This window comes from Coptis chinensis, chromosome 8 (assembly GCF_015680905.1).
Source record: "Coptis chinensis isolate HL-2020 chromosome 8, ASM1568090v1, whole genome shotgun sequence".
In the NCBI taxonomy this organism is placed as follows: domain Eukaryota; kingdom Viridiplantae; phylum Streptophyta; class Magnoliopsida; order Ranunculales; family Ranunculaceae; genus Coptis; species Coptis chinensis.
In genome coordinates, this window is record NC_141463.1 from 71559008 (window position 1) to 71631096 (window position 72089).

General features: G+C 38.3%; 4 protein-coding genes and 3 long non-coding RNA genes across 22 annotated transcripts; 6 read left to right on the top strand and 1 right to left on the bottom strand.

Annotated features, from left to right (window-relative positions):
* The first annotated feature begins 7424 nt into the window (after nt 1-7424).
* On the top strand, nt 7425-8748 carry LOC147482789 (uncharacterized). Of its 3 annotated transcripts, none has more exons than XR_015206633.1 (5): nt 7425-7727; nt 7872-7970; nt 8064-8126; nt 8269-8345; nt 8639-8748. It is a non-coding gene; the product is annotated as an uncharacterized LOC147482789 (long non-coding RNA). The 3 variants fall into 3 exon arrangements; XR_015206634.1 differs by having other exon boundaries at nt 8064-8122; XR_015206635.1 differs by lacking the exon at nt 8269-8345 and having other exon boundaries at nt 8064-8122; nt 8639-8740.
* A 5524-nt stretch (nt 8749-14272) lies between these two features.
* LOC147482790 (uncharacterized) lies at nt 14273-15343 on the bottom strand. Its single transcript, XM_086579424.1, has 5 exons — nt 15131-15343; nt 14787-14993; nt 14604-14696; nt 14414-14518; nt 14273-14317 (listed from the first exon to the last, which is right to left on the bottom strand). Exons 1-5 carry the CDS (start codon nt 15341-15343, stop codon nt 14273-14275), a joined length of 663 nt encoding a protein of 220 aa, XP_086435550.1.
* Nucleotides 15344-31400: 16057 nt separating this feature from the next.
* Nucleotides 31401-32042, top strand: LOC147482791 (uncharacterized). The gene has a single exon (XM_086579425.1). It carries the CDS (start codon nt 31401-31403, stop codon nt 32040-32042), a length of 642 nt encoding a protein of 213 aa, XP_086435551.1.
* A 315-nt stretch (nt 32043-32357) lies between these two features.
* On the top strand, nt 32358-33152 carry LOC147482792 (uncharacterized). The gene has a single exon (XM_086579426.1). The coding sequence runs from the start codon at nt 32358-32360 to the stop codon at nt 33150-33152; it is 795 nt and encodes a 264-aa protein (XP_086435552.1).
* Nucleotides 33153-36513: 3361 nt separating this feature from the next.
* On the top strand, nt 36514-42520 carry LOC147482793 (uncharacterized). Of its 13 annotated transcripts, none has more exons than XR_015204754.1 (12): nt 36514-36698; nt 36770-36846; nt 37369-37442; nt 38496-38643; nt 39571-39635; nt 39870-39920; nt 40442-40566; nt 40792-40841; nt 41493-41618; nt 41707-41791; nt 41964-42056; nt 42181-42520. It is a non-coding gene; the product is annotated as an uncharacterized LOC147482793 (long non-coding RNA). The 13 variants fall into 13 exon arrangements; XR_015204750.1 differs by having other exon boundaries at nt 36561-36698; nt 39571-39652; XR_015204755.1 differs by having other exon boundaries at nt 36561-36698; nt 39571-39652; nt 41496-41618.
* A 6745-nt stretch (nt 42521-49265) lies between these two features.
* On the top strand, nt 49266-55572 carry LOC147482794 (uncharacterized). Of its 2 annotated transcripts, XR_015204760.1 has the most exons (4): nt 49266-49950; nt 50065-50130; nt 55336-55393; nt 55512-55572. It is a non-coding gene; the product is annotated as an uncharacterized LOC147482794 (long non-coding RNA). The 2 variants fall into 2 exon arrangements; XR_015204759.1 differs by having other exon boundaries at nt 55336-55562.
* A 6371-nt stretch (nt 55573-61943) lies between these two features.
* Nucleotides 61944-65302, top strand: LOC147482795 (growth-regulating factor 3-like). The gene is made up of 4 exons (XM_086580228.1): nt 61944-62377; nt 62529-62723; nt 63128-63437; nt 64586-65302. The coding sequence occupies exons 1-4, from the start codon at nt 62164-62166 to the stop codon at nt 65028-65030; spliced, it is 1164 nt and encodes a 387-aa protein (XP_086436354.1). The 5' UTR covers nt 61944-62163; the 3' UTR covers nt 65031-65302.
* Nucleotides 65303-72089: the final 6787 nt, after the last annotated feature.

Here is a 72089-nt window from a genome sequence, read left to right on the forward strand (position 1 = left end):
TATTTTTAACCTAATACGCAAATAATAGTCCATTACCTAGGACATAATAGATAATACATGTGAATCATACAATAGTATATTAATATTAGAACATGTTAGCGTTCCATAAGTCCACCAAAGAAAAAGAGACAGACAGCTCGTGCAACCCGCGTTGACCCGAACTCCAAAAGGAATGTGAAGTAGCTGTTGTAGTTGCAGAAACTTAGGCCCAGCCCTGTAATGAATAAGTCAAGGAGGTGCTGCTATTGAAACAAGAACAAGAACAGAGAATATCAACCAGCGCGCGCGAGGGTTGGATGGAGGACGCGACTCAGGTATCGCACATGCGCAGTAATCATTCGTAATAGGCTAAAATTTTCCCAAAAGTCTTATGTCATGGTGTTGATTAGGCTCCAGGTTTTAACTTTTGGAACCTATAAGTGCAACCAAAAATCAATATTCGGATCAGTACCAAAACGCTGGAAAATTCAAAAACGAAGAAAAAAAACGCAAGAAAATAAAATAAAGAAAAGGTAGGAGATTGGGGGGGTTACCCCTTTGAGCAATTCCAGCTTGGAAGGGAAGATCCTTTGGTCCTTAGGACGGCAGCAGCGCAATTTGATATTAACACTTTGCGGTGTAAAGAATTGAAGTTCCTTATCCGTTTCTGTGCTAACTCAATGATCCCTTACTCACTGTTTTTCGGTTTTTCTAGTTCGAGTAGGGATTCGTTCCAACCTAAGTTCTATGATACATTACCAAACTTTAGTTTGCTCTTTTAGGAAACTAATGAGTAAAGCTTTTATGTTAATTCTTGATTTGTTTTACTTCCTAACAGACACTTATCATGCAAGACACGAAAACGGATCAAAGTTGATATTTAACAAGCTAAATAAAGAGAGAAAGAGTAGAGGCTTATGCTACTCATGCAAGGTCTCACTATATTCCTTCTAGAATCAGATTACTACAATCTCTAATCCATTTTGGGTTCATTAACAAACCCCAAATGGATTAAGAATCGATCCCTAGCGAGATGAACTCATCTCTTAGTCCATCTTACTAGCATGAGGAGTTGAACTGATATTTCATCTCTGAAATACCATCTCAACTCCTAGACCCATAAAACATACTCTTGTCAAATAGAGGAATATGAGGTCAAATAGGACACGTGCACGCGACTAACCCAGGCATGAAAAAGATGGCGCACATGAGTCATTCTCAACCTCCAGGCCTCAAGTTTGGTCGGACACTACCATTTTGGGGTAGCGTGCTAAATGGATCCTAAGTTCTAAGTAGTTAATCCTACTTCTAAAAGACATATAAAGATTCTCATATGAGCATCATTAACCCTCCACCTTGGAGGGTTTTAGCTCATGATTATGGGATTAATAGAATACTACAAGTTTATCTATACTAATGTAAGAGGGGAAGAAGAAGAATAATAATACACGACTGATTTACCTAAGGAATGTTGAAATTTTATTCAAGAACTAAAAGATTGTTCCACCATTAAAATTATTACACTTAAGCACTCCCTTAGCAAAAAAAGAAAATTACATAAAACAAAACATGGAATGAATGCTTTCCTTTTTCATTTACTACATATGAAAGCATTCATTTCTCAATCCCACGTGATACCACCTCCCATATTAACTTCCCTCTTATCTAAAAACCGAAGCAACTTGACACCTTGCATTTTTTTCACTATTAGCACCTAAATCCATCTAACTCCATTAATGTCATGCACACTTTGTGCCAATTATTTGCACATTTTGTTTTGACCTGCATGATGACTCATCAAATCTTATGGGCCCACATAGTCTGTCCACGTGATGTGTCCAGTGGCGGGCCGGTCTTTTGGCATTTTTTCAACTTCCCACCTTTGTGAAGAGTTTGTCGCACTGATCGTCTGAACAACTCACTTGCCGAATTCGGAGTCCTGGTTCAAGAGATATGAGCTCTGGACGGTTGATGCTTTTGTGCACGTAATCCCGTTTCTGACTTGATTTTGTCCCGTTTGAGTCTTTGGCCTTTAGTCCGGCTTTGTTGGGCTTCACATGGGCTTAATCGGAAAGCTTTACGTATACTCACTAATATGTGCTTAAATACTAGCTTTATCATCATTTTTACGTTGGTTGCGCAAACCTGCAAAAGCACGAAAATACGATTATTTTATGATTATTAAACATATAATTAACCAAAATATTACGTCTCTACGGGGTTTTATAATACAGTTTTGGGTGTTTATCAGCTACTTTTGAAGAATCTGACAATATGAAGGATATTCTTTTTAAATATTGCCAAGCTTCTGGTTAAGCCATCAACTGGAACAAGTCCAGTATTTTCTTTAGCTCAAATGTTCACCCCAAACACCAAAAGAAGCTTAGGAAATTTTGGAAGGTTAGAGTTTTTAATGATAAAAAAAAGTATCTGGGTGTCCCCATCCTCATAGTTGGTAAGAAGAGTGTTTGCTTTGACTACATTATTGATAAAGTACAAAAGAAAATGGTAGGATGGAAGGCAAAAATCTTATCACAAGTAGGAAGATTTGTCTTTATCAAATCAGTGGCTCAAGCAGTACCTATTTATGTCATGAGCAAATACAAGTTGCCACTCAAGACTTGTGATCAACTGGATAAGATGGGTAGAGAGTTTTGGTGTCATGTCACTACAAAGTTAAAAGCTTATCATACCTTAAGTTGGAAGCATATTGCCACTCATAAAACCATGGGAGGGCTACGTTTTAGATCTTCAAGAAACATGAACTCAGCTCTTTTAGCTAAACACATGTGGAGATTATTATCAGACAATACCTCCTCTTGGGTCTGCTTTTTCAAATCGGTTTATATGAAGTGGTGACAGCATAAGGATGTTTACCAGTTACCAAGGGATTGCTCTTTCTTCTGGAGGGGCATTTGTAAACATCTTTAGTTTATCCATGATTACTCTCTTTGGGCAGTAGGGGATGGTACCTCTATCTCCATTCTTACTGACCCATGGCGCTCTTTAAGCAACAGATCCTTTCTTATGTTGGACCATCACTATAAGCCTAATCTCTTTGATGTTAAGGTCAACCATCTTTTTTTTCCAGGATCAAACTCTTGGGATTTGAATAGGGTAGGAGAGTTGTTTCCTACCCCCAATCTAGAACCTCATTACTTCAATCACCATTAAACCTGAAGTCACCAGAGATAGGCTTATTTGGTTGGGTACAAAGAAGGAATCTTCTCTGTTAAGTCTGCTCATTTTATGTTTTGTTTGCTTGAAGACCATGGACAAAGCTCCACTTTAAACCCTAGTACCCTGAAGATGATATGGAATTGGAAAGTGGAAGATAAGATACAATTGTTTCTCTAGAAAATGTATAGGTATATAGTCTACCTACATGGGAATGTCTGATAAAAAGGAAGTTTAAAGGGGATGCAACTTGTGTTTTATGTGGGAAAGCTTTGGAAACAGATACTCATATGTTTATACACTGTGAATGGACCAGAATGATCTGGTTTGTATCATTAGCCTCTCTCAGATTGGATGATCTAAATATAGGATCTTGTAGGACTTTTATAGACAATCTAATGGAGTGGTATTATTGCTCTAATGAGGATAGAAAATAGGAATCTCTATTTTGATGTTATCTGTTATATGGCATTTGGTGTCATGGAACCAAAGTCATAATGGAAGGGATTGACATATCATGTCAGTCCATTTGGAAAGATGCCTTGCATCAATGGCATTCATGCATCAAAGCATTTGAAGTTTCTGAGGACTCTGATAACTCTATGGCCCCTGTTACTGATATTGAAACTCAATTGGATATATGGCCTAAGATATTTTTTGATGCATCTTACAATAGGTTGTTGAAGACTACTACAGCTGGAGCTTGTTGTTATGTTGAAGATGGGATTAGGATAGCTGTTGCATATTCCCAGTTTCAGGCTACCAGTGCTGAGCAAGCAGAATTTTGTGCAGCAGAAGTGGCTTTGAAATTGGCTAATAGACTGGAGTTGTCAGAGGTCCAAATTCAAGGAGACAACAAATCTCTAGTCACTGCTTTCACAGAAGGATCCTCACCCACAGATTGGAACTGTCAACCAATTTCGTTATCTATTCAGAACCTTAATGTAATCCTTCCTACTTTAGCAATGCATGTTTGATTATTGAAATGCCTATTATTGAAATCTTGAGCTGCGCAGGATTACAGTTTAGTTCTTCCAGAAAAAACTACATACAGGGAAGTGGAATGTATACAGGTAAGTCGACTGCTTCCTTGTATATGTTGGTTAACATATCATATTGATAATTGTAAATTCAATATTTTACCCTCCTTTATGCTAAATAACACTAGGAAGAAGTAACTAGACTATTCTTACTTTTGAATCAAAGTTCTACTCTCAATAAATCATACAATATAACTAGCATAAAGAATTCGTTCCACTCCTAATTGCTTAGACAACGTTTATCTTAATTCAAAATGTGACAAACAATTTAACAACGTGAGAGTAATGATTTCTAAATAGAACTAATTATGGAGAAAATTAATTTGAATCTATTCTAAATTAAACTAAGGCAATTAAATATGAACTTGTGAATATGAAGAAGGAATTAGAGAGATTTGAATCCACCTTGATTTATACCTAACATGCTAGCATAGTGTTTGTTGCAAACCCTAATCTTTACGTTCAAACACAAGGTTCAAACATAAAGATTAGACCTTTAATGATCACTAATTACTTATGATATCTCTAGTCATATAATAATTAGCATGAGAGGGAGTTTAAACCCATTCTCATGCGGATTAATTATCCTCTAGCCTAGGTTAATTCTGCTTATGTCTAAATAGAGAAACATAGGCTTGAAGCGTTTTTAGCAACTACTCTACACTAATATCCTCATCAAAACTTCAATCAAACCCCTATAATAGAGGTTTAGCTATGATTCATTAGACTATCATACAAATAAGAATGAGAAGAAGACATAGTAATAATAAGAAATTGTATTAAACTAAGAACTGCAAGTGTTTTAATGGTGTTTAAGGCTAGAAAACATAAAACCTAAATTATTCTAAACTATGGGGAAGAGGTAGGAGAGAGTGCTAGAATTTTGCCTTCATTCTCTTTATATAGGAGAGGATTAGGTTTACAATATCATGCATGGGCTTTGGAACTGTGTTTTGGGCCACTAAATCAAGCCCAAAACCTAATTACTTAAGTCCAAAAAGGGTTTCTCTACTAGAATTTATTGGAATACCCTTTTTGTCCCCAACTCTGATTGGGTCAAAGCCTGGACCATTAAAAATCTCTTTCCGAGCTGGTCGTTTTGACATATAACACTACTAAAAAAACAAGTTTTCACCGCGGTCAGAATTGGTGGCTAAAAGTATAAATTTCATGGAAAGAAGCGTTTTGCCACAGGAAAACATTTAGCCATGCCCGAGGTAGTACAAGGTGTGGAAAGAAGTTTTTTGCCACGACATTGTGCCACCACGGCAAAAGAGTAGACATGTTGCCGCGGTCATGCCGCTGCTAAATGTTTATTAAATTTGAATTAATTATTTCATTTTTAAATATCAAAATACATTTTGTCGCAGTGGTGGCCGCTACAAAAGGATGCCTAATTGCCACGACAGACCACGGCAAGAAATGTTGCTTCAATTACTCACTAAATTTGTTTTGCAGCAACTGGCCACAGCAAGACGTGTTGCTTCACTTTCTTTTCCCTTTTTTTTTTTTTTTTGCAACAATTAGCTTTTTATTTTATTTTATTTTTTGAAACAAAATTTAGCATAAACAAACCAGACTATACCAACATAAAATTACAATAGTGAATACAAAGTCAAATTTCATTCCACATTGAAACAAGTAATTATGAAATATACTATATAATATAAACCAACAATTTTTTACTTATATTCTTAAGAGTAATTAGTCTAGCAAAAAAAAATAAAAACCACAAAATAACTTCACTAAAAATCCATCCTGAAGTACAAAAGTCAACCAAGTACAACCCTAGCTACTATATATCCAGCCAATAGTACGTTTGGACCAAAATAAAAAATAAAAAAAATAAAAAAAAAAAAAATAAAAAAAAAAATCCTCGTGATGTCGAAACTGATCGTGCATATGCATCCCTACAATATTTAGCCCAGCCTCCTCGATCATCAATTCTGCAAAAACAAAAGGGATACACATGAAAGAAGGGAAATTAACCATCTGTTAGACAATTAAATGGAAGAAGAAAATTAACTTTCGAAATGTCTATTAAACAAAGTTCTGTAGATTAGTGGTTTACAAGGCACAAGTAGAAAAGAAACATCCATAGACAAGAAAGCATGTTTACATACCTGACTGATACCGCCTTCGCAAAATTGGCCATTTGTTACCATATATCTTCTGAGCCTACACATACCAATCAATGATTAGATTGTAACCATGTCCAACATGTATCAAGCCATGAACAGAAAAATAATAATAATAAGATATATAAACTAGTGGCTTTAGCTCATATTCCCTTTCTTTGCTCGAGAGGATTTGGTCCCCTATACAAAGCTTACATTAGAACCAACACACATTCTGAATGATAATCAATAGGGTGATATCAGGTGCAAAATGAAGAAATGAATTTCTCAAAATTCAGATATGCTGGCCAAAAAAATAATGCCCCAGTTTAACTTCTATATATTCAAATTTCAAAAATGCATCCACTAGAAGGCAAAAAAACATAGGCATCACATATGAAAAAAGAATTTGAATTACCAATAATTAAGTCGAGACATAAGAGGATTATTCTAACGTCTCTAAACAGTCCAAGTCGTCCGACAAAATAAGACCGAAAATTGAACTGGAAGGTAATTTAGAGCCAGTGATATTAAAGAACGAGCAAACGCAGCACCATAAAGGAGAATGAGTACAACAGTCAATCCATGTCATCTAAACCCAGCAAAACAAGTTTTATACCAAATTAATGAATACGTACATCAATGGGAATTAAGACATATGAGTTGAGGCAATCAAAGATTCTAGAATAATTTTGAGGTAAATACATTGTAAACTAATTAACTACTGACAAAATATAGTGATCATGATAATAAGAAGGTAGTGATCATGATAAAGAGCTACTTACCTTAAAGAGTTAACACTAGGTGAAAATATGGGTTTTTTTACTCCTGGCCCGGGTAGGAACTGACGGGTACTAATCGTCAAGAATATAGTTGACGGGTTTTTTATGAAATTGATGGTCCATAACCGTCAAACAAAAAATCGACCGACCAAGCTTGTCAAAAAAATTTCCCCGAAATCCCAACCCAAAGCGCGAATAGCTTCCCCTCAAAATTTTCGCTCTTTTCCAATTTTCTCTCTTTCCACGAATACCTTCCCCCCAAATTTTCGCTCTTTTCCAATTTTCACCAAAACTCGCTGTCATATATAACAAATTCTGCGAAAGCTAACAATTTCATCTCTACATTTTCAATTTTAATTCTTAGAATTTACTAAACGGGAAAGGGGTTAGGAGGCTTTGTTTCTCTTATCCAAACATGATTCTCCCCATTACAAGTTGAAGGTGATGTACAAGCTTTTATCATGCAATTAAAGATTGGGGATTACTGGATGTGTTGTTGGGCAGGAAGCGGAATTAAAGGTAACCTACCATGGGGTTTTACTGACTAGGTATCTAGTTCACTGGAATTTTATATCTGTTTGTTTTGATTCAATTCAGGTAGATGGTGCCATGGGGTTTTGCTTTGTTTGAAGGTAATGTCTAATTTTTGAAATTGTTAATTAGTTATATATGTTACTATAACTTGGAGTTTTTTCGCTTTTTATCCTTTTGTTTGCTTTTGAGATTCATTTGATGTATTATGTTGTATCAAGCTAACATTTTGGTTTGAATGTTAGAATCCTGGAAGTGTTACTCCTGCCGCAAACTCAAGGCTTTAACCTCTCTCTCCCGTTCAATGTGGTGCAACAGTTGATATTCCTCTTGATTCTTCAAAGGTGAAATAAATTTCAGGACATCAAATTACCATATTAGGATGCCCTATTTAAGCTTTAACCTGAACTCATCATATGGTACTTGTTTTGAATTAGGATATCAAAAAGAAGGAGAAGGAACTCCAATTCAAGCAGGCTGAATTGAAGAAACGGGAGTAGGTATCTTCTGCTTTTGCTTTAGATTTGTATAAGCATGTGCATGTCGACCTTGGATATCTGTGTGCTACATTAGACTAGGTAGTTGATGCCATACATAGAAGAGTATTAACTTTTCATTTTTTGTGATTGTCTTTGCCTTCAGTTAAAAATTAATCTGTTGGTTGCATTTTTTAAATGGCATTAAGGAACTAAAGCAGAGAGAAGATGCTGTAGCACGAGGTATTTCCATATGAAACATCATTGTTTTAGAGTTTTAGCTTATGCTCATTGGAGTATATTTCTAAGTAGTTATAAATGTGTGCTAATTAGTGTCTGTGTAATTTTGTAGTTTTTGGTGGTTCCTGGTAATTTTTAGAAGCAACCACTATACATATTCTTGTTTGGTTTTTGAGCATGAATTTCATGAAGTGTTTCTTATAGATTTTTATTCTGAATGACCATGACGATTACATGTGTTGCTCTTTCGTTGCACAATCTTTGGATTGAAGTTGCTTTTGTTATTCTCTTTTCAGGGGTGCTTTCTGTTTGTGTAAGGTCATTTGCAATCTCACAAAATCTTTGCTACCATTGCCAAAGAAATATCATGGTCTAACTGATATAGATAAGTGTTACCGACAATGGTGAGTCTATAGTTCAGTCTTTCTATATCTATTATATATTACTCTAGAAGCATATGCAAAATGCCAAAAATTGTATGAGAGATAACTAGATATAACAATTTCTTTTGATTAGAAGTATATATGATATGGTTGGGTTCCACAATTCTATCTCAGGGTTTTATTGGTCTATTGCAATTTGTAGGGTTTGTAAGGTGTAACTCTTTTAACAGTTACTAATACTATGCCTTTAATCAAATGGCTTGAAAGGAGTCAAGCTGTTGAGTGTCCCAATCCAGCATGCATTCTTTTAATTTTATTTAGCTATTGGTAAATAAGGCAAGGTGTAGGTAGACAGACTGCATAAATGCTTTTACAAACCAAAGATCACATCGTCAATAAGTTCATACAACTAATACAACTAATACAAGTTTTACATAGTGATTATTTATGTCAACTGTACCGTTATATGTGAATATTGTAGGGTATGTTACTTTGATTGCTAAATATTGATTACAAATCAACCTTATTAGCAATTACTGTTGAATTGGTGGTATCCTAGTCAAATTCACAACCCAGTAACGAATTTAATCTATCATTCTTGCTTAGGGCACTCTGTACCAACTACCAACCTTTTATGTGGTACATACGTGATACGACTCTCTATTGTCTAAGTAAATTTGATTTCTTTTGAGGGCTAGTGTATAGAGTAGCCAACAAGCAAGACAATCTGAGGGCAAAATTGATAAATGACGTAGGTTGAATAGTTTTTGATACGGGTTTGCGTTAAGTTTGTCATTACTTCATATTTCTTTTTGCTTTTTGATGAAATACTGATGCCTAAGATTATATTTTAGTTTATTTACTTTTGTTTTACATCTCTTGAATAGGTGGTTCTTGTGGTTTTAGTCTAAGTAAATCTGGCAAAGGTGAGTTTCTTATATGTTGATCCGCGGATTTCGGAATCTCTGTTACCAATGCAGTATGTAGTTTCTCTGTTACTTCTTATTTTCATAACTTCAGTTTACATAGCTTCAATCCTCATATGTTATCTTTTAAATATTGTGTATTCTTTGTTTTATTTCTTTTTTTTATTCTTTGTGATTTTAAATGAAGCCGTTTTTTAAAGCCATGCTATAGTTATAGTCGTTTCACGGCCAAAATCCGCAAATGCATAAAATCTTTTGTATAATACAAATCCAACGGGTTTTGTAAGAGAAATCAAAGGTTTACCATATTCAGTGGTACTTGTTAGTGATTCGGTGATGTTAGAACTAGACAAAACTTAGGCGTTGAGTGTAACTTATGACCGTTTCAAGTAAGCTAATTGTAGTTATTTAGTGGGCATGTTACGTGGTCGGTTATCCGGAGCCATTGGAGGTTATTTCGATTTGTTAATTTCTAGTAAATGTCAAAGTTAACTCTTGAACAAGTGCTCAAATTTGAAATTAGCTTGGGCTTTATGGAGCTGCAATTGAAATGCTCTAAAGCCTCTAAGATTTGTGTGTTAAAGTTCTTTTGAATGAGATGGGCAGAATGAAGACACTACATGCTTATTGCTTAAGCAGCTAGCAGAGGGGTTGGATGTTATTAAAGAAATTAAAACAAGGGCATTGCATCATTCCAATCTGTAGGCTTATTAGCATGGATCTGTATTTTCTGTTTCTTGTGCGTGTTCGTGTTCTTGTATTTTTGTTTACGTAATGGTGAGGTGGAGGGCTGTTGAGTCTGTCCGACTTGGGTTTCATGAAGTCGAGGTGGTTTTTAAGATTGTAATTTGAGCTCCTTTTGGGATATAGTTGGATTACATTTTAACCCCACCTCTTGACTGCTTGAACAATTATAGACAAAACCAAGGAAGGGGAACAGCCTCATTAATTCATGCAAGTCTACTGAACGTTTACATGTTACCCCGCTCTCTTCTTTACCTTTCTTAACATCATGTATATATAGGGCATGCAGAGGTGCTTGTTGTCAGATAGAAGGTTTTATCGGGAAAGGCTTTTACAACTAGATCAAACTATATTTACCCTGGTTACAAACCCCCGTTTGGTACAACTTGATCTTACTAGATTGACTTACAAACCCCAATTTGGTTGGTCTATATGTGCATGCATCTGGAAATATAAAACTGGTGCATGGCCAACTTAGTCGTGACATTAACATAGCGACTTACGGTATAGTTGTCTTGATTTTTTTACAGGTCTTATTTTATGGGCATCTAAAAATCGCTTAAACTTTGTGATTATAGTAAAGCAATATCTATATCTATGAGATTGAAGAATGCTGGTATTACTCCTGATTTAGTTGCTTATAATTCTATGATTAATGTGTTTGATAAAGCTAAGCTTTTTAGGTGAAGCGACCACGACTTCTTTATGAAATGAGAGAAGTTGGTGTTGTTCCCGATACTATTAGTTATTGTACACTTCTTAGTACTTTGTTGAGAACAAGAGATTTATTGAGGCGTTATCGATTTTTACTGAAATGAAAGAAGTTCAGTGTCTCATTTTTACTGAAAAGAAGTTCTTAGGAAGTGCAGGATTAGATGCTTGGACTGTGTCCTCTACCATGTTATCCTCAATATTCATCTTATTAGTACTTTGAAGGTTTGAACCAAACGGGACAGCTGGGTTTGGGGTACCAAACACTGGCTGAGACGGAAGAGACGCGGACGAAGTAGTACTGCCAACTTGGGAGAATGAAAACACTGGTGCTGATGAACCCTTAGATGACAGACCTGCTCACAATCTACTAAAGGGCAAGTAGCTTGATTGGTTCGAATCCAATTCGTGAGATGGCTGTGATCTTTAGCCGATCATGGCCATAATGTGCTCTTTTCTTCGGATTCATTAAAACCTTCTTTTTCAGAGCGAGACTCTCCAGGAGAAGTCGTGTTTAAATAGTTTCCTATGGTTGAATGCAACTGACATTTAGGGTTGAGTAGCTCCTATGGTTTTGGAAGAGGCTTTGGCATCTATAGAGACGTTAAAGGGACTAAGAAAATGTGAATGAGGCAATGTACATGTAGGGAGTACTAGGTCTGTTAGTCCGAACTGATATGTTGCTGACGTCTTGCACATTGTTGTAGTCTACATCTTATTTTTCTTTTCTTTTCTTGCTCAGAGCACCATCCAATAGTTGTTGTACCCTAGTTGTCATAATGTCAGCCCATATCAAGCAGGAACAATGTTGGTATTTTACCTTTTTAAGCCACTTATATCTTGGTTACATGTCTATAGTTTTCCATAATTGCGAACAATGGTAATCGAAATATGATATATTGGTGATTCTATCCTAGATGTTGTGCACTATATAACATCTAAGCATCCAATCGGTGAAGAAAGGAATGGAATTGCGTACTGTATATTCTAAGCATCCGTTCGGTAGAGAGAATGGATGTTGCTATAACCAATTGAGCTAATAAGCCAATTTAAATTGAGTATTTAAATTTAAATATTGTTGTGTTTTCATTGAGAGTTGAACTTGTATACTTGTATTAATTTATACCTGTGATGTTGTACTGTAGGTAAGAAGACAATCACGTGTTCTTGATGAAGTGTCATATGTTCCACCATCCACACGATGCCTTTTAAAGAACTTCTAGAAAAGAACTGTTGCACTTGGAAGCGTGTCTAATGATGTACTATCTGCCAACTCGTATAACATAACAATTGACGGTATCTTTGATCACACAACTGAGTTATATGTTGGGGAAGGAACATTTGACGACATTTCAATTGGAGATACAATCATATGGCCCATGCCTTTTGTGGAACCAATTTGATGTGAGTTGGTGAACTCTTTTTTGTGCATTTTAGTAGTTTCACTTTTTTTGTGCAACCTAGTTGGTTTTGCATACACATGATGTATGGTTGTATATGGATTATGGAGTATACTAAAACTCATGTAATGTAATTTGCTACAATATTTTGGTGTTTTAGATAATCACATGTGTGTTTTGATGAAAGAATCTACTCCCGTATCTATTATATTTTGGTAGAATGTTGATTTGAGTTGGATGGTTTAATTTTTGCAGGAAAAATGGATATGAAATTTAGATTATAAGAATTTCTTTTAAAAAAACATTAATGCTCAGAAAAACGACGGATATAGACCGTTAAGAAAATTTATGTATACAGAAAATTGACGTAGCATACCGTCAATAATTTTCAAATTTGCATCCCAAATTCCATTAAAATTGGATAAATTTGACTAGTGAAATAGAAAAGTTTGACGGTTATAGTCCGTCAACAATTCTATTTATTAATGACATTCACCACCCGTCAAATAAATTTAAAATTATTGACGGTAACTAACCGTCAAGAAAAAAAATGACTGTGAATTTTTTGACGAGCCTTACGACAGGCAATGTCAGTCAAAAATACTGTTTTTTGACGGGTTCTACCCGACAAAAAAGTCTTATTTTCACCTAGTGTAAAGGAATGAGATATCAGAAAACAAGCCTCATTTGAGCTAGTGTTGCTTAAGTTTAGTGCCATTCCACCATAGCTACTTGCCATATATGTGTGTGTGATAAAACTTCAACATCCTCACTACTTAAAAAAATTCTAAAAAGAAAGTAGTTGCCTGGCACAGTGCAAGCCCAAGGTAGACAAGCTGCTTCCACGTGGACCAAGATCCCCATCCATGAGAATCCAACGCCCATGAAAATCCCTTATGTGTAGACCTGGTCTATCTGACTTGACAATAGTTATCAAGTTTTTATCAGCTTGATGTTTATGGTCAGAAAACATAGCCAAATGTCCATCTTCTTGTGCTACTAGACTATGGTGTTGTGCTCCCTGATATGGTGATGGTCTCAAATGACAGCAAACTAACAGGACTGAAGAAGAAATTTCCCGAACTTTAAGGGGCACATTATCAAGTATTCCTGTGAATGCTGAACTTCTCATGTTTAAAGAGAAGCATATGGCATACAATATGTCTCTATCTGCCTTCCCAAGTAGTGAAAACATGTCAGGTAAACTAGCTGGAGGAAATTCAATCGTGTTATTGGGCTCTGTTGAAGTAAGACCTGGTCTATAATCATATATTCGATGCATACTTCTTAACAAAAGGGATAAACATGAAAGAGGGGGAATTGATAAAACTTAAAATAGGATTAGATATATAAATAGGAAACAAGCAAGGGACATATGACAGAGGACAGGACAGATGACAAGTTAAGGATTGACTTACTTAATTGGAAGAAAGATGTGAACAAGTTGTAGTCATCTCCAAGAGCTTTTGCATTAGTCGTGCTTCCATGTCCGCATCTCGTGCATCGAATTGTCTCTTCATCTCATCCATTTCACGTTGCCTTTGCTCATCTTTATCCTGTGCTTGCCTCCTCATATCTTCAATCTCACGATGTCTTTCCTCCTCCTTCTCTTCCACTACTCTTTTCATTTCAACCACATGGTTTTCCAGGTCATTCACCCAATTGTCCGAAGATAATTGGGAGCCAAAGTAACTGGTTGGTGTTACACCTCGTCCATGCCGCTCTGGAGGCATCACTTCCCTATAAATCTCATTTGTGAGAGGTAGTTATGACCCATGTTCATCTCTATCTGCTAGGTGATTCATTTTCTCCTACATATTCCAGGAAAAATATACACATACTATATTAAATACAACCGAGTAAGATATTCAAGTTGAAGCCATTACTAAGATCAAACTGATACATACAATGTAATCTCTTGATTGATCATCAAGAGCATCATGCGTTTTTGAACTTGTGCGAGTCCTCACAAAAAGATCTCCTAGGGAAGGGGGTGCTCCATGCTCCTCACTCTAACCAAACATAAAGAAATTTACTAATTGTTACTAATCTAATTCAATACCATATTAGGAATATAAAAATAATAAGCATACATACCATTATCTCTTCAAACTGAGGAAAACTTATTCTTCCAGCAGCGTGCTTCGCTATTTGCTTAGCACGATTAGCCTTGTTACGTTCAGAAATGGCCTACACATAATACATAATGCATACGAATTGAACTTACTTAGTATTGTACTATGTAAAAATATATAAGTTAAATGTTACACTTTCTCTTACTTGCTGCTCCGGAGTATCCCAAAACTCCACAAGATTAACCCACTCTTGTTGTGATAGTTGGTGTGGCCTATGGCTTACACGCTCTTCATATGTGGTGTAGAGGGTATAAAATTTCCTTTTCCATTTACTCTTTTTGTTTTTGAATTCGTCCGAGGAAATTGGACCCAAAGTGGGCTCCTTCCGGATCTCATCAAGTTCCCATGAATCCTAAAATGAGAGACAAAAAGCTTAAGCAATGATGCATTTATGTCTATACTATGAGGAATCATATTTCTACTAAGAAATGAAACAAACAATATTTTTCTATTAACAAGTATATGTGCAGCAACTCCAAAAGTCCATACCTTAATATTATCCCATAACCACTGTTTGTGGCCTACATCTTGGAGCTCCCAATTTTTTGTCCAGTTAAATCGACGTGACGTTGCCATTAATACTCCAATAGACTCAGAGAACAAGCTTGGATGTTTCCGAGGCCCCACTGGTTGTTTGTCTTTCCATATCAATTCCAACTTTGAGCCATTTGGTTGGTCAAATACCTTAGGAAGGGTAGACATGCCTCTAACCCACGTTCCAGCTGTCCACATATGCCCCACATTAATTACACGTCAAACAATAATGAAATTGATCGAAGGTCCACATAAATTTAAACTTACCGCCACCACTGGGATCTTCTCGTAGTCGTTTTACCATTGCACCTATATAAATCGTCACAGAAAGCAATTCGTCAAATTAAATCCATCGAGGAAGACAGTAGAAACTGATATATATGACATTGTTTAGTGATACCATCTTGAATTGTTAGTAAAAAGTTACAAAAAAAGGTCACTACTGAAAAATATTTGTATATATATGACATCATAGGTGACGAGAAACAAAGCAAACTAAAATCACATAATAACCACTCCCAAAACCAAAAACAACATAAAAAATGCAAACTACATATAATCTTCGTCATTGTAATCAATGATGTCTTCATCACAATCACTATCATTGATGAAGTCTTCATCGACGTCAACGACATCTTCATCAACAGTATTCGCAACAACTTCTACTCCATCAATCTCACTCCTAGTCCAACCGTTAATGTTGTGTGTGTTGTCAACTATGTTATCTACATCTTGCTGCATGCAAGACATATTATCTTGAGCCAGCTCAACTACTGAACCTATATTATACAAGTCCCTTGGAAGAGTCTTCAACACAACTCGCCAATTATCGTCCAAATTATCCTAAAGATAAAAAAACCTATTCAGCTTGAGATGCTAGAATAAATGGTTCATTTGTAGCTAAGGTTCGTGTAAAGTTCAGAGTAGTGAAACCATATTCATCTACTTTTATTCCTGCGCGAGTCATAACATCCCACCAATCACATTTGAATATAAGCACTCTATTCTCATTGCAATAACGCAACTCAACTATGTCATTCAGCACACCATAATAACCAACACTACCAGTCACCGGATTCATGTCTTTCGCGCTTGCAAGGCTTGATGTTTCTGCCGATACAAAAACTCCACTATTTTGAGTTTTTCTTTGAGACTCACAAACTTTTGTGTGAAATCTATACCCACTTGCAATACAGCCCATGAAACAGGAAGCAAATCGACTGGGACCATATACTAAACTAAGAAGTTGCTCGCTGACCAACTCCCCATTCTTTTTCATTTGTTGGACCTATTCAAATAAGAAGAAATAAAGTTAATATATGCATGGATACATCTTATTAGTTTAATACCTATACATATTTGACTTTGAATTAAAAGAATGTTGAACTGCTAGATGGTACATCGACTTAAAAGAATAAAGCAAAATAAGAAGAGGAGCAGTCCAACTAAAAATCCTAATAGAGAGGGGAGGAGCAGAAAATTTACAACATATGTTTACTAATAATTTACAGAAATATATAGGATGCCCCATCACTAGTGAGAGGTGGTGCAGTGAAGATAGTTGATCACGATGTAGCAGGGTCTGTCTGCTCCAGTTTATGACCTACCGTTTGCTTTGCTAAGCAGTACGCCTAAGAGAAAAAAGCGGTGGTGCCCTCTTTCTCTCGCATGTGGTGCACTAGTTGTCATTCAGTTCAGCGAGCTCCTTTAACTGGGCACGCTTGTGCTCGTTCATTCCATCAACTATTGGAATTAGTAGCTTTGCAACCATCCCCACTGCCGCATCCAGCGATTTCTGGTTATCTGCCTCTACCAAGACATGTAAGTCATCGTTATCAAACGGGTTAAGCTTCTGGTTTACCCCTTAACTTAATCCTAGCTCTAGTCTCCTTCTCATTTCAGCCACCGGAATGGAGGAAAAGAGAGAAGATGTTGCCTCGGACTCGTAATTGATAGTTACTTCTTTCTATTGGCAATTTCTCCTTAGTGAGAAGGCATCTTCAATGTCTCCCATGAGCAAAGAATCGTCATGCAATAATATACTCAAATAGGCTGTCTCAAACAGCCCTTCCCCTGAACATGACCGGAGTAAGCACCGATAATAGTAAGTAGAGCAATTCCCTGCTGGCATAGGTGGATTTTACAGGTAGGGCCCACCAGGCTTTTTTGAATGCAGGGAGCACTAGAGACAAGGATGTGATTTATTGGCATTACTATAGTAGAATTTCCCATTTTATTGAACGCATATTGACTAATGGGGTTGCGAACCCGTAATGACGATTCTAGTGCGATGACACCCCCGGACCTAGGGCCGGTTTAAGTCGCCGACTTGAGTGCTCAGTTGCACCTAAAGTCTTATGGGCACTCGTATCCACCTACCTGCCAGTAAGGCTCCCAAAATCTTGGGGCTTCCTGGCCTGTATAAGTTGTCAATCTATACAGACATAACAGGGGGTGATCAGCTAGAAGCGAAAGGATCTCAACTTAAAAACTTAGACTACTGGTAACGAACCGCGTCTTTCGTATTCATTCCTAATGTCAGGGGCTGCAGTGTACAAATAACTCTGCAAAAGCTATATAGACAAACAGACTACCTAGCAATAATAGCAGCCCGCTATGCTATACAACCTATTCTATCAGTCTAACTTTCCTTTCTGTCTATCACTGATCTACACTACTTGACTTGCGACTTGAGCTAGCAGACTGAGCTTTAGCTTGAGCGAGGCAGACATTAACAGCATCTTGAATTAATGATCGATATTTATTAATAAATAAATAAAAACTAAGTTAACAACATCTGTTTTACTAATAATTTACAAAAATATACATAAACTGATATACGTACACAATCTAACTACGTACATACAACTAACACTTGATTTTCAAACCATTTACCAAATCGTTCATTATGAATACGGTCCACATTCCTAGCACTTAACCGCCGCCTGAGCTCATTCTTAATCACTTGTTTATGCTTCCTATACAAAATATTGTTTCATTTATAATGAGTATATATGACAGGTTTATAAATAATATTTCTTTTAATAAATGAACGATTTCAATAAGGTGGACTTACTCAACAAACAGTACCACTTCCCCATAATTGGTTAGCACATACAAACGAGCTTGTTCCCACTCATTGCCTGTTAGAGTCTGAAACATTCCCTTCCCTAAAGCATGATTGTTTCCTGAAAATATAGAAAACTTTCCATCTGGTCCAACAACTTGGATCTCTTCATTCCTCCCTAGCTGGTTGAACTTAGTCTCAATCCCATCATTTAAGTATCTTGAATAGAAAGTTAAACATTCATCAGCAAGATACCCTTCAACAATAGATCCCTCTGGTCTGCTTTTATTACGAACATACTTCTTCAAGGTGTATAAGTACCTGAATAAATATAAAATATAAACAAAATTTTAACAAAATACATACAAGTGAGTAACCATTACTATTATCTTATATACTGACCTTTCGATTGGGTACATCCAACGATAGTACACGGGTCCAGCGAGCTTAGCTTGACTAGCTAAATGAATAGGCAAGTGCACCATAACATCAAAAAATGATGGAGGAAAGATCATTTCCATTTTACATAGTGTGACAACAATCTGATGCTCAAGACATTCCAACTCTGCAACCCAAAATACTTTCGAACATAATTGCTTGTAGAAATTAGAGAGCTTAACAAGAACTAATGTAACTTCCTTAGGTAAGATTCCACGTATTGCAACTGGAAGAAGTTGTTGCATTAGAACATGCCAATCATGGCTTTTTAGGCCAGGTACTTTGCATTCTTTCACCTGAACACGACGCGAGATATTTGATGAAAAATTATCTGGAACTTTAATACCTTTCAAGAATTGACAAAGCTTTCTCTTCTCAGTCAAGGACAAGGTGTAGGGCGCAGGGGGGATATAGTATTTGTTACCCTCTTTAGCTATTGGATGAAGTGACTTTCGCATACCCATTAACACCAAATCTTGCCTTGACTTCAAGTTATCCTTTGATTTCTTCTCTAAATTCAGCAATGTCCCAAGCCAACTCTCACCGTTGTTCTTTTCAATGTGCATGACATCTAGATTTCGAAGTACACGAAGGTGTTTCCAATAAGGGAGATCAAAAAATGCACTGATCTTCTTCCAATTATGTGGCAGATAATTATCATCTTGACTTCTCTTCTGCCCAACCTTATCACACTCCGCCTTACCAAATGTGATTTGGTCATACCCATCTAATTGAGCAAGAACATCACTTCCAGTAAAGGGACTTGGGGCAACTCCCATTTCAGTATTGTTATCAAAAGAACTTTTATTCTTTCGATATCTATGATCAAGTGGCAAGAATTTACGGCTTCCCATATAACAAAACTTTTTCCCATTTTGCAACCATTTTGAGCAAGTCTCCTCATGGCATGAGGGACATGCAAGTTTTCCTTTAGTATTCCATCCAAACAAATTAGCAAATGTTGGGAAGTCATTAATAGTCCACAAGATAGCTGCATGCATTTTAAAATTTTGTTTTGAAGAGGCATCATACATCTCAACTCCCTTTTCCCACAACTCCTTTAACTCATCAATTAATGGCTGCAAGTACACGTCAATGTTATTTCCAGGACTGCTAGGGCCAGAAATTAGCAATGCCATGATAAGAAAAGGTTGCTTCATACACATCCATGGCGGCAGATTATACGGAATGCATACAATAGGCCAAGTGCTATGAATAGAACTAAGACTACCGAAAGGATTGAAACCATCACTAGCGATGCCGAGTCTAACATTGCGAGATTCTAAACCAAATGAAGAATATCTTATGTCTAGACTTTTCCATTCCTCGGAATCAGCTGGATGCCTCAAAGCACCATCTTTCGTACGATCATCTGCATGCCATCTCATATCTTTAGAAGTTTTTGAGCACATAAATAATCTTTGAAGTCTTGGCTTTATGGGAAAGTATCGCAAAATCTTAGCAACCTTTTTCTTAGGTTTTGCAGATGAACTAACTCCGTTCTCTGTACACTCCAATGAAGTCATGATCCATCTTGACTCACCACATATATCATAGTTATCCTTGTCCATGACCGGTTTATTATCCTTCCAATACAACATACAATCATTTTGACATGCATCTATCTTAATGCACTCCATCCCACGATCCTGAAGTTGTTTTTTTTATTCATAATGATTCTTGGGCATATTAGTGTCATCTGGAAGTAAATCATTCAATACCTCAAGCAACACGTCGAACGAATGATTACTCCAACCATTAAGACACTTTACATGAAGCAATCGTACTAGGAAAGACAATTTTGAACTCTTAGTACAGCCCAGGTACAAGGGTGTATCTGCTTCCTTCAACAACTTGTAAAACTTTTGTGCTTCTTCATTTGGCTCATCTGTACGAGTGTCGCTGGAACTAGACTCATTTGAATTCAAACCAGGTGGTATGTCATTGTCTATACTAACCATGTTCTGAAATCCTAATGCATCTTGCAACATTGCATGCATATCATCACCCTCATTGGACTCGGTATTCACCTGCCCACTCTCCCCATGCTTTGTCCAACACACATAACTTCGTAGTATACCCCGATTCTTTATATGAAGTTCCACTACATTTTTAGGCCATAGCAAAAGATTAATGTATCTAACACATGGGCAGTAAATCTCACCACTGAGTTCCTCTACTCGATTATTCCAAGCAAACTCAATAAATTTCTCACAACCAAGTATATACTATGACTACATTTTCCCACAGTCGGATCCATCCAACTTTTATCCATTAAGTAGCAAGTATCGAACAACAACTACATGAAAAAAAAAATAAGATAATAGCTTGTTCACCAAGAATATCATATCCTACATTAAGTAACAACAACAAAAATACTTAGGCACAGAAAAATGATCAAACACAAGAACTCATAAAGATGGCAAGAACAGGACCACTACCTAATCAGCAAACCAAAACACTAGAAAAGGTTCTTATTATTACCTGTTCTAATTCCTTATATCCTCTTCTCTTTAACTAAATCCCAAAACCTATTGAAAAGTTGGTTTCTACTAATAATCGATTTGAATAAAGAATATACTCAAAAATCTATTCAATGAACTGAAAAAGCCTCACAAATTCAATTATGTAAAGGCTTGGTACTTGCTATTTTTCTTTCTCAGGCGCTCACATTCATGGCGAGGTGAGATCGGGGGTGAGCTAATATCTAGGCGTCCTGGTACATACATCGTTTTCTAACAAACTAATAGACGACATCAGTTAAGCATGTGATAACCATAAACATACCTAAGTACCTAACAAATACTCAACTAAAGTGAGTGAGCACTAGAAGTAACGAGAAAGTAGATTTAACTATCATAACCCAAGAAGTTAGATTTCACACCACCAAACCAACAACCACAAAAGAAATTAGTCCACAACCATTCCATTTAGGACAAAATGACATTATGCTACTGAAATTTTCTAAATATGCCATCAACACCTAGACGCCTAGATGGTATAGTATAAAAATTATGTTAAACAACAAGCTACACAAATAACACAATGATATAAATTAGTTATGTAACTTACTCTAACAAGGAAACTAGCTGGATTCCTCTTTATTGTTCAGTGCCCAAACACACAACATTTGGATAATAGAATTTCAAATGGACTCAAAACCAATTGAGGCCCCAAAAAAGGACTAAACGTCTATGAAGTTTGATAATAGGAAGTGATAAGAGCCCAAAACTGTAGTTTTAACCCTGTAACAGGCATACTTTTAGACCAATTATGTGAGTAATAATTAAGAGTTAACACTGATTACGTGTTTTTATGCATTTTAGGTTTCAAAGTCCATTATGTGTAGAAATGTGCCACTTTAGCGAGATAAAGGAGCTAAGGTCGGTTACTAAGGAGTTCCGTGATTAAAGGCCAAGATTCAAGAAGACAAAGCCTTTCTAAAGCCCGGTCAAAAGCTGAAAAGTCGACGCTGGGCAAAAAAGACACAAGTCGCCAGAACTTCAAGGCAGATCTTTGGACTCGGACCTCGAATGGGGCCTACCTTATGTCAAAACGACCGGCTCGGAAAGAGATTTCCAATGGTCTAAGCCTTGATCCAATCAGAGGAGCAGAAGTGGACGAAAAGTCTGTTGAAGCCAACTGCAGCTGAAGAGGCCTTTTTGGACTGAAAGAATTGGGTTTTGGGCCTAATCAAAACATGGCTCCAAGCCCATGCACGATTTTTGGATCTGGACATATAAAAACAAAAGCTTAGCTCTTTGTTAATGGTAGCTAGTTAGACCTAAAACCATATAGATAATCTAGATCTAGTTTTCAGTAGATTAATTAAGTTTTAGTTCCATTTTCAATTCTTGTTTTAGATTAAGTCTTTGAATCATTGTTCTTGATTGATTAGATAAATAAAATAGTTATTTTGTCAATTTCGATTTTTGTCATCTCAATTTATAGATCTAGTTTTAATTCTTGTTGATTATCATTTCGTAGTTTAAGTAGATTGAAACATTGTTAGTTAATTTAGTGAAGTTAGAATTTTAATATGATGAGTAGTTATAATTCAATGGGAAATGATGGTTTGATGACTCAAGGCTAAAACCTCCATTAGAGGAGTTGATGAAACCTTGATGAAAACTTAGTGGTATAGTGTAGAAGCATTGTAGAATCTATTCCACTCTAGAAGGTCGTGATTCGCCATGAGAATGGGTGGACGACCTCACATGCTAGTTAGTATTCGGTAGAAATGCCATGAACACTAGGGATTAGAACTCAATTTCTTGCCGTAAGAACGTAAGAATCGAGATACAAGAATCTATGCTAGGTTATTAAGTTGGATTCGAGGTGGATTCAATTCCCCTCTAATCCTTTATCTAGATTCAAAACAATCATATTTCCATAGCATTAAGTAGTTAAATTCAACATAATCAATTTCATATAGGTATCAGAAGTATAACACCCTTCAGAAAGCTCTCATTAGACTTAAGACCGACAAATTAGACTATAAAACATTCCATGCTAGAGAACTAGGAGTGGAACGAATTTGTTACTCCACTTTATTTCGATAGAATTGAGAGTAGAAACTTTGATAAATATAGGCTCATAAGAAAGTTTTAGTTTACTTACGTTTTGAGTTCATCGTTCATTTCGTAGGTAAACTATTCATTTTATGTTTTATCAGGAAGCTTACCAGACAAGCTAGTTTAACATAGATGCTCTACTTAAGGATAATAATCATAATATACAAGAGCCAAAAACACTAAGATATTCTAGAGGTGATAGAAGTTCAGAATGCACCATCTCTGCCTAACCGGAACAATTGACGTTAGTACTAATAGTAAAGAAATTAAAGATAAAAACAATTCAACATTCAAGCACTAAGAAAAAGTGATAAAATTGACACAAAGCAAGGATATATGAATAGCTAAGGGTTCTTTCCTAAAAACATGTACTTGAGCGCAAACGAAATCGCAAAGAACAAAGAGCAAAACAATATAGATGTAATTCTCATCTAAATGACCAACATCAATTTAAATATAACTAGCATGCAATCACTCACACTTACTAGCATAAACCCAACTTCATTAAACATTCAAAGTATATAATTATTATCTAGGCATACAATTTGTACAAACATAACTAAATTAAACTTTCCAATTTGACAACAAAAATCATCTATATAGAAAAATGAATATAGGAGGGTTAAAAATCATCTACAACAAGCTAATCTAATAATATAAATGCACAAGGTATGAACTTTACCCGCTAATCAAATAAAGGCTAAAGTTTTAAACTTACAAAGTCATACTTTTTACCCACATATAATATAGAAAGGATTAGAAACTCATATATACATCCAGTTTATCGAAAGATTGAATGTTACATATCTACAAACGCAGTAAACAAAGGGATCGATATAAGACTGCAAGTTAATTTAACTACTTTTTTCTACATGATTTAGATTTGAAATAATGAACCACAAAACAATTTTTCTTAGGACTTTCTAATAATTTATTATATTGAATACCCAAAACATCAATTAAGAATTGTTAATAGGGAAGAAATAACTATTATACCTGAAAAGCAGCGAAGAAGGATGCAGAAGTGAAGAAGGAGTTTCGGGGTTCAATTATGATTTCTATTTTTGTTATATTTCAGAAGTTTTGGGGTTCAATTTTTTCACCAAAATAAAAGGAGGAAAAGAATATAACAAACCACGGGAATATGTTTTCTTCATGTTTTTTTCTTTCAGAAAATAAATATTGCTAACTTAAAAAGCTTCTTGCCACCATCGTCGCAAAATGCCCACTTGAAGTCGCGGCCAATACCCACTCGTGGCAAAATGTATGACTTAAAGCCACAGCCAAGTTGAATTGGTTGCAAGAAAGCAACTTTTTGTCACGAAAAAAGATCGATCGAGGCAAAAGGAACCTCTTGCCACCAATTCTATTTGTCATGGCAAAAAGTGGGAACTAGCCACGACGACACTGGCCGCGGAAAAATGTTGGACGCTAAAAGTCACTTTTTTAGTAGTGTAATAGGCCTAATTCCGAGGTCTGAGTCCAAAGATATGATCTGCTGAAGTTCTGTGGACTTTTATGTTCTTTTTCTGTCCAAGTTGACTTTGACTTTCCAGCTTTGACTAAGCTTCAAAAAGTTTTTTCTCCTTGAAACTTGGGCTTTAACCATAGAACTTCTCTAGCAATCAATTTGACTCATTTCTCTTGCAAAAGTGATGTATTTCTTCACATAATTGATTCCAAGAACTGAAATACACAAAAGCACTTAAACAATACTAACTCTTATTTATTATAAATATAATTGGCTTAAATGTAATATTATTAAGGAGTTAAAACTACAGTTTTGAGCTCTTATCACATGTCTTGATTCAGATTAGCATGCTCTTCTTTGAAGCTTGTTAGTAGATACCCTGACCATCCTAAAGTTGGAACTTTGCATGACAATTTTGTGTGAGTATTACTTTGTACTTCTCAGGTGCTCATCAAAATTGGTTTAGTTAAACAACTGTTCACTTTGATATGGCTAGGAAGCTTGGCCATCCTTTCTTTTTAATCCATTAAACAACTTACCTGCATGCATTAGAGCATTACCGTCTTACCAAATTATTAGATTAGAAGGTGTGTCAAAAATTAAGTTAGTAATTTTAATTGAGCATATTAAAATAGGGAGGTTTAGCTTCTTGTTAATGTCCCCTTTTAAGTAATTCTTTCATTTCCAAAGTTGGTCTGTTACACTCATAAGCAAGAAGATGACTTAAACAAATGTAACCAACAAAAAAGGGTAGATGTGTTAACAAATTATAACATCTCGAAGTTCTTAAGCTAAAGGGATGGAACAAAACATAACGAGATATATGAAGGGGTTTGTTTCTCTGTCTTGTACCTCACTTTTGCTATTTTTTAATTCAATTTATTTTATATACTTACATGAATAGAGAAGCCACCTCAGTACTTTCTTAGTCTCACTAAGGCTATAGAAGATTGGCTCAGAGTTTTTCGTGTCTTACTTTTGCTCATGTATATGTAGAGACAAATAGAGAAGTAGACACCTAGCTAGTTTTGACTTGCATCAAGAATGTAATTACTTCTTACCTCATCTTGATAGGCAACTTAGCAACTTTGTAAAGAGGGACAAAGAAAGTAAGGACCTTCCTAACACTTAGTAGACGAATGACCTACCCAATAACTTCAATCAATGTACCGCTCTAACCGAACCACCCCTCACCCAGGCTGCCTATTACCTATCCGTAGAATTCCCAGAGCTTATCCCCCCTTGATAGTCAATATATTACTGCTTCTGATACTGATAACAGCAGTGGGAATGCTCAAACTCATTCTTAGGTAAAAAAAAGAATAGTGGTTTGATTATTAGGCTAATAAACGTAGTTGGGTGGTTCTTGTATAAGGCTAATTTGAGACTTAGCTAGGAAGTAGATTGCACCTAACATTTATTCTCAAAACCATCATCACACACCTCCGTATGATGCACACTAATCTATAATCTTTACAGTCTATTTTGTCAATACCACTAGTTTAATTACACCGTCGATCTTTATACTTATTTTTATTTATACTTTTCACTTAAGGTATAAATGGATGACATATGAAGAAGCAAATACTGCTCGATCAGCAATAGGATTTGGTCTTATGTATCATGGGATACCAAAAGTGAGTTTGTGTTGGAACATGGTTTTTTCTCTTGTACTTTGTTTTGATATTATGCTTACTCTTCCTAATCCTATGCATGTTTCATGCAAATAGACTTTGTAAAGAACCAGTAGAACTTAGTTGTTCTCATACTACATTAGTTAACATGGAGCTAGCATTGGATTATATTTTATAAACAGACTATAGTGGATTATTGTTGATCATGTTTGCTATTTGTATTCTTACATTTTGGTGCCTTTATATGATACCCTCGGTATGTTTTTTTCTTACATGCAAACTAATGTCATCTAATATGTGGACCTTCAATTAATTTTGTTTCTTTTGTTTGTTGATTTTGTTTTTCTTTTGTTTCTATAATTCCCAATATATTTAGGTCCACATGTTAAGTTTATTATGAATCACGCTTGCAAAAGTCATCTTTTGTGTGCCACATACATTGAATACCGTAAGGCCTGCTTGTGACCCTCTGCTTGTGCCACATACATATAATTGTATTTGTCTATCCATACATCTAATAGTGGTATGGGTGTGACTGGTCTAGGAAATTAATCCTTGTAGAGGTGTGTAACTTCAGTTGTTTTCTCTCTTGCATGATATGTAGTCAAAGGAATATATGAACACATGTCATCTCTTCCATCATCAATTGGAGTTGATGATATATCATATTCGAAACTACTCAATCATGTAATCTTTCATAATTGAGAAAATGGTGTTTAGATGAATGCCACATTGTTTATCTAGAGAAGCCAATAAACTAACTTATGTGATTGTGATACTTAATTCTTAAACAAATATTTATTAGCACTTTGTACTATTAAATTAGTCTTTCTATTTGATGATGACTGAATCTTACATATTGACTTAATTTTTGTGTGAAGATGTGTAGTTCAAGTTCATCTAATGATTGCTTTTATATGGTTGTAGCTATATCTTCAAAGCAAGCCTACTGTCCAACATGATGAGGTACAAGCAAGCGAACCGAATATGCGGATTTTGATCCAAAGAAGCTGAGGCATTGTTTAAATGGCTAGGAATATAGTCTATCGAGTTAGGGCGCTATATGGTGATGTTTTCATATATTTTTTGGGGGTCCTAATAATATTTCAGATTTCTTAATGAGTACTATATTTTTTTCCTTGTGTAATGAAATGTTAAATTGTGAAGAATTATGATTTTTGTGGGTTTGAATGGAATTGTAGATAATTGCAAGTGTTGTATAAAGGCACTGGAATCATTTTTTTTTTTTTACCCAATTCAAAACATATGCCATGACCTAGAACCGTGACTAAACTATTGATTCAATAAAAAAAAACCCAATCCCCCACGGTTCATCTAAGAATTGCCCACGGTTGACAACTATAGCAAAAGGGTTATTTACCATGGCCATTGGAACGGTCCAAAACCGTGGGAAAAAACCAAGCTTCGGCCACAGCCAAGAGACATGGCAAAGGTTTAGCCACAAGCACATTGGCCACGGTCATGCAACGAATATAAACCATGGCAAAAGGGTTTAGCCACGATCTATAGTTGTAGCAAATGCTCAGTATTCTTGTAGTGATACTCTCAGTATTCAATCGGTTCTAAACACTTACTAAAAGCATCTCGCGCAGTAGCATAACATGCTTACACAAGCATCAAAGCCCCCCAGAGCTACAACCTTCTTAGATTTTACAAACATACACTTTTAGGTCCAACTCAAAATTGGATATCAAAACAGTAAGCAACAACATTCAGACATAAGGAAATGAAGGAAACAAAATAAGCATGCATTTTATAAATCCAAGATGTGAACTGCCTGAACCAACCCAGGAAACCAGTTTGAAAGATAGCAAAAAATGCCAAACTGCCACATACATATGTGGAAACCAACTCGCAAATACCAAAGTAATCGAACTACCAAGACAAGCTTGCCCAGGAAACCAGAACACTCTATCATCACACAATCAAAACGCCTATTACTCCCATCCACCCGTGCACTCTTCCCAGGCCTAACATCTATCGCCTCACCCTTCCTCTTCAGATGAGGATAATGTACTGAGATGGCAACATCATCCATCTCAAGTGGGGAGCTCTCTCTCTCTTGTCGTCACGACTCCCTGGGAACAACTTCAGAGCTCCCACTAGTACGCATAACAGGTCACCTTATCACACTACCCCCACTTCCCGAAGCACCCATATTACCTCCAGCCCTCACTGGGACAGAATGGTTCCTGCGGCGAGCCTCCCGAGTAATCAGATCACTCTCCTCCCTTTCTATTTGAGACTCAACTTCCGAGTTAACAGTCACAGCAACTCACGCTCTTCTCTTTTGTTGCCTCCACTTCGATTTGAACCCCTCACCACCTCGCTCAGCAAAATAGCTCGCCACAGTTTCAAGTCTCTCTCTCTTCTCAAATCGCTTAAGCCTCGCGAATCTCTCGATCTCACCTCGGTACCCTCAGTTCGAAATCACAATGTCTACAAAACACAACAAGAACCAAATGTCAAAATCAGCAAGAAAAGAAAACAATAAATCATCATAAGTTACAAACACCAGCACAAACATACTATCAAAATTACAACTCTTAGTCCTCAAACTACTCCCAGCAACACAGTAGTCCCCCCCACCAACAATGGTTTATGCTCCCAAGACTCATTACTAACTCCACCTAGAACGGATGACTTACTCACCATAGTTTGTAAGCTAAAGTTGTTCGACCTAGATCGCTTCACAACCAAGTGCTAGAGCACATCTTTGAGCCCAATATTGTACTCCCTAGACTCGTTTAACAGGTCGAAAACCCTAAAAAGTCTCCAACTGTTTCAAACGAACTGACAAGGAGCCTTCCCACAAAAATTCAGCACATCACAGGTCAATTTAGAGAATGGCAAATGCAACCCGCTTTGAGTTGCCCCACACATATGACAACCCCCTTATCTATTGGTAGAAAACTACTACTAAACACGTTATCTACATTGCTCAGGTCGTATATTTCCAGTTTGGGGATGTTGATGTCAAATCTTTCCCTCACATCACCAAAACTAGTAATTGCACTCCTATCAACAACCCTATACGGTCAACCACTAGATGAAGACTGATCTTCCACGTCATTGCTACTCGAGATAGCAACAACAGACCCAGAAACTTCTTCTGTTCGATCTTCAAATCCTACCGATCTCTCAATCACCTCATCAGAATGGGAGTCATCAGAATCAAACATTTTCCTTTTCTACGTAACGAAATTTATAGTTAAACCTACCGAATAGAAGGAACGAGAAAGAAAAATGGCAGAAAACACTAACCTGAGCACTCAAGTGTTCATAAAGTCGAAAGTAAATGTGGAAGTAGAAACTCCTTAGCTTTCCAAAACCATCTTATACAAGCCACCCTTCCAGTTCCTAACACAAGCCATCATTGCACCAAACCCTAGACCGACACGTATTCTTATGACCTTTCTTTGTCAAGTATGTGATAGTTTCACCTACCCACAAAACGAGGCGGTTCATATTCAAAACTATCCACGCCCTTGCATGTGGTGTATACGTGCCACCGTTTTCTCTCACCAGATCGCTCATCTGTATAAAGTGACCTACTGAGATAGGGTTGTGTGAGGGAATAATATCCACATCCAATGGATATTAATTAGACACATGTTTAGCACAAATAGAGCTATCAGCCGATCTCCGCCACACACACCTCCAGGTCGCTTGGTCACGCCACGCTCCGCCAGATCACTTCATAGCAATTCGAGCCAAGAACACGATCTCTGCATAGAGACCGTCCTACCAGTTCGACCAATATAGCGACCTCCAAAAGATCTACACTTGCTTAAACCATAACGGATAGTAATGTATACCACAGTTGTCACCATCAAGACTGGAGCTCCATATGTGCACTTTATTACTCCACCACTACTCGCCATCATGGCTCATTAAATAAGCTCAAGTCCTGAACTTGACCTGATGCGGGAGAGGAGGAGGCGTGGGCAACTTGCTTATAAAAAAAGAAGAGGAACTACGTCTGACTTGATTCAAGTTGCACTCAAGAACTTGATACGTAGGCAGCTTGCATATATCGCGAACTCAGTCAAACTCACATTCTCATCCACAATCAAAACCTATAAAACTTACATCAAATCGAGCCTTTACAATTACAATAGTTCCTTTTTTTCCCGAAGAAAATGACTCGAATGACTTAAATCCTTCCGAGAAATCCTATTTATATGTTCTTAGTTCAACATCTCTCCTTTGTAAGGATAATTTGGTTGTTAACAAATCGTTAAATATCGTTTGGTTTAGCTTGTTGTTTGTGATGCATTATGCATATACTTATTGTAATGCATTGAGAGCTGTAGTGGTAGAATTTGGTATGTATAAGATTAGTTGTTAGATGAAGCCATGGCAACATACTGTACATAGAAAGGGTGCACAGGATCAGGACGTCGATGCTGGGTCGTGGTACGGAAACCCTACACGTGGAGTAGGGGGGACTGTGAGATGAAGAAACAGATGGATGGTCAGGATAAAAGAGGATGCCAGTATAAAGAGAAAGTGAAAGAGAGAGAGAAGGGGACTTTTGAAGGGGATAGAAAGGGAGCTAGGCTGAAGAAGAGGGAGAGAGCGAGTGTAATAGGAATTGAGTCATAACATTTGGTGCCGTCTGTGGGGACCGAGAGATCAAAGCAACGTGGAAATGGTAACAGTAGCAAAGAGAAAAGTGGGCCGGCCGAGGAAGGGGGTGGTGCATGAAATGGAGGCAGAAGTAGTGAGTAGTGATGGGAGAGGTCAAGAAGAGGAGGAGGTTGCCGCTGAGTCAGCATCGGAGAAGACAAGGCTTATGTAGGAAGAGATCAGGAGATTGAGAGAGGAAAACGAAGTGTTGAGAAAGGAAAGAGAAACGGCGGAGGGGGAAGGGAGAGCGTACGCGAGTGAGGAATCGGAGAACGAAGAAGAGGGGTCGGATCTCGTGGACAACCCGGTGGCTGGTCTCACAATGGAGTAGGTTCAGGAGATGATAAACAATGATCAAGAGGCGAACCTTGAATAGGCAAAGACTCAGATGGGAGCGACTAGCCAGGTGGTGGCAGGCCTCAATTGCAACCCTTTGGCAGATGCCATATGGGCATCGGAGGTGCCCAAGCGGTTCAACCAACCGAGATTCAAAAGGTATGATGGCAAGGGGGACCCAACGGATCACATTCATCACTTTCGTCAACAAATGCCACTTTGGCAAGAGGCGCGGTATGATAGGCTGCGGTGCATGATGTTCCCAGCTAGCCTTAAAGGGGAGGCGTCAGATTGCTATTATCGTTTGCCTTCGCGGTGTATCAATAATTTTCAGGAGTTAGAGAAGGCGTTTATAAACCATTTCATACATCAAAAAAGGAGGGTGGTGGATATCGCGGCTTTGTTCAATGTGAGACAGCGGTCCACGGAATCGGTAAGGGATTATTTGTGTCGATTCAAGGTGGAGACGTTGAAGGTTGAGAATTTGGACGAAAGGATTGCGGTAATAGCATTTGAAAGGGGACTGCGGCCAGGAACAAGAGTACATCAGTCAGTGGCTAAGAATGAGATCGCTACTTTGCATGAATTATACCCAAGGGTGGAAAAATACATTAGGTATGAGGATACCATGCAGAAGGATTCTCGAAGGTCAGGGAAGGCAGCGTTATCTTTGGAAAAGGGTTGGGATCAATAGAAGAAGGAGGTGGCCAATAGGGGAGATAGGGGGTACCACGGTTATCCGTCGCAGCCAGAGAGGAGCCGGGAGGGGGCGCAAAGGGAGAATAGAGAAAGGAAACCATACCGCGAACCAGAACAGACGCCACTGAATAGGCCATTGAGCGATATCTTACCACTAATAAAGAACCTATAGGGGTATGAAGGACCGCGGAGTACTCCGATGGAAATGTCGAACAAGCCGTACTGTGCATATCATCAGGTACGAAACCATGAAACTAATAACTGTTATGCTTTGAAATGGTTGGTTCAGAGGTTGGTATAGAAGGGTATGATGAGAGAGTTTGTGGTGGGGGCCCCAAATAAGGAGCAAATACCAGCTCAGGGAAGGATATTAGGAACCATCAATGTTATTTTCAGTGGAGAGGTTCTGAGTCACAATGCCCATAGAAAGAAGATAAGGAGAACTGCGAGTATACAGCAGATCAATGAAGGGAGTGGGATACCGCAGCCCAAAGCCTGGTCAGCGGAAGGAGGGGAACGAATTGTGTTCTCTAGTGCAGACTTGAAAGTTTTGGATTCCCCTTATGAGGACGCCTTGGTTATCACGATGGCTATGGGAAATTACATGATCAAGAGGGTATTGATTGATTGTGGCAGTGCAGTGGATCTGTTATTCATAGGAGCTTTGGACGAGATGAGAATCGATCCCAGACAGCTCAGATCTCCACAGACAAGTTTGTATGGATTCAATGGAAGTAGGACAGAGCCTATGGGGGAGCTTTTGTTGCCAGTGACAACAGGCCCAGTGACGGTCTTTACTCGATTCATGGTGGTGAATTCTAATTCCCAGTACAATGCAATCCTGGGGCGACGGTGGATCCACCAGATGAAGGCAGTACCCTCCACATACTATCAGGTTATACGTTTCCCCACTCAGACAGGAATGTATGAGGTCCGGGGTGATCAAGTGGCAGCAAAGAACAGTCACCAGGGAACAGTGAAGGGAATGATTCGTAGAAATGAAGGAGAGTCCTCAAACCCCAAGAAAAGACCAAGCATAGCAATTACATATCGCGGCCACGTACGAGGAAGAGGACCTCGGGGTGGGGTCGAAAACTCTGGATGAGATCGACATAGTAAATCTGGGAGTAGGGGAGGAAGAGAAATTCACATCGATAAGGACCAATTTGTCGGAGGAGTGGAAGGGGAAGCTGGTACAATGTCTATCGGAGAATAAGGATGTGTTTGCATGGGCAATTAAGGAGATCACAGGGTTGGATCCAAGCTTCGCGTGTCACCGCCTACACATGAAGGAGGGCACGAAGCCTGTGAGGCAGAAGTTGAGGAGTGTGAGACCGAAGTATGCTAAAGGAATTCGGGAGGAGGTCGCGAAGTTGAAAAAGGCGGGAATAATCAGAGAGGTGGAGTTCACGGATTGGCTGTCTAACATAGTCGTGATACCCAAGAAGAATGGCAAGGTACGTATGTGTGTGGATTTTACAGACGTCAACCTAGAATGTCCCAAAGACAGTTACCCTATGTCACGGGTAGATGAGTTAGTGGATCGAACGGCAGAGTTCAAAATACTTTCGTTTATGGATGCTTCTATGGGATACAATCAGATCGCGATGTATACGGTCTGGATCAGGAAAAGACATCTTTTGTAGTGGAAGGCAGTACCTACTGTTACACAAGGATGCCGTTTGGGTTGAAGAATGCGGGGGCTACTTTTCAGCGTCTTGGAGAAAAGATGTTTGAGGGTAAGATTCGGAAGGGAATGGAAATCTACATAGATGATATGGTGGAAAAGAGTATGTCAGAAGGAGAGCATTTAGAGGGCCTGAGGGAGACGTTCAGCATACTACGAAAGCATAATCTGAAGCTCAATCCGGAGAAGTGTACATTTGGGGTGACCACCGGAAAGTTTTTGGGTTACATTGTTACCCACTGGGGCATAGAGGCAAATCCCGAACAGATAATGGCTTTGGTGGAAATGCCCTCCCCCCAGAACGTTAAGGAGGTACAACAATTGGCAGGTAGGGTCGTGGCATTGAACAGGTTCATCTCAAAGTCATCCGACAAGTGCAGACCACTATATCGGTTGCTGAGGAGCACCCCGGATTTTGTGTGGACACCAGAGTGTGAGAAGGCATTTCAGGAGCTAAAGAGTTATCTAGGAGAGGCTCCATTGTTGTCTCGACCAGAGCAAAGGGAAAAATTGTACTTGTACTTGGGAGTTTCTGAATATGCGGTGAGTTCGGTCCTCGTCAGGGTTGTGAACAAGGTGGAAAAGCCGGTGTATTTCCAAAGCAAAACCTTGCTGGATGCCGAGACCCGGTACAGCAGAGTGGAGAAATATGCTTTAGCATTGATATTCTCGGCCCTAAAGTTGAAACCTTATTTCGAGGCACATTCAGTGGTGGTGGTGACTAACCTACCTCTCAAGCAAGCATTGAGGGCCAAGAAGTCTGGGAGAATGCTTAAATGGGCAGTGATGTTAAGTTCATATGAGATTCAGCATCAACCCGGAACAACGGAAAAGGCTCAAGCAGTGGCAGAGTTTTTAGCGGAATTCCCAGCAGAGGATCCCACCTGGGGAGAGGAGATGCTCATAGAGCCTGAACGAGAGAGGGAACAAGACCTTCTGGATCCTTGGGATGAGAGGAATGGGTGGAAGGTGTTCACCGGTCGGCGACAGATGCTTGCAGCGAAATAGGAGTCGTGTTGGTTACACCAGATAATAACATAATAGAACAAACTATGAGGTTGGGATTTGCGACATCTAACAATGAATCAGAATATGAGGTTGTGATAGCAGGGTTGAGGATAGCTGGGGATTTGGGGGTGGAAGAGTTGACAGTGTATTAAGATTCGAATTTGGTGGTATGCCAGGCAAACGGCGGGTTTGTTGCATGGTGTCCTCGAATGGTGAGGTATTTGGAGGTATTAAAAAGGAGGGCCGTGAAGTTCACGAAAATCAGGTTCGTACATTTGGGCCGTGGTGAGAACCGACATGCGGACTCCCTGGCCTATGTAGCCGCGGCTATTCCCGGATCCGAAGAAAGAACTATCAAGATAGGTAGGCTGGCAAGACCAAGCACGGAGGAGTCCGAATAAGCGGTACTAGTTTCAGAAGAGGAGGAGGGGTGGATGGGCCCTATCAAGCACTTCCTGAATGGGGGAGAGGTGAACGATAAGAAAGAGAGGAGGAGGTTGGAACAGAATTCACAGAGGTACACTTTGTTGGGGGGAGAGCTATACCATAAGAATTTTGATGGACCGTTACTGAGATGTCTAAGGCCGCGCTTGGCGCAGGAAGTGCTGGCAGAGCTGCATGGGGGAGATTGTGGGAGTCACTCTACGGGGAGAACCATGGCTCACCGATTGTTAACACAGGGGTATTTTTGGCCCCACATGAAAAGAGACGCCGTGGAATTCGCTAAGAGATGTGAGAAATGCCAGAAGTTTGCTCAACTGATATTCGCCCCAGCTGAACCATTGCATAATGTATCTAGCCCCTGGCCGTTCGCTATGTGGGCCATGGACATAGTGGGACTGCTACCGGTAGCCATGGCTAGTGGCAAGAGGAGGTACATGCTCGCGGCTACAGATTATTTTACCAAGTGGATAGAGGTTGTACCTCTACAGCAGGTCAAGGAGGAGCAAGTGATCAAATTCTTATGGGAACATATCATTTGCATATTTGGGTTGCCCTATGCTATCATTGCGGATAATGGAACCCAATTCACGAGGTCCAAGGTGAAGGATTTCCTGTAGGCGTACCATATGAAACAAGGATTTTTTGCCCCTTACAATCCTGAAGGCAATGGACAAGCCGACACTAGTAGAAAAAAGGCTTTTTGTGACTGTTTTAAAATGTTATTTGTGACTGTTCTGTTCGAAATGGTCACAAATGGCAGAAAATGGTTTTTGTGACAGTTTTAAAAAGTTTTAGGTGAGGTGCGTTTTCGAAACGGTCACAAATGGTTTTTTTTCTAAAGAAGGTGTATATGTGTGGAGAACTATTTGTGACTATTTCACTAAAATAGTTATGTATTATCCGACCCTTAAGTGACTGTTTGACCCATTATTTGACGCAACTAATTTTTGGTCCAGCGCGCCCACAACTCCACTAAAAAACAACTAATTCGAAATATGACACACTCATGTTCACTTTCAACTCTCGCTGTCTCCCGCTTCCTTCAAACTCTCTAAGTACAGAAACAAGAAAAGAAAAAACACTTCGCGACTCTCTCTTCACTTATTCTCAACCTAAAACAATTTCTCACAACTCTCTCCACTACACCATATCAATGAATTTGCAACATCTAGTAAAATTGATTACTAACACTTATTCATCCGTTACAATGTTTGTTACACATTTTTCGTCAAAAATCTTACCAACCTTTACATATTTTGTAGGTAAATACTTGCTTTGTTTACTAACATTTACCCAATATTATGTGACGGATTAATAAGTGTGACCTATTGTAAAAAATAAAATAAAATAAAACTTTAGAACAAATGAAAATGAGTGAAAACTTTAGGGGGAATGGTTTTCATTCTCGCGCCCATCTCTTACCCCTTCCAATAACAAAAGACAACAATGAAGGGTTAAGCCGCAGAGAAAATTGCTACTATTGCTGTCGTTGCTGCTAGTGTTGCCATCGAGGTAAGTCGTCATCTTCTCCTTTATCTTCTCCTTCATTTTCTTAATTTTCTCTTCTTCCTCCTTTGTAACAGTTAGGATTTTGGCTAAGGAGTTCGATTTACACCATCAATTGCTCAATCTACTCAAGAAAGCTTCTTTCTTGTCCAAGGTAATGTTTTGTTTAGTGAATCTTCTTTCATTTACAGTTTCAAGTGTTTCTATTTTTCAAAAAAAAAAGAATTAATTAGCTTTTGGGTTTGTCTAGACATATGATTATTAGGGTGTATGTTCATGAATACTAGTATAATCTGTCAACCATTGCTAAATTTTGCATCTTTATATGAAAGATTTTCGTTTATATTAATGTTCTCATGTTGTACTGTGTGAATCAATGACAAGGGTGGGAAATTTGCTCTTGTTGTCTTCGTTCCCTTTGATTTTATAGCAAATCTGTAAATTTGTCACTTTGATTTCAAGTTAATAGTTAATTTAGTTAACAAAATTGTAGGTTTTGAATCGTATCACTTTTGGTTTTGAATTATGTACTAAAGTTTTGTTCTTGAAGTAGAGTTTTATATTTTGAAGATAGGCGTTTCTTTGATCTTGATCTTTCTGTGGTCTTACTAGCTTCAGTTTTATTTGTTTGATGTAGCGTCAGTATTGAATTAACTACATTTGTGTTTATTATTAGCATGTTCGCCCGATAAATTATCGAGGTCGGTCAATTAGCCGAGACGTAGATGGCTTTCCAGTGATGACATGCAGGTAATTCATTATTCCCTTGGTTATTTGATAGAGACTGAAGTGAGTGAATCTAATAATGTTATCACTTATCAGCATTAGCTGTCTCTCAAGTCTGTCTTACCCAACTAGTACATTTTAGCAACTTAAAGCAAATGTTGGTAGACTATCTAGATGATTAATCGTCTGGAAGGACATGCGTAGTTGTTCGTCTTTTTGTTTTGCTCCTGGTGCCTTCTAAAATTCTCAACTGGAGCATTCCACACTTGTCTTGAAATTGGTCTCCCTAATACCTGCCCAAACCAACTCTTCAAAGCTTTTTTTTTATTATTGGTCATACCACTAATCATCTTATAATGTTTCATCTATTGCGTTTTGTGTGGATGCGCATTCATTCTATTTGCTACCATCCATATGCAGATGTGATGTGGATAAAGTATTGCCTATATGTATTTTACTAACAATTAATGATTGTGTTATTTAAATGGGTTGTAAAAATAAATGGTTGCCTCAATATATTTGCACGTGAAGAATAATGCACAATGTTAACTCCCAAAACAAAAACCTTTGCAGTTTAAGAGTTTAAAGAACATAAATAGTTTTTCAAAGTCAAGAAAGTTCTTCCATAAATTTATCATGTATACATAACAAATTTTTTTTTATGCTTCTAAATAAATATTGTGCAGCGGAGGTACCCATGATAGTATGGTGGTATTGAAGCAGGAGTCACGTTATGCAAAAGACAATGATCACAGTTTCACTCATGTAATATAATAGTTTCATCACTCTCAAATCAATTTTGTTTTGCCACTTTAAAATTAGATAACTTCTATAATGGGTTTTATGTTTCCTTGGTTATGTTCCAGTTGAGACTTCAAATAGAACAAGGGATTCATGTTCTATCTAAGTGGCTAATTTTCAACATATTCAAATTTGTTGCATCAAAGGGTGTTAGACTCGGGCCTGCAATAATTTTTTTGACGAGATAATATTTTTGTAGCTTGTTGAGAAGATGATCAGGGAATCCACTTTTTCTCTCCATTTATTTGGCATTTCTCTTACCTTTCCTTTTTACAGCCTGACAGGTGGTTCAATTGTTGGGGACATGGCTCCATACCAAGTTTTTGCAATTGGAGGTCTTGGCAGTGTTAGAGGTTAGGGTGAGGGTGCAGTGGGTTCTGGAAGATTGTGCCTTAATGGGAACAGTGAACTAACACTCCCTTTGGTATGTAATGGTCTTCCTTGCATTTCAACAAAACATGAATAATTCTTATCCCAAATGTATGAGATTCCAATAGCATGTGTTGGTGAAAAAAAAACCCATGTCTTTTTGCTTTAAGTTAAAAAAAAAATGTATATTCTTTCTAAATAACTAAATGTCAATTTGTTATTCAATGAGATCATAAAACAAATGGCTACGGTGTTCCAACATTTGGAAGATGATTTCTGAGTCAAGGGTCTAAAGAGAAAGAGAGGAATCACCGTCCGTTGGGATGAACAACTATGTTTAAAATCCATGACTTCAGCTGTGGAACTGTTGTTTGTCAGTTCACATCTGCCAAGTGGCGTAATTTTTATGATGACTCAATTTGATGTTCCTCTTGTTATGAAGTGAGCCAGCTGTTGTGGTCTTCTTAGATACCAAGGAAATAAAGTGAAGACACGGGCCTTTGCATTTAGACTACCCAAGTCTTATGTTTGTAAAATATTTTCTAGATGTTTGCACACATGAGCATGGGAATCCCTCTCCCTCCTCCCACTCAATTGTCATCCCGTTACAATTATTTGACACGGCGAGGTTTGTTGTAATAGTACCAATTGCAACTAGTGCATGTCTGTCTTCGTAGTAGGGACCTAGATTTCAACAAACCCAATGCCTTTGTCCTGAGGAGTATGATAACCTTGCATCTGCTTTTGGTATGTCCCATTGCATTAAGGACACATTGGTCAGATCGTCTATTTTATGAATCCAGCTCCGCCTTCCCTTCCCCCTGTTCTGTATATTGATAAGTGATGAACTTCTAATAAGTATTTGTACTAGTTTTTGTTGGTCTATTACACTTCACACTATTCTGATCCACTTTGCTATTTGTTTGGTATTCAAAACTCATAATATAATATTTGTTTGCATCTGGTGTCTGTTCATAACAAGGTGTTGGAAGCTGCCATCTTCTTGGACTGTGTAACTGATTTGGGCTCTTGGTCACCATGTTCTTGGTATGTTCATTTTTCACGTAAGTACATAACACATACATCATTACATCCTATATATCCATCTATTATAATGGGGCTTACATAGAACTGGGAGCTATTTTTTTAGTTTTTTAGGCGTCCTCATGAATAGCGGGTGTGATTTATCTTGTCATCTTAGAGGAATACAGTCTTTTCTCCTCATATTCATTGAATAATTTCCTTTTGTCCTAATAATCAAGTTTACCATCTTGATAACAGGGGGGCGCAAGGCTTGAGGGGCTAGTTCGTCTATATGATCTTTTGATTTAGGTATGCAATTGTTAGGCCTGCCTTTCTATAACATAGACTTCTTTCGCTCTCTGACTTTCTCTCTGAAAGTTGCTAGACCATTGTTCAGTCTTATTCTAAAAGTCGCCATTGAAGAATTTTCTCAACCTCATTAGTAGACTTCACTGCCATTTTCTGTGCTATACCTATTATTCTTTCTTATAATTGTTTCTTCTAGTTGGTCTGCATACCATCGCTTCTCATCATATAAAACATGATGTCATTGTCTTGCATTTCATTATGTCTTTGTCTTGCATTTTGCAGCAGAAAACTATATGATGCCTCCTGCTACCTCCTTAAAGTGAGAGCTCCTTAAGGGCTCTTCTTTTATGTGAAAGACTGTTCCTTGTTTCACATATCTTTGATTGAGTCTCCAAATTCAATTTGAGTTAAGTAACTCTCAAGAAGTGTTTAATCTAAATAAAGTAATATAATGTGGCGTTAATCATTCAATGCATGTTCTTATAACATACAACACTAGTTATCATTTTGGTATAAATCAGTTACATCTGCGTGGGATGAGCATTAATCCAAAGCTCTCAAGGATAAGCAGTGAGGCACAGAAAGCCGACATAAAAGGAAAACTTGAATACGATTGACATGGCAGAGGTTCCTTCACTTGTTTAATGTAATTCTTTAAAGCATTCATTTGATTTCACATTTTATAATCCTCCTGTCTTAATTAAATTGGCCTATATAACTGTTGGATTTTAGTATTTAATCTTTTCTCAAGTTGGTTCAATCTCTGTTTTTAAGTCTATAATTATGGAATTTTGATTGTAGTTAATTGATCAACTTTTGGTTATTCTCGTATACTATTGGGCATCTAATTCCTATCTCTGTGTTTCTTTAGGTCAATTTTTCTGTTGGATTTGGCTGCATCGACGTCGACAAATGATTCAAGTATTCAATTTTTCTTTTTCTTTGCATTTAATTTATGTTTTGAATTCTATTACATCCTCAAGTATTTTATTTTTTATTTTTTCATCTGTAACGTGTGTAGTGGGATATGCTTGATATATATGTAATAAGGTGTGAAAAGTTTAGTCAATTCCATTACATTTCCTATCTAGTGACTGCTGAGTGGTGGGTGTCTCCCTCTATCATATAATGCTTGTATCATGCCGAAATGCAAGTTTTTCAAATTTGCTCTACAATGTAATCTAAGTTTATGTAATAGATCATTTTTATTTTGCAATACGGGTCCAAAGTTCTAGTAACAATAGTTGTAGTACTAGGAAAGATATTATTCCTTGTGAATTATGTTGCTTAGCATTCGTTCACTCAGATGTGGTATCTCTGTTATGTGTTGATTCTAATTTTAGACTTGCATGTTATATTTCTAGTCATTATTTCGTTGTGGTCTCTTGTTAGTTTAGTTTGATGTATATTTTTATTTCTTGGTCATTGATTGTAAATTTATGACTCGGGATAGAAAAGTTTGATCTAATTGTAAATTTAGTTTAGGTTTAGACTTGGTCTTGATTATATTAATTTTACTTGTAAAGCCTAATTAAGAACATGGGTTTTTTATATTTTGTATGATCTATGAAGAAGGTTTGCGAATGCGAGGAAAGACCGGGCTAGAAATGGGAATCAAAGAGTATTGAGTGAGATTAATTAGAATATAGTGGGAGTTGCACTTTATCCTTGTGTAGTCAACAAAAGAGGATTAATAGAGTAAGTCTTCAAACCTGATCTTAATCTTCGAATATCAAGGCCTTTTTTTTTGTAGTGGAATATTTTGTTTTTTGTATTTTTTTTATAGGAAATAGATGTGGAACTACAACATGAGTGGTATGTATGATAATGAATTCTTACCAACCATGTTTTGCCCAAGACGCTCAACCCATGTACTTTTCTTCTTCCCTATCTTTTCGCTATCTTTCCTAATATTTTCTTGTGTTCTTACTGTTTCCTGTGAAACCCTAGCTTCCGATTGTGTTTTTTCCTAATTTGTTGTGAAAAGATAGTTTTGCCCCTAATAAGCAATTCGCCTCTTAATTCAATTTCATATTTTTGCAGGGCCCTAGGCAACCAGATGGTAAACAATGTGGTATTCATGCAATGCGCTTTATGCGAGACATAATGAGCGATTTTTCTCCTTTGCCATTGAAAGTAAATAAAATACTTTTCACATTTTAACTTAATTTATGCTTGATATCTTTAGCAACTGTGTTTTTTACTTTTTTTTTCTTCTCTATTTTGCAAAATATTAAACTTGTTGTTTCTTATATTCCAGCTAAAAAATCTTAGCCATAAAAAGGTTTTCACCGACAAGGAGATAAATAAAGTTCGAATGGATTTTGTTATGTTCATCCAAGAATGTATTATGAACTATCCTCAAGATGAAGATGAACCATAAGGCTGAAGACATATGTGGGTGATCGATTTTGACGAGATTAGGTTATTTTTTCATTTGGATTTGGATTAGGCTTATTATATTTATATGAATTAGATTGGAAATGTGTTATTTACTTCATTATGTTTTACGATTAAGTACAAATATATATTGGTTATCCAATGGGATTGGAATGTTTCAATGAAATTAGCAATATATATGAGTGTTATTTAAAATTTAATAGATCATATTCAGATATGTAGTTTATTCATGTGTGTAGTTTATTGCAGGTCCCTAATTTTGAGGGTTTTTATATATATTCACGTTTTTTTTTCTTTTTTAAATAAAAAAAACAATATATACATATCACGATTTTACCCAAATCGTCATGACTAATGATACTTTTTATGACCGTTAAAAAGGATGAATGCATAACAGTTTATATAAAACCATCATAACTGATATGATTTGTTGTGACAATTTTTGAGCAGTTGTTACCTTTTTTTTATGGTTTTATGACTGTTAAAAAGGATGAATGCATAACCATTTATTTAAAACCGTCACAAATTATATGATTTGTTGTGATGGTTTTTCAGCAGTTGTTATTGTTTTTTATGGTAGAGAGAGGCTAGTCTGGAACAAATATTTGTGACGGTTTTGGAAAAAAAAATAAATGACTCTCACTCCGTCACGGTTTTAGGGGACAAAAAATAATGACAAAAGACTTTTTGTGACTATTTTTAACAGTGATATAAAGCATTTTTTTCTTGTAGTGTAAGTCGTCCAATAAAACCATAATGAACAATCTCAAAAAAAAGTTGGAGGACAGGAAAAGGGCCTGGGCCGACGAGTTGAATCATGTACTGTGGGCATACCGAACCACTCCGCGGACTACGACGAAGGAAACCCCATTCTCATTGGCTTATGGCATAAAAGCAGTGATCCCGTCAGAAATGGTGGCATCTACGACCCGAACAAGGGATGTAGAGGAGGGTTTGAACTGGGGCATATTGTCAAGGGATTTGAATCTAGCGGAGGAGAAAAGAGATTCTGCGCACATCAGATTGGAGGAGTATCACCGAAGCTTGCAAAGACAATATAGTAGAAGAGTGAGACCGCGACATTTTCAGATGGGAGACAGGGTGCTTCGCCGAGTGACTCCGAGCACCAAGAAAGTAAACGATGTGAAGTTAGGTCCAAATTGGGAGGGACCATATGTAGTGGTGGACGCTGGAGGGGCCGGCACCTACAAGTTGAAGACTATGGAGGGAAAGCTGATAGAAAGGCCATGGAATGTGAGTCTGTTCAGAGAGACTTAAGCTATATGTAAATATATAATACAATAGCACTTTTGAGAGAGCATTTCTTTTGAGTAATGACCACTAATAAGTAAAAACAATGAAGGGGATGAGCCATTCGCGGACGAGAGGTCCAATCAAAACCGAGGTAAGGTGAGTTACCCCATTGCGGATAGGAGGTCCAATTCGATCTGGGGCAAGATGAGTTGCCCCTTGGATAAGTACCACCAAAGGGCAAATTGAAAGTTAAAGGAGATTAATTAAGTAGAGGGTCCAAGGCTGGACAAATTCCAAACATAAAGTAGCAGAACATACAATGAAGCTCCAACGAGAGCAAGGGATCCAAAATAGAAAAATTATACAAAGGCACTTAAACATCTTCCTACATCACAGTTTCCGCGGCCTCTTCAATAATAATATCGGCGGCTACCCCTATGACCCCAGCCACTATCTCCTCAACCCCGGTAGGAACTGAGATCTCAGTAGAGGACAAGGGGTCCGTGGGTACCACAGCAACCTCAGAGTCAATGGCAGGAGCGGGCGCTTCGGGGAGTAGACGGCCCTCTTTGATAAGGCGATCATACTGCTCCTGGACCTTCTTGGCCACACGTTTGTCAGCGAGAGCCCTGAAACACTCCTGCAATTGATCCATATCAGATTCATGCTGCTTGAGTAGAGTCGCAGTAGTGTCTTTGTGCTGCTGGGTGAGAGTGGTCGTGGCATCGGTGTGCTGCTGAATGAGAGTTTCGCGCTGATGGCTTAGTCGATCGTTGACCTTGTCCATATAGTCATGGTGAGCATCATCAGCGCGCTTGAGCTCATCTTGAGCTTTCACCTTGTCTAGGACCGCGGCTGCCAACTCTTCTTTCAGTTGAGAATAGGACTCGTTTAGCTTCTCCAGGCGAGCGACCTCCTTCTCCAATGATTCCACCTTGGATCTGACACCAAACAGACCGCGAATCATATAAGAGATATCCAAGCTCATCTGAGAGGAAGGGAGGGGTTAACACAACAGAGAACGAAGGTAAAAACCAGAAACAAAAACCAAGGGGAAGAGTACATTTTCCCAGCCAGTATAGAAGGAGGTCCTGTGTTGATCAAAAGAGCCTCCTTCAGCGTAAGCAAGGTCCTTGGGAAGATGGGACCCGTAGAACAGGGAAGAGGCCACCGCGGGGTTCTCCAGGGCGGAGTCATTGGTACTAACAGTCCGGCTGCGGACCTTGAAAGTAGGGCGGAAGGCAGTGAGTTGATCCGCCGTCTCCTTCCCTAGTCGACTGTAGTTGGCTAACAGGATTAGTGCCGGTAGGAATTGGAGCGATTACAGCAGAGGCTGGGGCATCAGACGCTGGAGAGGACCGCGGATGCTTGAGAAGCGGTCCAGATGGTGAGGTGGTGGGAACGGTAGGGAGGACTTTTGTCACAGCGTCGTCATCCGAGTCACTCTCATACAACTCTCTCTTAGAGATGTTCATATCGGAGAAGGGAGAATCCGCGGTGGGGGAGTGAGAGGATATGTATTGATCTTCCCAAGTAAGAAGAGATTGGTAGGGTCGAGAAGTAGTATGAGCAAATGGGGAGTTAGGAGCGGGGGAAGCGGATTTGTTTGTATTAGCTGGGATGGATTGGCGTTTTTTGGTACGGGGTCTTTTTGCGGAAGGAGAAGCCCGAGGCTTGCGTTATTTGGGTGGAGGTGGACGGTAAAATGGGGCACTGTAGGCTCCAATGTTATGCAATTGAGAGTCAGACAGTAAGGGGTACCTGTGGAGGGGTCAATTCCAAGTACCGCGGCTTGAGAGGGACCTAGGTCGCGGATCTTCTGGAATATGGAAGAATGCACGTCGTTGGCTTAGATGCGCGACTTCGAATCTGGTCTCCAACCTAAACAGAGAAAATACACCTTTAGATTTCATACAGCGGACTGCACATACAAGGGGGAATGTATACAAGGGGGAAGGTGTGAGGGGGACTCATCACTAGGTAGGAAGGCGAGATGATTAAGAGTCAGATCTGAGAGTAGGTCCGCGGACAGAAATTTCCTGATACATAAAGCGGATAGTGGTGCCACGCCTTGTCAGAAGTTATGTCACGGAGGATGAAAGACTGTTTCTTGGGACGGACGCAGAAAGAATGGTATCCTACGCCAACATCTTTAGTGCTCTTTTTTATGTAGTAATGAGCAGCTATATCGTGGCATGTTATGTGGGGAACATGGGATTCATTGTAATGGTTCGCAGCATACATGACTCGCCAGAAATTTCTAATGCCCTGGCAAAGAGGGATATTGAAGTGATTGCATACCACGACATCAAGGAGAGTTAAGGGGAAGCGAAGCCCAACGACACCTTGCCCTACCGTGGCCACCAGACACCTCGGTTTATAGGGGACTGAGTGAGGATAGTGGGTGAGGCCTGGCACATGTTCCAAAAGGACGCCAGTAGGAACACCGTAAGTGGCCTTAATTGCCTCTAAATTAGGTCTACGGCTACGAGGTGGCGGTGGTAGAAGAGCAAGATGCTGCCCTGAGGTGGAGGGGGCCTTGGAGGGTTCAAGGGGAGGGGGTGAGGCTACCGTGTTAGAAAGAGAAGATGAGGAGTCGCCGGAATCGGAGCCCCGACATCAAAAAGGGTGGTCGAAAATAAGAAGATGAACAGGTGGAGAGAGGGAAAAAGAAATAAAAACAGTGTAAAAGAAAACAGTACTAGAAGAGAAAGGAGAGGAGAACCAACCTGAGAGCGTAAGGTATCAGTCCAATGTGAGAGTGCAAGCAGTGCCAAAGGTCCAAGGAGCAACAGCCTTCGACAGGAGAGACAAAGGTGGGGAAAAAGGGGAGAGCAGAAAAAGGAAGCGAGGAAGAGAGTGAAAATCTAAATGAGGAAAGAGGAAGTTCGAGCGGGCTTTATAAGAGGAGGGGTAAAACCGGAATTGGGTGGTGTTGAAATTGAGGGGACACCCGAAGTAGCCAGCCAATGAACGATGCGTGGATACACAGAAATCGAAGGGGCACTCGCACTTTAAGCGTGCTGAACGTTGCCACGTGGAGGTAAGGTAGGGGGCAGACCGCGGTCTCCGAGGAAGGGGGAGGACGGGCTCTCGACCCCCCGATATCTGGTGAATCGTGGACTCGAGAGGGAGCATCTGTAGTGGTAGAATTTGGTATGTATAAGATCAGTGGTTAGATGAAGCCGCGGCAACATATTGTACATAGAAAGGGTGCACAAGATCAGGATGTGGATGCTGGGTTGCGGTACGGAAACCTACACGTGGAGTAGGGGGGCCGCGAGATGAAGAAACAGATGGACGGTCAGGATGAGAGAGGATGCCAGTATAAAGAGAAAGTGAAAGAGAAGGGGGCTTTTGAAGGGGATAGAAAGGGAGCTAGGCTGAAGAAAAGGGAGAGAGCGAGTGTAACAGGAATTGAGTCATAACAAGGACCTAAAATGGGAGTTCGAGAATCAAGATTGACCCAGTTTTCTGGAGGTGTCTGCCGTACACTCGTACAGTACTTTAGCCCTCTACGGTCATAACTCATAACACATTGTTTGGACCATAGTACAAAATATCGCGATATATCGCGATAAGCGATATATATCGAGATTTCATAGATAGATAAATAAATGCCGCGATATTAATTTGGGTAAATACCAGTGCAAATATCGACGAAAGTTGTTGATATATCGCGATATTTCGACGATATGTTTTGTTATCGATATTGTCGGAGATAATTGATGGCTTTCGGTGCTGGTGATTGCAAACCGACGAAGAAGATAAAAAAAGGCTACTCCTCCCTCTCCCACGCGAGCTAATCTACCCTCTCCCACGCGAGTTTGCCAACCCACGAATTTTGATGGATATAAAAGCTCCTTCTTCTCCATTCTCTCACTCCTTCAAACTAAAACTAAAACTCTGTCGGCTTTGCTTGGATTTCTAGTGTGCTAAATACTCCGGTAATTCTCCACATCAATTTTGTTATAGTTTTAATCCCATACCTACCTTTGAGTTATTAATTCTAACTAACTCATTTCATTTTCGGAATTTGTATTGCAGGTGAAAGTTCTAAGTATCAGTCTGTTTGTCTGTCAATCATTCTTCCAATTTGAGAAGTGGAGTAGGCAGCTCCATGCATCAGGGTCCAAAATCAGGTTCCAATTTTGATCCTCTCATTGTAATAGGTAACTTCTTGCAAATAAATCCCTGATATCTTCATCAGAATGAAAAGAACTCCCGTTTGTTTTAGAACCATTGTTAGAATGTGGATCAAAATCTTAGCATGCATAGATGTGGGTGGTGGTTCATCATTTATTAATATTGGCATTTGGCTGAAACTTGAAAGTATTGAGAAATGAATGCAAAAGTCAATAGATCGATGAAATAAATACTGTAAGGCAAGTTGAGAAACAGTCCAAAAGTTATAATTGCTAGAAATGTTACAATTCACAAGAGCTAGATTGCCTCGTCCATGAAAGTACGAAACAAAAAAATGCTTGAGCAGCAGTTTTATTTGTTTCGGCGTTCATCCAGCAGCCCAACACAGACCACATCTTGTGATCTATTATAATTGCAATTAACCACAACACTCCTAGAGAACTTTTCGAAACTGACAATATGTGTATCCTATTTCGAGTATAAGACAGTTAAGCTAGAGTTGCTGCCCAGGTTCTGGCCTCTAGCAACTGGTGAGTCGTGACACAACCTGTTGGGACCATGTCGACTTTAACTGAGCTAGAGGTGTAAGGGACATTCTTATGTAGGAAGTCACGCACATGATACCATGTCATCCAACGAACTCCACAAGACACGACTCGATCTTATTCATTGTACGCGTAGTCTACTCGACTCCAGAAAATAGTTTCTTTGTTCTTTCCCCACTTTATTTTGGGTCCAAAATCAAACGCTTGGGCCTGGTATCGGTGATAAGTTGAGCCCTGTTAGTTTTGTATGTTCGGTTATGTGTTGAATTGTTTGTGTTTTGTGCGCACTGGTTTTGTTTTGCTTCATAGTATGGCACCAGAATTTCTATTATGTTTGTTTAACCATATAAGTAGCATACTAGCCTTGGATGATCAAATTTTGACTGGTGTGACAATGTGGAGTTACATTCCCAATGTAATTATGTTGGTTTAACCATATTAGTAGCATTAGATGTTCAAGTATAATGATCAAATTTTGCAATGTCTTTTGTACTCTAATTGAAGTAATGGCTCGACTCCTATCATGATTGAGTTTGTGTCTATATGCACAACAAAACTGAATCTCAATGTGGCGGTATCAAATTATGTTTGGTATGTGGGAGGAAGTGTTGCATGTAAAGTTGAAGTAGTTTGAGTCTTGGTTACAGTTTTATAACAAACGAACCCTTTTTGGAAACTTGTTAATAAGCCCTACTCGAATTCGAAGACAATTACTTGCGTAAGTGTAGTTGTACGAATTTTAATTGGTTTAAAACTCTATATCTAAGTGACTGCCCCTGGTGTCGTTTGACTTTTGTACTTGGAAAGTTGAGGCCTATTTCTTCATGACATATATTGACTGTTATATTTTTCTTTTCGAGGGAAGATATATTTTATGTATTTCCTTTTTCATATTAGTTCCATGATTTCTAGCAAAACCCTTAATGCAGTAGGATCTTGCATCTCTTAAGGGTACTTGGTTTTCTGTGATTGATTGAGTGTGTTGGATGAATCTTGACTCTTGAGTCCAAAAGTTTTGAGTCTTAAAATTAATATCTGATTTTTCGAATACGAATGCGAATCGGAGTCGAATTTTTGGATATCCGTCTACACCTTTATGTATAACAAAGATATAAGTGGAAATGATGTATATGTTGTTTTCATTGTAATTTTTGTATATAATTTATAGTATTCTTTTGATTCGAGGATTGGTTACTTGACTTAACTGGCGTTGGTCGAGATGGTTAAGTAGCTGGTTCTACGAATCAATATATATTTGAGTAGTTGGGTACTTGGGTTTACGAGGTATGAGGTTTTAATATATGTTATGGAAGTATATTATATGATTTTCAGGTTATGACAGGTTTTTAATTTATGAAATGTTGAAAATACAAAGGAAACTCTGCCGAATTTTTTTTAGAATGTGATGTTAAGTGGTGGTTTTATATTTGAGTTATGTATATCATAATATATTTTGTCTTCTTGAAGTCATCTAGAAGAGGATTGTACCCATCTTTGGTCCTTGTAGGGTAGAGCAAACTCTTCCGTGAACTCTTCCTTGTCTTTTGTACAAGTATGTTCTCAGTGGTTGCTTGTTTTTCTATTTTGCAGCATAAGCACAGCTGAAAACTTAGTTGTTGCGCTCTAGGTACGTCGTGTTGTCTCAGTGGTTTGTTCTTCTCCCACTTTTGGTTGTTGCGCACTAGGTACGTCGCTTTTTTTTTCCAGCAAATATCAATTTTTCTAGTATTTTGAGTAAGAAAGTCGAGCATTTATTAGTAAGAATAATTCAAATAACCTGTTCATTGTTGGTGCAAGAGTGGAGTTTGATTTGCAGTAGTGGAGTTTGATTCGTAGTAGTGGAGTTGGCTTCTGATTCTCTTGAGGTAAAACTTCTACCCATTTCGTATACTAATTTTATTTTTTGTTTGTTATTTTTTGCAACAACTGAAATTGTGGGTGTTTGTATGCATATAATGGATATGTTTTGGTTGTGTGCCATGGTAAAGTCATTTGGTTTGTATATTAGGTAGTGTTAGGATTTATTCTTGGTTTAATTATCAAGTGTGCAGGTTATATGTTTTTTATATTTTATTTGCGCATGACTTTAAATTAATTTGAAAAGCTAATGTAATTTAACTTGGTATTCAGATTCTATTGATGAACTGATAGTTATAGAATTTATGTTTGTCTTTTTGTTGTTTTTTTTATTTTTTTCTTCTTATTTTACTATATGAGTATTTTAGGCATAATACAGGTGGTCAAAAAGTTGAATAAACAAAGGAAACTTTGTCAAAATATTTTTAACTCTTTTGTTTTATAAACAAGCAAGTTAGTGTTAAAAATATAATGCAATGGTAAAATTGTCTAAATGATTTATACCGTTATTTCTAAGTACAGGGAAGATATGATTAGCATTGGTAGAGGCATGAATATTAGAATTAGATGTTGGAAAAGCGCCCGACACAGTTAAGACAACATTGGAATATCAATAAAAGTACACAGTTAGCATTGGAATATTCTTGATATCACTCAAAGTACAGTTTGGTTCCAGAACACGGTGCACCTACGGGTGATCTGAGAGTTCCTACTTGTTTAAAGATTGGTTAATTCCGATCACAAGCCCGGATGCCGGTTTCGAACTTGACTGTAATTGTTTGATATTATTAATATTTGGATGCTTGACTATTATAATTAAATGTAGAAAAAACGCCAGACACAGTTAAGGCAACATTGAAATTTGAGTTATAGGACCACATACTTGATCCATGTATTTTTAAATAGGAATCATCAAATTTAATTATGTTTTGGTTTGATGTATATATTAAATTATTCTCGTTTGTGATAAATGAGGATAGAAATGCCAAAGGGATTTGATATCGGGTGGGACCACGCTATCCGTATCCCTGGAAATAAAAACGGGACACAGTGCAAATACTGTGATAAGATTTTAGCTGGAGGTGGCATTACAAGGCTGAAAGTACATCTTGGCGGAGGGAACAAAAATGTTGAGAAATGTTTAAAGTGTGGAAAGGTAATTCGAGACATGTTCCGACAAATAATTGAGTCCGGAATTGATAAGAGAAATGGAAAAAAGATAGCTGAAGAACATTATAGAGCTGCCATGCATGCACACCCTCCTGGAGAAGACTCAGATGAGGATGACAACGAGTTCGAGATAGCACGGCAACAATCTAGGGATGAGTACCAGAGGTTCTGCGAGACGGGCTCGTGGGATAAGAGGGCTCCAACCAGAGAGAACACCAATGTTGCAAGCACAAGCTCTCGCAAAGGCAAAGGTCTTATGTCTCTCTTCTCCCGTTCGAAGAGCACTAGGCATCCCGAGCTTATTGATGTCGATTCGCCGAGAAGGCCTGATGTTAATCAACCATCTGTCCACCAGATGACGCCAGCTGGTAAGTCAAAAGCTGGGGTGTTTAGAACAGCTGTGGCTAGATTTGTACTTTGGGGAAACTTGTCTCCAAATGCAGTGGCCAACAACCCGTATTACAAGCCGATGTTCGATGAGGCATGTCGCGCCGGTCTTGGAGTGACCCCTCCTTCAGCCTATCAACTACTAAATTCAGAGTTGCAGAGGCTTAAGGCAGAGTGCAAATTGTATATTGACCATATGAAAATAAAATGGTCTACATATGGTGTCACTGTTATGTGTGATTCCTGGATCGGTCCAACGCGGCGGTCTTGATGAACTTCATGGTGTATTGTGATGGGCTCATGACTTTTGATTCGTCCGTTGATCTATCGAAACACAAGAAAGATCACCGCCACTTACTGAAACACATGAGACGTGTTGTTGACAAGGTTGGCAAGGAGAATGTTGTTCAGATTGTAACGGACAACGGGGCGAATTTTAAGAAAGCTGGAGAGATGCTTGCAAGAGAAAATGGTATACTTACAAATAAGTTTTATTCTCCCATTTTAGATTCCTTTTGCAAATAGGTTTTTTGTATGAACTGTCTACTAAACTACTTCATGTACAATAGGGTATAACCTTTTCTGGACCCCATGCGCGGCTCATTCTATAGACCTTATCTTGAAAGAATTTTCTCGAGCCCCGTCGACGAAAGCAATCCTTGATCAGGTGAAGGATATCACGTCTTTCATTTATAACCACTCTCGAGTTGTTTCCCTTATGAGGGAAGTGTGTGGTGGAGACTTAGTCCGAGTTGGTCCAACTAGATTTGCCAGTAATTACATGGCATTGAAAAGTTTGCTGAAGAAAAAGAACAAGCTCCGGTCAATGTTTACTTCCGAAGGATATCTTGAAATTAAGAATGATAATCCTACGGTCCAGATGATGATGGTCGAGGATATTATAAACGACCGAGAATTTTGGCAGAATGTGAAGGGGATTGTAGCTGTATTAGAACCTATTGTGGTTTTATTGCGGAAGGTGGATAGGGATGATAAACCGACCATGCCATTTTTACACAGATGGGTAGAAATAACAATTGAGCAAGTTCGGAGGAAGATTCGCCACTGAATGGATTGTTGGAATCATTAAGAGGAGGTGGAACAACCAATTGGGGCACCCATTACACAAAGCTGGTAATATTTTTGTTAACTTCGAGGTTTATTTAATTGTACCATAACCATTTGTAAGCTAATATGCTACAAATTTGCTTGTAGCACACTACCTTAATCCCGCCGTAATTTACGCCCCGATGAAGTGAAAGTGTTGCATACAATGGGGAGTTCTCTCAAAGAATGCAGAGATAGTCATTAACCAATTGATCCCAAACCTATCGGATCAATGGCTTGCTTAAATGAATGTAAAGCTTATCGAGAGGCTTCGGGTATTCTCTCTGCCAATTCTTGTATATGGAAGAACCAAAGTCATGCCGGGTTAGTTTCATTGTTAACCCACTACGAACTTGTAACTGACCTATTTTAGTTTTAGTCCATACAAAATTATATAATATGGTCTACATTGTTTGTCATTGACGCAGCTGATTGGTGGATGAATGTTGAAGACGGTTATGTCGACCACTTGAAAACGTTAGCTATACGGATCCTCTCACAAACTACCTCATCATCTGGATGTGAGAGGAATTGGAGTACGTTTGGATTCATACACTCGGCGAAACGTTGTAACTCGAGAACCGAGTCACTGGAGGATCGAGTCTTTGTCCACTACAACCTTCGACTGAAAAGCAAGCATGTCCAACTAAAGAACCAATTCGAAGAAGAGAAGAAGATCTTGGACCTCACATCATTGTACCCAGTCGATAATGACTCAGACTGTCCTATTTTTGATTGGATCGATGACAGAGAGAGAACCCCTGAGGCATTATTAGATGAAAGCGGTCGTCCTAATTCATACATTGCAGAGCAATCTGGTGTGCCAATAGATGGAAATTGGGAACCTGTTCCGAATCCCAATCCTGAGGATAACTTTGAAGCAGCTCAATCTCCTAATGACACTCAACTTGATGGTGAAACATATTATGATCCTGATGCATGGAGAATGCCTAGTGATGGGGAGCACGATAATGCTTACAATGTTGTTGATGACGATAACGATAACGATAGCGATGATGATGATGATCATCATGCTCAAGTTCGTGCCAGTGGTCCTAGTCGAGGAGGTGGTGGTGGTCGTGGAGATGGTAGTGGTCCGAGTCGAGTAGGTGGTGGTGGTCCTCCTGGTTTTGATGATGATCATGCTCAGGTTCGTGCCAGTGGTCCAAGTCGAGGAGGTGGTGGTGGTCGTGGAGATGGCAGTGGTCCGAGTCGAGTAGGTGGTGGTGGTCCTCCAGGTTTTGATGGTAATGATGGGGTTCAGTCACAACAACCTAGAGTTTCCATTGGTGGTGGTGTTGGGTCACAACGGGTGACAGCACCAAGGTCACAGCGGGGGTGGGGTCCTCAATGCAGGCAGATCAGGGTGGATCCTCACAACAATCAAGGGGTGGGTCCTCACAAATCACCACCAAGTGGTAGGGGTGGATGCACTGTTGTTGGGTCTCAACAAGCAACTGGTGGTTCCTCACAGTGCCGTGATAATAGAGGAGTATACTTTACTGAAGAGGATGGGTTTGACCATGCAACTCAAGACTCTGACCATGGTGCTTCCGCCCAACGAGGATCTCGTCAAAGAAAAGGTCGACAAAGGAGAGCAGATCCTACACAGAGCACGGACTCCAGCAATTGTTTTTATGGGCAAGGGTCATCTACTGGGGTCGAGATGTCTGTGGACTCGTTGGCGGGCCAATTTGGTGGATTGTTTTCTTACGATCAGCCTTATGGATATTCTTCTACTGGTTCAAATATGGTTGAATATTCTACAGACTCTTCATATGCGAATCCTCCAGAAGAATATTCACGTTCTCAATATTATGGGAATTGGAATGATCCTCAAGCATACTCTCATCGCTTCCCACCTATGCTACTTCTTCGAACAATATCGTCCCTCGATCTTATGGAGATTGGAATGCTCCATCGCGAAAGTATTCCATTGAATCTACATTTGTGCTACCTTCGAACAATATGCACCTCCTCATCATTCTTATGGAGGACGGAATGAAAGGACCAAAGTATGGAAGATGTTCACCATTTCGGACCATAGTGTGGACATGCCTCCACCGCATGGGGGAACTATATGGGAACCTCCGAAGTCTAACCGTTGTTGAGGAAACCGGGTATCCGATTATTGGTTACCTTCAATTGTGTGGCAAGAACTTGGATCGGTCAAAGACATATGACTTTGTATGCGTGGAAAACTTTAAGAATTGGTTCGGCCAAACCCTCACTTGGAACCAGTATTGTAATGATTTTCTTTTTGAATCGGCATTACATGGTGTCAAAGGCATACAAGAAGGTCGCAAAATCATTCTGGCAGTAGTCTTCTTTGTAATGGTTTGGAGTGTCGACCTCCGTTGGTTTGGAATAAAGTTAAAGTATTTTTTTTGTATTGGTCCGGTTTTTATCATGTTTAATGGTTTGGAGTGTCAGCCTCTCTGTTGGTTTTGAATAAAGTTTGAGTCATAGTACAAAATATCGCTCTGTTTTGTGAGTTCTTTATGTCTATGGATTAGTTGTAATTGTTATGTTTTTGGTGAGCCACTTAGATCTTGAAGAAAAATGTAGAGCTCCATGCAGCTTCGGAATGCCATAGTAATTGTTCTGGTAAGGAGAAAACAATAATCTTCCTATGGGGTTTTATTTGTTTTAATTAAGCCGAGTGTCTAGTAACAAAAAGAAGCTATATTGATAAGCTTTGTCTTTGATGGACACTTGTACTTAGGATTGGCAGCAGAGAAGCTAGAATAGGGAGATGACAATCATATAAAACAAATTTCAGATCAAGATTATCGGGGATTTGATCCGGTTCTTGAGCTGATATTTATATCCTTCAATTTCATATGTTTTCTTCTTAATGTAGTGTTGGGCTTGCTTATTTCTTAGTTACAATTGCATCTTTTTGAATTTCTTGACGATCAGACGCTGACGCTTTCAACAACATAGCATCTCTCCACTTTTGATATCGTGGAACCAACTTTTTTTCGTAGAAGTAAACCGCTGCAAATTCATACTAGCTTATTTTTCTCGAGCTAAGAGGTGAGTGAAGATGCTTACTCGTTGTGTAATTATGACTCTGTTCACAACCTGTAACCAAAGGTCTTATAATTTGTAGTTATCCCGATTTTTCTTCGCATGTAATCGTTGTTGCTCTTGATTGATGCCCCCATTACATTTGTTTATCCCTTTAAGGATTCTATTAGCTTATCAACCTTATTTTAACTTCTAAGAGTAGCTATCTTGAAATCTATAGGTTTGTTTCTTAAAATCTATAGCTTGTCTTGAAAGAATTACCTTTCCGACTCACATATGTTATTCACCTATTTGACTTGCTTTCTTCAATTCTTAATCTAGCTAGTTTATCATTTCATACGCGTTTGGAATTGTGGAAATCAAAGATAAGTAGAAAGTCGTAACAATTTTGAAATTTTATTCCTCTACTTTGAGCCACGAGGTGAGTTGAACCAAGTCGTTCCTTCCTCTAGTTAGTTTTTGAATTTGTCGATATTTGATTCGAGGGTTGGTTACTTGACTTAACTGGCACTAGTCGAGATGGTTAAGTAGCCGGTTCTACGAATCAGTATATCTTTTAGTAGTTGGGTGTAGTTTTATTGGATTTCCAAGTTATGACAGTATTTAATTTTATGAAATGTTGAAAAAATACGAGGAAATTCTGCGAGAAATTTTTGTAGGATTTTTTGATTCGAGGATTGGTTACTTGACTTAACTGGCACTAGTCGAGATGGTTAAGTAGCCGGTTCTGCGAATCAGTATTTATTTTAGTAGTTGGGTGTAGTTTTATTGGATTTGAAGGTTATGACAGGATTTAAATTTATGAAATGTCGAAAATACAGAGGAAACTCTGCCAAAAATTTTGTAGGATTTTTTTTCGTCTCTGTAGTTTAGGTTTTGTTTTTAGTTGGTCTATATCACGTCCTGAGTTTTGTAATAATTAAAGATGCCACGTGTCTTTGGTATTCAATGATTGTTTTATTGTTATCTTCGTTCTCTTATCTCTTATCTCTCTGGAAATGCTAGGGCTAGTTGTTCTTGTGTGCGCGCATCTGTGCTGAAGATTCATACTATACGTAAAGGAATCATCATAAGAAAAGATGATGAAGTTAGTCTCAACAGAAAAGATGATGAAATCGGTCTCAGCAGAAAACGTCTCTGAAATCAATGAGAGTTATATTGATAAAAGCATGGGAATAATGATGGTCAATGGTCCGAACGAGACGATGGGTAAGGTTCTAGAGTTCTTGCAAGAGGAAAAGGATCATGATCATAGAAAAGGAGAGGATCTTCTTGATTCAGTGTTGTTTGTTGGGAAGTACTTGGCGGAATCACCCTTTGCCCGCATGCTAAAGGCTCGGATCTTCTCGAAAGTACCTTCTTTCCATCAAGGGTGAGGACGAACCAAGACCATTCTATTCTCGCTTTTATTTATGCTTCCCCTATTGTCCCAAATAACAACCTCCATTGAAGGATGTAAAATCCTCGGCTTCAACCAAAGGGCTACAATATGTTGTAGATTGCCCGATCAAGATGATGGATGCGGTTTATGGCAAGTGATGGGGAGGATACTAGTGGGAGCATAGTTTTGGCAAGTGATGTAATTGAACACGCCATATTGACAACCGATGAAGTGGATTGGAGTTGTGTTGGTCATCTCCTCAAGACGCGTTAGAGTGTTGGATAGACTCTATATGGCGCAGGCATCTATGGACATCGGGGTTACTGTGCCTTCACGCTTCATCATGGATTCAATCACAATGAAGATCTAATAGATGCTTATATGATTGAATTTTTTCGATTGCAAGTGCAACAAGTATTGTAATATGTAGAAAAAAAAAATTCAAGATTCATTGTTAAAGAATGAAAAGTCAATGTAATATGTAGGAATTCGAGGTGTATTTTTTGAGTATTAGAGAGTAATTTATATTAAAAGTATGACTGTGAGGGAATAATATATTTATATATATTATGCACGTGTCCAACACGAATCAGAAAAACTCATGGAAGATCGTTATAACATAACACCTTGTCTAGAACGAGGTGATAACCTCCGTGACTCATGATAGATCGTTATTAACATAACACCTCGCCCGAATCCAGGTGACAACCCCGCACATGCACGCTAACGGCAAAGAACGCCAATGTATGTGTTAGTTAAAGTCGTAGTATCAGTCGCGCTTATAAATACACTGTCTAAAAGCTCATTTATTCTCATCAAGACAGGGACTTGAGCTGATAGAGGAAAGGGGGGAACAATGTCTGACTTGATTCAAGTTCATCACAAAATCTTGATATGTAGGTAGCTCGTCCCAAAGTGAGCTCAGTCAAAACTCGACCCATCACAATCTTCTCCATTATTCACACTTGTAAGGACTTATCAAATTCAACATTTATAATGACCACATTCAAAGAAAATATAGATATTTGTCGATATTTGTGGATATTTATCGATATTTGTCGATATATCACGATATATCCACGATATTTGCAGCCAGAAATACCCACACATATTGCGTGGACATCTGTGGATATTTGTCGATATTTATCGATATATCTCGATATATCCACGATATTTGCAGATGCCCCAATGTAATATATCCCCACACAGGGGGATATATCCACGATACATATCCATAAATCAGAAATCGATATTTTGTCATATCCCGATATTTTGTACTATGGTTTGGACTATCTTCATGATTTTGTTTGGACGAAGTATACTCTGAAGTCTGAACTACAAATCAACAATGTTTCGTTGCATTTCGTTCCACATCACACTCTGAGGAGTATCCATTTAGCATTTACCTGATGACGATGAGCCACTATGTTCACAGAACTAGACTCCACTAGAGTATCTCCATGAGTTGATAAAGATTGCTGTATGACTTGTATTGATAAAGATTGCTGTATGACTTGTATGATTGTATCACAAATTCCAGCATAACAAATAAATACTAGTCAAGTAGAAATCCGGAATGTATATAATATAATTCATCTTTCTCACTTGCTAAGTGCTCCTAGGTATTCCTCCCTTCTTTATTTGGTCATGTCGTACTTGTGACCTAATGTTCTAGATCGAGCGTGGCAACCTTCCCCGTGAAACTATTTAATTTAAAGCGTTTACAACATGTTTAGAAAATCGAGGATTCTTTTTGGCCTGGACCACGAGGGACCACGCTTCAGCTTCGAAGGATTTCAACGACCACTCAATAAAATACAAAACAAAATTAAAAAGTATGCTACCTGATTTACTGCTCGGATTAGTACTGCGACACCCAATTTCTGTGGAGAATTTCAGAGCTTTACTCAGCTTATCTACACTCTGTCAATGGGAACTTCCACTCGTCAAGTCTGTGAACTGGTAAGTGTGAACAATAACGCGTGGAAGAAGCAATGAGATCATCGACCACTGATTGTCTAACCGTACTAGCCAACTGACCAAAGTGAATCTTGCTCTGGGTTCAGTTGATTTTGACTTTTAGAAAGTACGACACCAACTACATGAAAGCATTCCCAATGCTAGGATTGCTAGGTCAACTTTGTTAAGTTTGTTCTGGGTTCAAAAAATCCATTAAAATGCATAGTTAGAGCAGTCAGGGAGAGATGCTATAGTACCGCCGCCACGTAGGATTTTTAGTATTTTTTGCTACCCAATTAAATTTGAGAGGTAATTAAAAACTCAAAATCAGCTATAATAGAGGCGTTGAAGATGAAGGTGCTAAGGGATACCATCACTGCCGTCCCTCCATTAGGTACTAATGCTAGACCAACCCATTTATTTGACCTACTCTTTAGACCTACTTATGTGTCAAAAGTTTTAATTATTGATTTACATAAAGATATGTGTCCGTGTGTATTGCAATGCAAACCAACGTTATCCAAATAGTAAGACCTAATAGTAGGTTTAAAAAATAGGTCCGTGTAGCACTACTACTCCATTAGTTGCAAATTTAAGTTGAATTTTTTTTAGACAAACAACATAATTTCTGTCATCCGTCAAAATTTAATACACAAATGGTAGAAACTATGTCGTCTGTCTTTTGAAATTTATTATGACAGCAGCTAGACAAAACCACAAATTTGACTTAGGTTTATCATACTGGCCAAATTTAGAAACTTTCTAACAGCTCCATTGAAATGACATTTTAATTTTTAAGGTGTCATATAACACCTTATTGGATTTGCTCTTAGTGGTGACTAGTTTAGGTGACTTACTCACAAAATGACTTTCTGGAACTCAAACAAACTTTTTTTTTAAAAAAAATTTATACATGGGTTATCATTTTTATTTTTTTCTTTAAGTATTTTTATTATAACTTAAGCAATCCAAAGGATTTTCTCATTCAACTTTTTGACCGATTGTATGTACATGGGTGAGTGAGTGACCACATACTGCATTTGGGTGTTTCTATCATAGTACAAAATATCTCGATATATCGCGATATTTTGGGATATATATCCAGATTTCAAATAAAAATATATAAATATCACGATATGTTCAGAGATATATACGACTGTAAATATCGGTAATATTTCGACGATATTTGAAGATATTTGGTGTATATAATAATTTTATTTAATAGTTATCATTATATTTCAAATAAATAAAAATAATATATCATGATATATTTACAATATCTACGATATTTATCGATATTTTAGATATATTTACGATATTTGCACGTAAAATAATGTCAAATATCTCCAAAGAATAGGATATATCTACTATATATATCCAGAAATTAAATATCGATAGATACCCATATCATTATATTTTGTAGTATGGTTTCTATAATACTATGCTGTACACCCATACTGGTATAAAAATTATAGTAATTTTGTTTCAGAAGAATAATAAGATCCGGTCCAAATGTCCAATCCATAAGAATATTACTCACGTGAGAGCACGTGTAAAATACGGAAGGCTCGCATGCTAAGTAAAAAAGCCCGGGACCCACGTGAGCAGCAGCTGTCCCAATCTGACAATTGTATCTGATTTTTCTGACAGTTGCAGTACGTGTCAGGTACTTAAAGTTTTCCTGCGTGCCAGCTCTCGAAAACTGTGAACATTACGTGGAGAAAGGTCATGGTCCAACACTCGTCTTAAAAATATTGGCAAGTTGTAACGAAATTCCAAAATTCCAAAACACTCGTCTAACATATGAAATTATGAAGTGATTCATGTTTCTATTTTTTTGTGTTAATAATCTGTATAAGAAAGAAGTTCATAAAAACCGAAATGAACGATCGGAAGTGGTGAGTACCTGCGGAAACCGGTGGTTCTGGATATGATTTAAATTTTTTAAAACTGGACCCATAACCATTAGGAACTAGATGTCTAGATTTGCAAAATTAAATCGTTCGTAATTCTTACTTCACTGGAAACCAGACCATTGACACTCCCTAGTCAAAGGTAAGTAATGATCTTGATTCAGTTGATTGAGACTATTCAAGCTTTGAAGCAAAATATCGGAAAACTTTGATATGCCATGTTGGAATGTATGATATATACCATGCCGAGTACCTGGAATTTTGGTAGATTGATGATTAAAAGTAAACAAAAGCTTAACGAACTTATAAGCTCACTTTTCGGATTTTTAAAGCAAAAGCTGTCCTTTTGTCATTTAGGTAACTCATCAATTAATGCAAATCTTTTAGGAGTTGCTCAAAGCACTTGAGCCTTGAGTTGTCGTCTCCATCGTCAAAGATGCCAAAATCACGATTATTGTCGCAATAACTAATGAAGAAAGACCCGGACCCCAAACTAATTCCGGAAATTGAGACACTGGATATGTTTGTTGGATGAGAAAATTGAGTGTAGCAACGTTGATTTACATCATCCCAAACTATAATTAGTTCAAGAAACAAGGGGCGCTCAAAGCACCACCTCTCCTATTTGAGACATTTTCTGAGATGTCTGTCTCTCTGTTTCCCACCAATATGTTTATTGCTTCCTCTTTATTTATCAATTTTGACTCTCTTAATTTCCAAGATTGAAGTATTACGTACCAGCATAAATGAAAAGATGCATTTGTACATTTTCGTATTTTGCTACTTCTTTAAACAGTTTTTTTTACTGTGAGACCTATTCTATTTTGTCTTTATTCCCCTTTAAACTACTGTCTACCCCGCACAAGTAAGTGCTTCTCCACTGGCTAAAAAACAAAACGCAGCAGGCTTTCTGTATCAGGCCACTGACTCTCTCTGCAAGGGATATATACAGTATACAGAACCCTCTTAAAACAATGCTCAGTCTTTCCTTCTGAGGCAACAATCAACCAACGCCTAGCTGACCAGTGACCACTACTACTATTAAAACCTGCCAAGAACCACCTCCAAAGTCCAAACCTCACTCTCTCTCCATGGACTGTGATCTGATGAAACAATGGAGAAACCAGCTGCATGAGTCAGAAGAACAGCAACCTTCTGCAAAGATTCCACGACTACTACTACTTGAACCAACCCATCAACCATCACCTGTTGCTTCTGCTCTTCCCTTGTTTGTCCCTGAACCAAACAGCAGAATTATTACCAGCTTGTCAGCATTTTCAGACGCAACAACTTCAAGATTTTCTGGTAAAAAAAAACTTCCTCTTTTGTTCTGCTTCTATACCTAGCTTGTCTTGTTTTTAAGTTTGTTTCAAGTTTTATTCTTTATATAGTAAAGTTCACACGGTTATGTTCAGATTTCAGAACTGGTTTCTCTTTCTTTGACTTTATTTTGTAGGGATGGGATGTCTCTTTAGCTTAGCTCAGTGGCAAGAACTTGAACTTCAAGCTTTGATCTTTAAGTATATGATAGCTGGAGCACCTGTTCCTGCTGAACTACTCCATCCCATTAAAAAAAGCCTTCTAAATACTCCTGCTGCAGCTGCATGTTATCTTTATCCTTATCAACCATATCAGCATTATCAACCAACTAGTAAGTCTGACCAAATGGTGTTTCTTGATTCTCCATTTTCTTCTTGAGTAGTTAGTTTTTCTACTTGTTTTTGGTGTTTGGTAAGGTTCATTTAAGTGTGGGGCATCTTTCTTTTTACCTGCTTTTTTGAGTTTGAGTGTGCTTTCTGTCATTTATGTTTGCTAGATCTGATACCAAAAATTATGTAACACTTCATATATAGTTTTACATTTTCTTATGAGATTTGAATAGTGTTGCTGTTGCTGTTGTTGTTGTACGCCATTTTGGTTCTAGAGATATTTTTCTTGTAATTACCCTCTAATAATGTGATTGTTAAATCTTTTATTTAATCTTAAGTATCTTTCTTGCCTGTTGTTTATTTTATATTTGTTGCTAATGTGGTATGGGTCTCAATGTCTTCTCAGTGTTGCAGTCAGGATATTGGGGTAGAAATTCAGTGGACCCAGAGCCTGGTAGGTGCCGGAGAACTGATGGAAAGAAGTGGAGGTGCTCAAGGGAAATTGTGCCTGGCCACAAGTACTGTGAGCGCCATGTCCACCGAGGTCGAAACCGTTCAAGAAAGCTTGTGGAAACTCCCACACCCGCGGCAACCAAGTGTGACTTGAAAACCCCGATTACGGTTGCTGCTCTGCCCATAACAGCATTAGCTAGCGGAAATCAGTTTGCTCCCTCTGGGCCATCAACTTCTGCTAATCTGACTCAGCTCAACCAAAGGTGAACAAACTATCTAATATTCTAATTAATCTGATAAATGAATGTTATTAAATTGATTGAATCTCATTTATGAAATGAAGAATTAATGTCCTCTGTTTTGCTATGTTAATGTGAATTGAAAAGTCATTGTTGTTTCTTAGTTGAGCGTTTATTTTCTTAGAATCTTCTGTAATAGTTAAAAAGAATGGCAATTAGCAACCACAATGAGAAACACCAAGTGTACGGCAAAACTTGTCTTAAGAATCTGATAATGCTTACTGTCTGTAGATGGATTCTGGGGAACAAATAAAAACCAAATTATTTAAGACCAAATACATGCCCAGTTATACTGTACTACTTCTGGGCCTACATTTTAAATGGCTATGTTGGATGGGTTTTTTTTTTTCGCTACAAACTATGTTGGATGGTTTGAAACACTAGAAGATCCAAATTTAACCCAATAATTTCCAACCTGGAGTCCAATAATGTCTAGTGCCACAATCTTTATCAAAGTTATGTCCATCCCATTATATTGCTTGGAAGTTTGGACCATAAATGGGGCAGGTTAGTTATTGAACCCTTTTCTTGACCAGTCTTTTCATCCTATTCATGGACCCCCCCGGATTGGCTTTTGTGAAATGGATCTAGTCATTAAAAATTTTCCTGGCCAGGATCCTAGCTGGCAAGGCACTTGTTCCAACTTGCAAGTGGTTTTAGGTTCCAGTCGGTGGTGGTGGGGGCGTTTCAGCACAAAGCTAGGTCGCACCTGATTTTCTTTTTTTACTGTAATCATCCTGAAGAATAGGGGAGAAAAACACATTTTCACATTTCTGAATAAATTTCATGTACGGATGTACCATAATTTGAGGTCTGCTTTTTTATAAAAATTAAAAAATTGGAATGGATTGGTTTTGTTTTTTTTGCAAAGTTGTCCCGTAGGTAGAGACAATCCTCACAAAAAGTCAGCCCTTAGTTCATAGTCTTCATACTGGTCCAAAACAGAGATGTCAAATCAACAGTGTACGATCTCTTGTTATGTAAAGGATGGTTAATACAGTCCCACAGCTATGGTTATGCAATTTTATTTCTGCCTTCGTTTGCTATCGACGAACTATAGAATTTTACTTCGCGTCAAAGGATATTGCTCTGACTTGCACTAACCATTGCAGTATAGCATCAGAAAATAAAACGGGAAATGGCGGACTTCTGGAGATACAAAATGGCAGACTTTCCGATGAGGGTAGATCAGATGGCCAGCTCCTGCGTCAATTCTTTGATGATTGGCCCAGATCAAATCAAGATTCGGATGGAGTTGGCAGAAACGGTGGTCCTTCCACAACCTGCCTCTCCATCTCAACTCCAGGTGGTTCTTCAGATTTCTCCTTAAAACTGTCAACAGGAAATGGAGATGAACCCGAATATCAAGATGGCAATGGTAGAGAGGAGCGACCTCAGTTGGACTGGGGAACTGGATGGAACGCCCACCAAGTTAGTTCTATGGGTGGTCCACTTGCTGAGGCATTGAGATCATCTACCTCCAATGCTTCACCAACTAGTGTCCTGTATGAGCTTCGCCGAGGCACTGCATCTGAAACTAGTAGTGTTAGCACCTGAACTTTACTTCCAACCAACACCAATTGAATCTCAAGAACTGTGCTATGTGGATTATGCTTCTTTGTTAGAAACTTTTGGCCTTCATTCTGTGTAAGCTTTGAACTTTTCCTATTGTTTGGTTCTTGCGTTGTTGTTCCAGATTGTTCTTCTTTGGCGTTTGGGTGTGACCACCAATTTTAAGTCAGTAATGCTGATCTTAGTTGCAACACACTAGCATATATTGGACATAGAATTCGTTCTAAGAATTTCTGGTATATCTTAGGTTCCAAAAACTGTGTATTGTTTGTTTCAACTACTGATCATTGCGTATTGGTCTTGTATCCATAATCTGTGACAATAAAGCGAAACCGTTTGACATTGGGATATTGGGCGCCATGCATCCCCCATCACTTGATGTTTTATAGGAACCCCGTACGGCGGTATACCTCAGCTAGAAGTAGGTAGTAAGGCAGTATGTCGAATTCTCATCTTAGTCTCTCATTATTGAATAGAAGATGCAATCACAACTTGCGTGTTGCTTCCAAATTAGGACCCCTGTCATTAAGAAGATCAAAACCTTAATCTGTTACCAATGCCGCGACGGTATCCCTATTTTGTTGATTAGAGGGCATTTCCAGGGACATGTCTGCACCATTTATCCACTTGTGGTGCCTACATTTTCTCATCATATTATTCCCTTCAGACCAATTCATTATTCCGTTTAATTTTTAGCGTCGGGTTCAAGAGACATATATGTTTGACACTAGAAAGTAGACCCGTGTATATGCACCACCTCTTTTAAAAACTTGTTTAACAATCATAATTGTTGCAACCCATTTCACAATTTTTTTTTATTTTTATAATTCTCGACTACTTGGTTAGATGCTGAAGGCGAACAATACACCTAATCTGACTTCATCAGCTGAACCCATTTGGGTTGCCTACGTACCCCCTTATCGAGGGATCAAGCTGCACCGTAGTTCTCTCCTCTCTCCACTCTTTTCTATCTCACTCTTGGATTCTCCTCCTCTCTAGATGTCATCTCCTCTGGTTGTCTCCCTATTCTCCTCTCGTTATCTCCTCATTCTGGCTCCTCTTATCTAGGTTTCTCCTCCTCCCTGGATGTCGTCCCTACTCTTCTTCTCAAGATCTCTCCTCCTATTCCTCCTCCTCCTCTCGGGTCGTCTCCTTTGGCCGGCGTCTCCTCTAACCGTCGTCTCCTTTGGCCGCCGTTCCTATGGCCGTCGTCTCCTCCCTTCTCTGCTCTAGATATCTCCTCCCACTACTAAAAAATTGACATTTCCCGACGGATCCAAAATAGATATGCCTACGGATCCAAGTCCATAATTCTATTTGCCGATGTACAATATCCGTCGACAAAAAAGCCGAGCCCGTCCACGACCAACTTTTCATCTATTCCAACCCGGTGATGATTTTCTTAGGGATCTAATCCGACAAATTGAACCCTAAAATCCCAAATTTCTTCTCGGTGGCTCTATTGTTCTTTTAGACAATAAAAAAATTCAGAAACCGTCGGTGACATTTAGTGTGAAAATCTCCCAAAAAATTTCTTCTCAGTGGCTCTATTGTTTCAAGAAAAGAAAGTTTTGCCTTAATTTTTTTAAGACGGCGATTCATTTGTGAGTTTGAAGACGGTACTTTTCAATCTCAAACTTGATTATTCAATTATTTAAAATGAATAAACTTTAAATAGTTTGGTTTTGCAACTTGATTTTCTGTCTAGGTTCGAGTGATTATTCAATCTCAAACACAAACTTTCCTTCTCTCTCTGCAATTGTGGTAACCTTCTCACTTCTTAATTTGGTTTAGTATAATAAAATCGATTATTTGTTTTTCCTTGGCATGTTTTAATTTGACTTCGTATCTTTGCAACTTCATTTTGGTGTCTCTCGCTCCTTGTAGAAAGCAACCGCAACATGGATCTGATTTTATTATAGCCAATACTTAAACACACGAAATTCTGTCTTATTTGCAAGAGTTGTAGTAAGTAATAATAATGCATACCGGTTCCTTCCAATGACCTCCGTTGAAGAATACCTGTCATCTTGAAGAAGCGAGCTAGCTTAACATTATAAAGATGCAGTGCAGTTGCATCGACACAACAAATGTCTGTTGAAGCGAGGCCAATGCATCCTTCAGGTCTTGTGAGACTCTAGGACCACTAGATTCAAATCCATAACTTGATTCTTCGGATGTCCTTATGCATCCTGTTCCTGTTCCTGTTCCCGTTCATGTTCCTCTCTCTTCGGAATTCTTACTTTTATCACCCGATGACTTTTACGCACGCGGGACTTAGTATTACCCTCTTCAGTATAATTTGGGTGCTTGATTTTAGTGGTTTATTTCCATTGATTTTATTACCGTTTTATACCGAATTTAATTGCTAGGACACTAGACGTCTTCCTCTTTAATGAGTTTTATCTCTCGTAAATCTCTCCCCTCATTCGCTCTCTTAAAAAAACTAAAAGCCCAAAAAAAAACAGAGCTCCCCTCTCTACTGCCGATTATCTATCCACTGCCGATTATTATTCATTACTTAAAACCACTACTATGAAACTAGATAAACCTGAAAACTCAGAAGAAGAAAATGGGAATAAAAAGAAATTGAGTTGTTTTGATGTGTTTGTTTGTTTGGGTGTGTTGAGATACTGGAGTGCTACTTCTAATATTATAAGTGATTGTGATGAAGTTTTCAATTATTGGGAACCTCTTCATTATTTGTTGTATAAATCTGGGTTCCAAACTTGGGAGTATAGGTATATTTTTTTTATATTTATTTGCATTTAATGTAGAAATTGGGTGATGAAGTTTATATTTGAATTCATGAATTTTTTAGCCAAGGGTATTTGTCTGTGTAATGTTTTGTGTATTGCTTTTGTCGATATCATAAATGAGCAATCTTTATATACTTGTCTGAGTGTTGTATGGTTTGATATATGTATAGTGCAACTAGAATGATATTTAATGGAGTGATCAATGTCTGTGAATGAGAAAGTATGCTAGTCTCGTGATTTTCGCCTATATAAACTGGTTCATCTGATTTCTTTGTGCCTAATTATTTGATTTGGTTGATGCTTCTTACATACTAGCTTTTCTTTGTTATATATAGTGGTATGGATGCTTTCGCTTCATCGATAGATAAGAGTTGGATTTCCTTAAAATATCCGGATAAGCGTTTTTATAAATTTGGTTTAGAGAAATTTGTGGAGTTCATGAAGATACACCATCGTAATAAAAAGGTCATACCCTGTCTATGTGGCAAATGCCTAAACCAAGGCCCGGCCAAGACCCATGATGACGTCAAAGTAGATTGTTTTAGGCATGGCTTTGTGAAACATATAATGTGTGGTTCGTGCATCTTTGAAGTAGCACAAAATCGATATGTTGAACAAGGATTAGGTTTTCGTGATAATGCATATAATGAAACGGACATGGCTAATGCCCTTAACACTGTGGTGGGGGAACTTGGTGGTGATAATTTGGATACGCTAATGGGAGAACATAATGAACAAAATGACTTATTTGAAAATGACTTATTTGAAGATGTTAAGTTTAGTTCTAATTTGCGTAAAGGCGATGAGTGAATTGTATCTTTGGAAATAAGGACTTCACCGTTCTTAGATTTGTAGTGAAATTATTTAATTTAAAGATCACACATGGGTGGATCGACCAAAGTTTTCTTGCATTGCTTTAACTATTTAGGTTGGTGCTTCCAAGTGGGAATAACACACCAAAAAAAATATGTATCATGCGGATAAGATAATCAAAGATTTAGGATTGAAGTATGATAAAATTGATGCGTGCAGAAATGATTGTATGTTATACTGGGGAGACTACAAATCTAAGGTTTCTTGTCATATTTGTGGGGTCTCGAGGTTTAAAACTTTAAGCATTGAGGAAAGAAAGAAAGGGGGTCAGTGCAGTCTTTGCGAAGATTTTAAGATATTTTCCACTAGCAGATAGGTTAAAGAGATTATATAGAGTGGATTGGGTAGCAAAGGCTATGCGTTGGCATTCAACTAGAAAGTCCCCTCCAGGTACTTTGGGGCATCCAGTTGACTCTGGGGTGTGGAAGCTAATTGATACACAATACCCAGATTTTGCTGCCGAGCCTCGAAATGTCCGTTTGGGGGCTAGCAACCGATGGCTTCAATCCTTTTGGGTCATTAAGCTCATTGCATAGTTCGTGGCCTGTGATGTGTGTGACTTACAACCTTCCACCTTGGTTGTGCATGAAACCCCAATTCACTATGCTCACAACACTCATCGAAGGTCCAAAACAGTCAGGTAAAGATATTCATGTGTTTTTGCAACCATTGGTCAAAGAGTTGAATGACTTGTGGCATGAAGGGGTAATGGTAAAAGATGCATCAAAAGGAGACGTATTTAAAATGCGGGCTATTTTGATGTGGACAATACATGACCTTCCAGCTTATGGAAATATCTCCGGTTGTAAGACTAAAGGAAAACTTGGTTGTCCGGCTTGTGGTCCAAAGATCGCTTCTTTTGGCTTCAGAATGGAGGTAAGCATGTGTACATGAGAAGCGAGGCGTTGGTTGCCTTTGTTAGATGAAGCCGAAATGATACAAGAGAAAGCACCTATGATAAAACTCAAGAGCTAGAGGAGCCACCGGCCAAAGGCTAAGCTGGGATCGAGGTTGATACTATGACAATGAACTTAAAAGCAAAAGTTGGGAAAGGCAAACAAAAACACAATGTTACTGAGTGCGATGATAACCGAGAAAATGAAGGTGAATTGTGTTTTACCAATAGGTCAGGATTCTTTGGGTTGGATTATTGGAAGTACATTCCAGTCCCTCATAACTTTGATGTCATGCATATCGAGAAGAATTTTTGTGAAATCTTGATTGCAATGATGCTTAATTCGAAAGAGAAGACCAAGGATAATGACAAGGCACGCAAAGACTTGAAGCTTTTGAAAATTAAAAGGAGGTATTGGTTATCCCAGGTGAATGGTAAAACTGTTATGAAGCCGGGAATTTTTTGGCTTAACAAAGTAGAGAAGAAATGCTTTCTTGATACATTGCGCAATCTGAGTGTGCCCGTTGGTTTTAGTAGTAATTGGTCTAATATTGTCAAGGCTGATTTAGTAGATTTAAAGGGATTGAAGTCACATGACTATCACATCTTGATGCAAGCACTTGCTCCGTGCGATGCGATTCAACATGCCTATAGAGATGGCAGCAGAAAGGAAGCTCGATCCATCATCAAAAGCATTTGTACTTTTTTTGGTGCTTTATGTGCTAGAACAATAGATGTCGAAACACTCAATGTACTTGAAAGAAATATGATTAAGACATTGTGTGCACTCGAGAGACATTGCCCTCCATCACTTTTTGTTATCATGATGCATTTGCCCATTCACCTTGCTCAGGAGGCTCGTGAATGTGGTCCTGTTTGGGCGAGATAGATGTATACATTCGAAAGGTATTAGTTTTGTAATTGTTGTCTTGAAAATTCTGTTTCCTATTAATGTGATTCCTATAATGTGTTCCTTGTCGTTTAAAGGATGATGAAGACTTATAAGGGATCCGTCTCAAACAAAGCACGTCCCGAGGGCTGTATTGCGGAGCGCTACTTGAAAGAAGAGACCCTTATTCATTTGCTGGGCTATAAAAAGGGGGGGTGGTATTCTAGAGAAACTTGATAGGATGGCTAAAAATGAAGCTCCACTTGCACCTGATTTGTTTGATAAGATTTATGATCATACTATCAAGGAGGTTGGGCCAATTGGTGTGGGTCATGGCTATGGGTTAGAAGGTGTTGAGTATGAGCAGCACGGAATTGGGTATTAAAAGCCATGCTAAATATGATTATTGGCGAGAGTAAGTATACCTTGACATTATTGTTTGGAATTGCATACTAGTTTAATCAAATGCAATTTCTTCTAACATGTTAAATAATGTGTAGGAAGTACACCAAATTTCTTGAGGACCAGGAGAAGAACCGGGAGGAAGAGGGCAGGCCATTTAAGGATACCTTTGTGTGATAATTTCACATCATGGTTGAAAACACAGGTTGAGTACATAGAGTCAAATGATGTCCGGTTCAAAGATGTTGTGAGAGGACCTGAGTGTTTGGCAACAACATACACAAAGTATTGTGTAAATGGTTTTCTCTTTGTCACCAAGGATCATGAACGAGCACGAAGAAACCAAAACAGCGGTGTTAGCACAAGATGCATGACTACTTTTCGATCTAGTGCTAAGGACAAATATCCAGTTGAAGACTATGTCGAATACTATAGTGTTCTTCGAAAAATTGTCCAACTACAGTATCGAGAGGGGTACAAGCCTGTTTTGTTCAAGTGTGATTGGGTAAAATGCTCCCAAACTGGTGTGAAAATAGATGTAGAAGCAAACCTCAAATTGGTGAACTTGTCTAACCTAATGAGTTTAGACCACATGGCTAATGAACCGTTTATTTTCGCGGAGCGTGCTGCACAGGTTTTTTATTCGAGGGATCCAATGGATCCTGATTGGCATGTAGTCATAGAGGTTCCAAAAAGTTGTATTCGATCATGATGAAGTGTATGCGCTATCGGATGATAGAGCGATAAATATTAATATTGATATAGGAGGGCCTTCCAATGTGGAAGCCGTGGAGGATGATCTAGTACCTAATTACCCAGAAGATGTGTTTGTGGTTGTTGAGAATAGGAGAAATAAAAAGAGACAAAGATCTAATAGACCTTAGACCATTTCTTTGTTGGTTATTGCATTATATAAAATTAAACTATTTGGTTATGTCCTTATGTCATTAAACTTATGTCATTAAACTATTTAATTGATTGTGAAGTGTCATCATGGGAGCAGAAAATCAGCACAAGTATAGGATTAATAACTTCTTTTTCCCTATGTTATGTTATTAGAATCTTATAATTTGAATGTATGCTCTCTTTGAAATGTCACTGTTTTCTTTTGCTTTTTACTTCATGAAATTCCACATTTTATTTAGTGAACATGGACACTCACTACTCACTGGTGGTTCAAAACTCTTTGGATGATGATCATTTCAATGAAGACATGGGTAATTAAT

Bases quoted from the DNA above. Each gene is read 5' to 3' on its own strand.
- LOC147482790 (XM_086579424.1), bottom strand. From the start codon at position 15,343: ATGTCTACCCTTCCTAAGGTATTTGACCAACCAAATGGCTCAAAGTTG. The intron at 14,994-15,130 runs GTATGGACTTTT...CTCTCATTTTAG, and splicing joins GGTTATGGGATAATATTAAG to GATTCATGGGAACTTGATGA. The intron at 14,697-14,786 runs GTAAGAGAAAGT...TATTATGTGTAG, and splicing joins GGGATACTCCGGAGCAGCAA to GCCATTTCTGAACGTAACAA.
- LOC147482791 (XM_086579425.1), top strand. From the start codon at position 31,401: ATGGGAGCGACTAGCCAGGTGGTGGCAGGCCTCAATTGCAACCCTTTG.
- LOC147482792 (XM_086579426.1), top strand. From the start codon at position 32,358: ATGAGAGAGTTTGTGGTGGGGGCCCCAAATAAGGAGCAAATACCAGCT.
- LOC147482795 (XM_086580228.1), top strand. From the start codon at position 62,164: ATGGACTGTGATCTGATGAAACAATGGAGAAACCAGCTGCATGAGTCA. The intron at 62,724-63,127 runs GTAAGTCTGACC...ATGTCTTCTCAG, and splicing joins TCAGCATTATCAACCAACTA to TGTTGCAGTCAGGATATTGG. The intron at 63,438-64,585 runs GTGAACAAACTA...TAACCATTGCAG, and splicing joins CTGACTCAGCTCAACCAAAG to TATAGCATCAGAAAATAAAA.